General features: G+C 34.7%; 2 protein-coding genes across 2 annotated transcripts; one reads left to right on the forward strand and one right to left on the reverse strand.

Annotated features, from left to right (window-relative positions):
* Positions 1–4,455: 4,455 nt before the first annotated feature.
* OSTN (osteocrin) lies at positions 4,456–41,028 on the forward strand. The gene is made up of 5 exons (XM_059922082.1): positions 4,456–4,508; positions 15,499–15,597; positions 18,004–18,218; positions 37,078–37,174; positions 40,923–41,028. Exons 2-4 carry the CDS (start codon positions 15,499–15,501, stop codon positions 37,160–37,162), a joined length of 399 nt encoding a protein of 132 aa, XP_059778065.1. The 5' UTR covers positions 4,456–4,508; the 3' UTR covers positions 37,163–37,174; positions 40,923–41,028.
* A 3,887-nt stretch (positions 41,029–44,915) lies between these two features.
* UTS2B (urotensin 2B) lies at positions 44,916–56,089 on the reverse strand. Its single transcript, XM_059922084.1, has 5 exons — positions 55,990–56,089; positions 51,808–51,906; positions 50,580–50,617; positions 49,227–49,320; positions 44,916–44,941 (listed from the first exon to the last, which is right to left on the reverse strand). Exons 1-5 carry the CDS (start codon positions 56,087–56,089, stop codon positions 44,916–44,918), a joined length of 357 nt encoding a protein of 118 aa, XP_059778067.1.
* Positions 56,090–60,948: the final 4,859 nt, after the last annotated feature.

Consider the following 60,948-nt stretch of genomic DNA (forward strand, 5'->3'; position numbering starts at 1 on the left):
TGAAAAGCCTATATCTCCCTCATGAATAAACATCCTTAAAAAGTTTTAGCACTCCAAATCCAGCAATGTAGAAAAAGGATAATATTTTGTGATCAAATGGAGTTTATCTCAGAAAAGCAAGGTTACAATTCACTTTCAGAAAACTAATAACAGAAGGGAACTTCTGCAGCCTGATAAAGGGCAGCTATAAAAACCCTACATTATCATATTCAATGGTGAAAAATGAATGCCTTCTTCACCCCAGATCAGGAACAAGGCGGGGATGTTCGCCCTCCACTTCTATTCAATATTGCAAGGGCAGAGCTGGCTGAGGCAATAAAAAATTACAAAGATATAAGAGACATACAGGTTGAAACAGAAGATACAAAACAGGTTTTCTTCCCAAACAAGAGAATTTTATATACATAGAAAATCCTGTTTAATCTATAAAAACCTACTAGAACTGATAAATAGGTTTACCAAGATCACAGAATAAAAGATCAATATACAATAATCAGTTGTATTTTTGTAAACTAGGAATGTCCACTTGGAAATTGAAATTTTAGAAACTACATTTATAATAGCATCGAAAAACATCAAATAATTAGTGATACATTTAACAAAATACATACAAGATTTGTACAGTTTTGAAATTTAAAAACATTGTAAAGAGAAATCAAAGATCTAAATGAAAGAGAAACATACTATGTTCACACATCAGAATACTTTTAAAATGTCATTTTTCCTCCAATTGATCTATAGATTCAATGAAATCCCAATAAAATCCCAGCTAGTTCTTTTGTGTACATTGATAAGCTGATCTTAAAATCTATATGGAAATGTAAAGGACCTAGAATAGCCAAAAGAATTTTGAAAACTTCTAGAAGGAAACACACAAAAAAAATCACTACAAACCTGAGTGAGAGAATGATTTCTTAGGGTACATAAAGCATGCTCCATTTTTAAAAGATGGCTAATTGTACTTCATCAAAATTATAAATGCCTGCTCTGTGAAATGAAACTGCTGTGAGAATGAAATGACAAGCTACAGAATGGGGAAAAAATTACAAAACACAAATCATAAAAATTCTTGTATCTAGAATATATAGCGGACTCTCACAACTGAATATTAAGCAAAAGTTTTAAACAGACGCTACACCAAAGAACATATACAAAGGGGAAGTAAGTACGTGAAAAGATTCTCAACATCATTAGTTTTTATGCAAATACAAATTAAACACAATAAGGTACCAGTATACATTTATTAGACTGGCTAAAGTTTTGAAAATGGCAATGACTGTCCAATGCTAGCAAGGATGCTGAGTGATTGGAACTCTCGTACATTTCTGGTGGAAATGCAAAACGGTAGAGCCACTTTGGAAATCAGTTTGGCTATACCCTATCAAGTTAAATATACACTTGCCACATGATCTAGGAATCCCATTTCTATGTATTTGCCCAGGTGAAATGAAAACATATATCCACTCAAAGACCGCTATATTAATGTTTATGGCAGCTTTATTCATAATCACCAAAAGCTGGAAGCAACTCAAATTTTCACCAACTGGTAAATGAATAAGCAAATTGTGGCACATCCATCCAGTAGAACACTCTCATTATTAAAAAGAAACCAAGTGCTGATACATTTAACAATATGGATAAATCTCAGTCAGAAGCATTATTCTAAGTGAAAGAAGCGAGACACCAAAGACTATATACTGTATAATTTCCCACAGCCTTCTGGAAAAGGTAAAATTGTAGGGACAGAAATCAGATTGGTGGTTACCAGGACCTGGGGGTGGGGTAGAAGATTGACCATAAAGGGCAGGAGGGAAATGTGGGAGGGGGTTATAGACATGGTCTTTATCTTGATTGTAGTAGAGGGTACATACTGTCTACATTTGTCAAAACTCATCAGACTGTGCACTTTAAAAGGGTGAATTTTGTGTATGTAAATTATCCTTCAATAAACCTGACTTGAAAAAAAGCATTAGGAAGTATGGCATAATAGTGTGGGTAATAGTGGCATTTGCAGTCATGTTGATCTTTACAAAGGAACCCATTTGTATGTCTCTTAGTGCAATTTTGAGGTTAAACAATGTGCTGGGTCCTTTATCTCTCAGGGTTTGACCAGAGGTAAACACAACAGGAGATTGTATCCAGGAAGCAAAGTGAAATCTCAGTGTTTGTTTCCTAGGTTCCCTCCCCTGTAGATCACTCTTGACTACCTGTGTCCCTTGATGAAATGTTACACTTCTGCCAGGCAACTTTCTCCACTAAGATCCCTCTGTTCTGGGTCCCTGTAATCTCACTTTTAATCCTTCAGGCTTAGGAATACCTGGCTATTAATGGGGGTTCAGTATACTGAATGATACTTTCTGGTTCCTCCACACCTGCCCACATTAAATTCTTCTCAAATTTCTCAATTTGAACATGCCACCTCTTTCTTGCCAGAATCCTGACTGATAAAGAAAACGAGATTCAGCTCCTGTTCTCATCATCACTTTTAAGCTGTGAGCACTTGGGCTATCTCTTTCACATATTTGAGCTTTAGTTTTCTCATCTGTTATATATGAATAATAATACCTCATTAGCAAGGTTATTATGAGAATTAAATAATGATATAAGTTTTCAGTAATTTTTTTTCTCTTTTTCATCTTAATCTCTTCATCTATTACTGGGTGTTTATTCTCTTTCTATTTCTTCATGTGCTTCTATTTTAGTCTCTATTTTAAGTAACAGAATTTCTTTATCATGTATAAATGCATAAGTCATTTACATAGGGCTTTATAATGTGCAGAAGCCCGTATAAATGGCTTAAATGTACCATGGTTATGTTCCTGGAATAAACTGTTGCTACAGAACAGTTAAGTCAAACTTTTGAATTAGGTCAACAAAATCCACAAATAGGGTGGAATCTTTGGACTGTCTAAGCAGGGACAGATCTGGAATAAATCAGCCACAGATATCACTTGTCAGCATGCTAAGGGAGGCGTTTCAAATAAGGGTAGAAGGTACGTCAAGAATATTGGCTTCTAGTAGCATTATGATGAATCTGTTAAATCTATATTGAGAGTTTTCCAGCATGTGGATTCAAGTTAACATAATTGTTTTATGGCAGTAATGTCTAAACAAGGACACGATTAGGCTGTATTTTTATCTTGACTTGTGAACTATCACTGCCAACTACTCAAATTTCAAGCTTGTTGAGACATATGTTATCCCTGGAAGCCCTTCACAAAAATGAAGCATTTTACTGTCCCACCAATTCAGTGTGCTCTGGTCAGTTCTCCAGCTAGATCTAAATTAACCATGTACTAGTTCCTACACAAGCAAGTAGTATTTTAAATGCCTTTTAAAGCAAAACCAAAAAGAACAAATCTATTTCTATTTGTGCAAAAACATAATCTGATTTGGATTCTCTTTTCCAGCTTTTTAAATAGTGAGACAGAATGAAGTCGTGGGAAGAAAACTGGGTATGGAATTACGATCTGTGTTAGAAATCTGGCTCTGCTGCTACTTCCTAGCTGTGTGATCTCATTAACTCACTAGACTCAATCTCTTTATCTGTCAAATGGGGATCTACTGGTGAATTAAATGAGCTAATAATCATCTGACAACATATTACCTTTAGGACTTAATAACTTATAATAACTTATTTTTTACAATTTGTGTATGTAAAGTTACAAATGTGATTAGTAGGAAATGGGAATGAAGGAAAATTTCAGACACAAGCAGGAATGTTTTGCTTAAAAGGAAATTAAAATACTGGAGAACAAGAGCAAGATAAAAATGATTACAACGACTGCATTTATAGCCCACATGTCTCAGTTCAGTATTTATAGGTTTGTTAGTGACAGCCTTCCCAGTATAGCAATGTTAATTACAAAGTAACTGTCAGTTTCACTGACAGGGCTGCCGCACCTGACTGAGGCTGAAACTACTCACCATTTCCATACATGATCATTTAATTTAAGGGTCCAAAATATACATCGATAAATCAGTTTGCATTTCTGATTTTGTTTCCCTAAGTCTTACTTTGAAATATCCTAGTGACTTTCTTTTTAATAAATCTTAGTGCATTTTATTTCCCAAATGTGATTTGTAATTATCAGAGCTGGACTAAAGCCTCAGGAAGAAATGATGGGTCTAAGGCTGAACACAATACTAAATGGATACTTAAATTTTCCGGAGCCCATGCTCCTGTTGCTGCTTAAATTCCATGGTCAAAGCAGTAGATAGAATAAATATGGAGAGGAAGAACAGGAGAGGGAAACAGAGAAAGAAAGATAGAGACTGGGAAAGACAGAGAAAAAAGGATGAGAGAGAGAGATTGAGGAGAAGCTTGGGAAAATGTTCAGTGGAAAATCTGTAGAAATGATGTAAGAGAAAGCAAAGGCAGGGATTGGAGTAAGGGGTGTATAACTGAGACTATAAAAACTCAGAGTGAAAACTCACCATCAGAGCTGAGTTTGGGAGAAACTGCACAGACAGGACTCTAAAGTGAGAATCTCCTGATTTTTCACAAGGTAAGTTAAATATAAAAGCTGATAAAGAGTTAGGCTTTTTCCTTTTAACTTTTTAAAAAATTTTCACATACTTTTTAAATGTTTTGATTATATCTTGATTTAGCTAAAGTCAGAAATGTTTTTGGAAATATTTTCCTCTCTAAAAGTGAGTAAAAAATCTAAGATATTTTTGTAATGCAAACTTAGGGTGGAGATAATTGTTTGCTCAGGCATTTTATATTTATTACATTATTTTTGCTTTTATATTCCATTTTAAAACAAAGAGAAAGGGAATTCAAGATAATAATCCTGTAAGTGTGCTAGATGTATTAATTTTGCTTTCATCAAATATATCCAGTGTTAGGAAATTTTTAAATGTACAAAGTGACCTAATTTTAAAAACCTAGCTAGAAAAGAAAGTTTTTCTCTTACCTGTATTTCTATTACAATTGGAACTTAGGAAACATCCCTAAACTAATAAAATTCTGTATTCTATATTCTTCAAACCCATATTATTGTCTGATTTTATTCTTACAAAACTCAAATAGGCAAGTATAATATGAATAACATAGCTTAGAGTAGACTTAGATCAATGTCTAATCTTCAGTATTTGAAGTGCTCTTGCTATTAAGTTATTGAATTAAGAGTTAATCTGAAACATACATTTGAGTTCTGTTTAAGAAGAAATTTAAAATTTTGTTTCAGGTTTTGATCTGTGGAAATAGTGTACACTCAATAAATTCAGTTCTAGCAAAACAAAATATAGCTCCTTTGAATTACAATTATAGACATTATAGGTTTAGGAATGAGATTATTATTTATTTCTGAGTTATCTTTCTAGAAATTAGATCATTTAAACAATGATTTATGATGATTTTAGTGCTCATGTAAGCTATAGAATTGATAGCACTATATTTAATGGTCTCCCACAAACATCAGCACGTTTTGTGTCTTCTCTTTACTTTGGTACTACTCTTCATCACTCTTAATAGAACTTTTCTAAGAAGAGCTTCCTGCAGATACGCATTCGTCTCCTCTTTATAAGTGAATTGTACTGTGGCTTCATTCAATAAGTTATTTAAGGTAGTTAAGGTTATTTGCTTTCGTCCTGTATTTCTCAGGATTTTAAACTGATTCTGATACAATGAATCATGGGTAGTAAAGAAGCAGTTATGTTTAGTAGACTAGGTATGGGGACCTCAGGGCTATAATTTTAACTTCTTATTCAAATACTTTCAATGATTTGAACATTAATTAATAAAATTAGATCGGTTGAGCTTGTCTCAAATGAACAGAACTCAAAGTAAGCAGTCTCAAAATATTACCCCAAATGTGTCACTATGTAGTTGTGCAACTTCATGCAAGCTTAAGCACAGAGTAGGGCTCGACAACATTTTGTTATTATTGAAAGAGATGAAAGAACTAAAAGTGCCAGTGATACTGAATGTGAGAATGACCTGGGGAAGCTCCCATATCAGTCACTTTTCCCTATATTAGACAATGAGGACTCAGTATCACAGAATCTTGGGGCTAATCCTTAGACATCATCTAACTTAACCTCCTTGCCAATATTTCATCCACTGTGATCTCTACACACCAGACAATGTTTGCTTAGGTTCAATGGTGTTATCAGAGGAACACAAGCTTTGGAGTCAGGAAACCAGCTTTCTAATCCCAGTCCTGTCTTCAACAGCTTTTACTCAGCTTCCTAGGGGCATTTTTCTCTCCTCAGTAAAACTAGAGTCTGTGTGAGTACAAATGATGAGTCACAAGTTCCCTCGTAGCCCTAGGCACCTCTCTACACAGGCCAACTCCCATGTGCCTAAAGATCTCTCTGACTAGAGATATTTTTAGCTGAGTCCTCCTCCTTTCTGCAAATAATTTTCAGGGTACCTCTCTGGAGCAGCGGTTAGCATCACCAGCCAGTAACTGCTGGTGCCTTGGCTGGCTTGAACTGGCTGTTGCTCAGCCTTGCCTCTTCTCCCTTACCAATGCCTCATCAGCTCTGGTCTCAGAACAGAGCACCCGCTCCCTCCAGAAACAACTCCTCTGCCATGCCTCCTCCTGCCCCCTCCTCCTCTTAATCCATTTTACATCTCCCCTTCATTTCCTCTCCCTAGGACAAGTTAATTACCTCTGAGTCTGGCTCTCTCCATCTATTGAGGATGGTGAATTCCACAGTTTCTAATGAGAGCCTCCTTCCTTTCTAAAACCCTATGTTCCTATGACACATAAGACTCTAAACATGTGAAAAATGCACCTTTAAAATATCACCTGGGCCACCACTGAGAACTTGGCTGCTGACCCACTAAGTAATAGCTGTGGCTTTCCATGGACCTCTCCATGGACCTTTTCATGGACCTCTCCGTGGCTTCCCTGTGGTCCCACTTTGGTGGTTGCATTTCCTTGCAAACTCTGACTTGTCCATCCATGCTGGGGCACTAAGAGGTTTAGAAAGTGACAATTAAAATTTATTTTGTTAATATAATTAGAGTTTGAAGAATAATTCTGTTTTAAGTATAACAGATTTCTTCCCTTTGTTTTCTTCTCATTATAATATTCTTTATAGTTGTATGCTAATATTTTCATAGAAATATTGTGGCTGAAATTAATGATAATGCATAATATACTGTAACATTAAATGTTAAGAGTCATTGCCATTTATAACTCTCTTTAGTAAAATTTCCTTCCCCCAATCAATATTACTTTCTTTATTATATTTTATTTTCTATCACCCTGCTATAATTCTATTTTATTAAATAGTATATATAAATACAAAGTGGGGTAAAGGGTGAAGGAGGTGGTAGTATTCCACATTACCCTGATGCTAATATATGCCATGTTTAACTGCAGTTATCCAACTTTACCCTTTGAAAGCCTTTTTATACCACATAAAAATGACCTACGTATCAAATGGCTAAACAGAATGTTTATGTGCAACTCTATCAGCTTTTCCCTATCTCTAGTTTTGAAGATTCTTGTTTTTCCCATTATTCATTATTCGAATTAAAGAACAAATCCCCTTACCAGAATTGTACACAATCATACACGAAGTTCTCTTGTCTTTCTAGATAACATAGTTTTATATGAAGAAACTTATAATAATTCAGGTGTCTGAGCACAAATTAGTGTTTGATAAGGAGAAATCTTAAACTTTACTGGTATAATGATTAGGGAATAATGATGCATGTCTCTTTCATTAGAATGAGAATCTGTGATGTGAAACATTAATGGACATACCAGGATTTTGGCATGAACTTCATCATAGATTACTGTAGGTGTAAAACTTAGGCAAATCTCTTCCCATCTCTAAGCCTTAGTTTCCATATCAATAAAACTGGGAAGTTAGTATCTGTCCCGCATTTCTGTTTACCTACCCCATAGGGCTGCTTCATTCATTCATTCATTCAACACATAATGTTGACTCTCTGCCAGGCATTATGTTGGGTGCTGAGATACAATAGTGAACATGTCATAGTTCCTACCCTCAAGGAGTTTACAGTAACATTTTAATAGTTTGTTAAACATACATACCTGGGCTTTTTAATAGTGGGCTCTTACTAGTGTTATTGTAGGTTTCTGCCTTCTTTGTGCAAGAAAGATACTAGTAGTATGATTGAAAATTCCAAATAGAAAAAAAAATTGAGATATTTAACAACAAAATTTTATGATTTTGGAAGGCAGTAGTGTCTGAAAAAGAACAAAAATGGTGCCAGAGAGAATAAAATCAGTTAACACATGTATACCAGTAAATAATTTTTAGCATTCAGGGAAATTCATTTCAAAGAATTTTTTTTTTTTTTTTTGGCTGTGTTGGGTCTTCGTTGCTGCACGCAGTCTTTCTCTAGTTGCAGAAAGCGGGGGCTACTCTTTGTTGCGGTGCGCGGGCTTCTCATCGTGGTAGCTTCTCTCATTTGGAGCATGGGCTCTAGGTGCATGGGCTTCAGTAGTTGTGGCACTTGGGCTCAGTAGTCGTGGCTCACAGGCTTAGTTGCTCCGTGGCATGTGGGATCTTCCCAGACCAGGGCTTGAACCCGTGTCCCCTGCATTGGCAGGCAGATTTTTAACCACTGCACCACCAGGGAAGCCCCCCAGGGAAAGTCTTTTTAAAATGCAGTGGTCTGCCACATTAAGAACACCTCATCCATAAACATTTGACTTTATAAGCAATTTGTTTTGGAGATGGGAAAATGTTTATACTTCTACAAATAAGTTATACTTGAAGGAGCATGAAACTGAGAGTCTGAAAGCATTACATTGTTGTTCTGGCTCTTCTTCTAACTGGCTATGTGGCTTCGGAAAATTGACTACTGCCAATGGAAGGGCAATGAGAAATGAGAAAGAATACATTCCTAACATTTTCATTTCTTAAAAAAAAAAGGAAATGTGAAATTTCTCAGTCTCAATTTGCACCTTCCTTTCAAAATCATACTCAAAATATAAAGCAAATACCCATCACACAATCTACTGAAAATACCAAATTTCATAAAGAGAATTTTAAACAAACAGCTAATCACCATGAGTATTTCTCAGATGTATTTCTGTGAGGATGATATAGATGATATGTATGCTAGTGACAGAAACTACCAGTTGTAATTCAGTTGCTCTTAGGTGAAAATCCTCAATGATTTTAAATCTAGTATCTGAGTTTATGAGGATCCAAAACTAATCCCCACTTCTGAAGTTCTAAGTGCCAAAGCCACACTTAGTTCTCTTGTTTGTGGAGCCGATTGCACCATAGGCAGTGGAATTGCAGCACCAATAAAGAAGAGACTCCAGCGTCCAAGTCTCTGCTTTCTAGCAGGAAAGTGTCTCAAGCATCTGGTTGCTTCTCTCATCAATGAAAACTAGACACAAATTTAACACCCTGTTCAAATGTCACTCATTGAAATATCAAGATTATCTGTATCATGTCAAACTGTTATGTATCCTCTTGATTGTTTAACATAAGCTTTGCTGATTGTCTCTATGAATGGCCCCAGATTCCCTAGGTGGTTGTTGAGTATAAGCTTTACTTTCCTTGGAAGGACTTGTCGTCAAACACTTGCCTTCAGCTCAGAAATAATCATTTTTATACCATGCAGTTAATCTTTCCATATTATCTTATAGTTTTCAAAATGTTTTCATGCAAAATTTAGCGTCTCCATTGAAAAGTTCACCTATGATAAAATAAGAGTAAAAATGATGCAGTGTTTTTTCACAGATAAATGTATATCTTTATATGTTTTAGTAAATAATATTAAATATGAAAGTAAATGTTTTTATTGCTCTTATTTGGCAAACAAGGCAAATCCATAATGATTTGTGCTATTTGTAAATTAATTAATTTGAAATTAAACAAAATTAATTAATTAAAATGTGAGTTCATAAAATGAGTTTTATTAGACAATTTTGACCATTTAAGCATCTTGCTCCAGGTTACCAAGCACAGCAAGGACACTTATCCCTATCCTTCAAGTCTAATTCTGAGTTTTCCTCACCATCACAGAAATATTTTTCTGATGATGAATGTCTATTTATTGACTGAAATTTTTTATTTCTAAAATACTCATTAGTTTATCTAAAGATTTTTAGAAAAACATTATGTGAAAGATATATATACATATGTGAAAAAATATGTGTATATGTGAAACTGGTGGTGTTTCAGATATCTGAAAATTTCTATTTTCAAAAATTCCTATTTTGTAACCAAAATAGGAACTTTTGATAATAGTGATTTTGTATCCACTAATACTAAGACTTGTGAGTACTCTGAAAATATTCAAATGTTTATTTTCCTTTGATAGACTGTTAACTACAAATGCAGAGGAATAAGGAATCAATCAAATCTTTAAATTTTTTAACATTATGTGATTTTAAAATTTATAACTGATAATGTGTTAAATATTATACAATGCTTTCTTTCTCTGACCCCAAAAGAGCAGATATAACTGCTGCATGCTAGGGAATCTGGATCCTCCCTCAGCTCTAACAATGTTTGTTTTGAAAGTATGGGGGAATTGAGTATACTGTCTTAAGCATGATGAAAAAAAATCCAAGTAAACATTTGAAAGTAAATAGATATAGCATATTTCATCCATTCTGTGCACATTTAACATCTCTGAAATTGGAATGTCTTACACTTGCTAGCATGTCATAATTTAAATGGTAGCATTTTTTCTTTCTTAAAATACATTTATAAAATGGGATTGCTTACCATAAATGAAATCTTAAAATCAAAGATTTGAAGGCCCTCTCTTTTCAGCTAGAAATACTTAAAATTCAAGAGGAGCATATTTATGTGAAAACCTAGATGCAAAATCTTATGCAGAGACTCAGCTGATTTGAAGGACAGCAGAAAGGTTTTCCCAGCCAAACCTACACCAACTATTATCATTACCTACATACAGAGTCTGTGCTTCCACCAGAAAAGAGCCAGATTCAGAAACGGACTTTACAAAAGCTAGAAGCAACTTTAGAGGTCAGGGAGACTAACCTCAGTTTACTCAGCCTAGAGAGGAAAGGGTTTGCCCAAAATCATACAGTGAAATAGCAGCCGAGCCAAGGCAGGACCTGAGTCTCAGAACCCCTAGATCAGGTCTCTTTCTATCACAGAGAGCCACACAGACTTTGTGTTAACCACTGTCCCTTTTAGGCCCGTCTTTAAAATAAAAAAATGATAGTTATTCTGCTATCTACTATCCTGGAAGCTTTCCTCTATTATCAAAAAGACCTGGGTGACCACGACTTTATGGGGCAGGGTAAAGGGTACATTGAAGAAGAACTTACTCCGTTTTACAGATTTACTGCGGGACCAAGCTGATCCACCACTTGCCTAGAAGACCAGCCCCGTTTTCAGAGAGAGAAGATTTGGGGAGTGTTGTGTGCAGGTACACACGGTCATTTCCCAATGTCAGAACTAGAGACCCTTCATAACATGTCCTGTTAAATCTCACTTAAATGTCTGCAATGCCAAAGTAGAAGAAGAGGATTAAAAATAATAATAATAATTACTTTTTAAGTCCTTTATCTTTTTTTTTAAAATTTATTTATTTATTTTTGGCTGTGTTGGGTCTTCGTTTCTGTGCGAGGGCTTTCTCTAGTTGTGGCGAGCGGGGGCCACTCTTCATCGCGGTGCGCGGGCCTCTCACTATCGTGGCGTCTCCTGTTGCGGAGCACAGGCTCCAGACGCGCAGGCTCAGTAGTTGTGGCTCACGGGTCTAGTCGCTCCGCGGCATGTGGGATCTTCCCAGACCAGGGCTCGAACCCGTGTCCCCTGCATTGGCAGGCAGATTCTCAACCACTGCGCCACCAGGGAAGCCCAAGTCCTTTATCTTTAATTAAGGCTTTATTTTTAATTTCTGTTGAAAATAGCGTGGATAGAGTCTATTTGGAATATTTCTAATCAAGAAATTGTCCCAGAAGTTATCAAAAATCACCCCCAAAACTCAGTCCTTTTGTGAGTTTCTAATGGTTAGATCTACTATCCCTAAGTCAGACGTTGTTGAAGAGAAATTTCCTTCGTCACCTGAGTGATTTGTTTTTCTTCAACACCAGCCCTCAAAGGCAGATAGTTTGGATCAGTGGCAACCAATCTTTTCTTTTTCCCACCGAGCCCACTTGAGAGATCATTTTTCACAGCAACAATGACTCATTGCAGCACTGATTCTCAATAATGCAAACATCTTTCTTCATTTTAACAGACTTCTCATTTAATCCTAGTTTAAATATAATTAAACCAGTTACTTTACTGCTGGGCTTTCAGAGCCTAATCTTCTTATAAAGGCAGATCCCATGCCCACTGTCTCTTTTGAAGCTCCTCACATTAGAGGAATGGTATTCAAAAATTACTCAATGAAAAGTATAGCTGTACTAAAAAAAATTGCAAACACCTCCACTATCATGTATTCACGCAGTGAACATCCTTTGAGTGTCCTTTCTGTGATCTGGAGTGTACATGGGGCTGAGTAGATTTTTAGTCATGGGCTATATTTGTCCACTATCAACCAAATAGGAAAATGGAGCTGAACCTGGTCTTTTCCTTCCCTCCCTGTAATTTCCTCTGTTTCTAATTTTGTAGCAATCAAGTTTCAACTAGTTAATCAAATGTCTTTTGTGTGGCAGGTGCCAGGGTGTTTGTTTTCATTAGTGTACTAAATGCCATATTTAGGAACTTGGCCTTTTGGTTAACGGGCTGCAAGCATGGCTTTAAACCATTAAATGTGTGTATTTAAACTCAGCATTTATTTTTATATCTCCCTATCCGAATAATCAGGATGTGGTTATCTGTAAGATGATATATTATGACTTTTTTCCTATATACACCCAAGCACAAAAATATATGCCTCAGACATAATCATCAATATTACAAACACTCATCATCCTGTGCCTTTTATAAGATTGCAGAGATGAAGAGAAACCTGGTTAGTAAAATGTGCATAAAAATAGTTGAAGGAAATCCACATGGGAAAGCTCATAAAATTGAGCAATTTCACACTTTGTAACCTTTTTTAGCATGATAAAAAAAAGTGGAAGAAAAACATCACAACTGTAGTTTATCTTTGATTGAATGAAAGAGCTATTTAAAAAAAAGATATGCCAGAAATATGAGCTCATTGTAAAAATACACTTATGTTTTTGATATATCTTCCCTTTTGCTGAGGAAAGTCAGAGACAGCAGCAAAATCAGAAGGAAGAATGATTCAATGGCTGATTTCCTAAAGAAATAAGTAAGGCAGTTTTTGGTTGGTATTTTTACCAGATAACTTTTACATTCATGCTTGTTATTTTTCTCCTGTCTCAATTTAGAGAAATAATCATGATTAGCTGTTTTTAGATACTTATCAAAAAACTCAAATATTAAATATAAGTTTGTCAGAAAGAGAACACAGAATTTACTGCTCCCTTCCAGAAATTGTGGAATACAGAGAAGCAGCTAGTGACCAACACTGTATGACTAGATTGCAAAGTAGAGTAATTGATGACATGATGAACTAGTTTAGACTGCATTACATGAAAATTAAGATCATATTTGATAAATAAATGTTATAGACAATGCTAAAATATTTTATCTCCATTTTAAGTATTAATACACATTTAATACAGATGCTACTCTGTCTAGGTCTTATTTGTCTGTACTCTAGCCGATACATTTATTACTAAAATCCACACTGAGGTTTCACAGTAACAATATTTTAAGGAAGTGTCATAAAGAAAATCTTGGATCACACCAAAGAGAATGTAGTTATTTAAGAAATATTTAGTAATATCTCATAAATGTTCTTTCACTTACAAATTATAAATACTATATGGGATAAAGAGGTTATACATGAATTAATCTAATCCTCTCAAAAAGTTCTTCTGAGGTCAGAATTACTCCTCATGTCACAAATATGGAAAATAAAGCTCAAGTAGGTTAAATGACACACACTCAAGGTCACACTATTACTAAAGCAAATATGAGTCAAATCCAGTTCTTCAGATCGATCCTAGAATCCCTTTCTTTTTGCTCCCTGTAGGTTTCCAAGTGATTTTTTTTTAAGGAAACAGAAGTTTACTGAAACTTCTCATTCATGAAGGATGGCCTGGGGGACTTCCCAAGGTCATGTGCTAAGTGGCAAAGTCAGGCCCGTTCTGTTGGTAGCTCACAGCCCGTGAGCTTCTCCCAGCAGGGCAAGGCCTTCTGCTTTAACCAGTGGCAAGAGTGGCATCCAGCAGGCCTGATCTCGGTTGTAGATAAGCTTTAATTGGATTTATAGGTTTTTTTTTAATGTAAAAATTCAAAAATGACACACCTTTGTGCTTACTACACAGAATTAACAAATGTAATCTTTTAACATGTTTGCTTTACTATGTATATAGAGAGAGATAAAAACTGAGTCCCTTATGTTTTCTCCATAATCTCATATACTCCCCACCCTCCCCAGAAGCAATCATAGTCATGAATCAAGTTCCATTGGTTTATATTTTAATTATATGTATAGATTTCAAAATATATGAAATTGCTTTACGTATTTCCAATTTAGGTAAATGGTAGCATGGCATATGTATTGTTCTAGAACATCTAATCTCCCCTCAAATCTGTTTTTTTAAATCCTTGCATATAATTACACATAACATTCAGGTCATTTGTTTTGAACAGTAGATAACACCTATATTTAATTTATTTGCGTAAAGTCCATAGTATGAATTTACCTCATTTGATCAATCCATTTCCTCTTGAGGAGGGTACTTGAGTTGATTCGTTTTTTTACTACTATATAAAATGAAGCTATGAACTTTCAGATACATGTCTCCTTATAAACTTTGGCCCAGTTTTACTTAATTGTGAGTCTGTTTTTAAATTTTTATTTATCAGAGTTATTTAAATGTTCCAAATGCTAATCTTTCTTTTTTATATCTGTTGAAAATATATTCCGTTTTTAATTTGGTTTTTATTGTAATTTGTTTATTGTATATTTCATGTAGAATTTTTCAATTTTGATATAGTGTAATTCGTTAATTTTTTCCATGAGATCTACCTTTTGAATCTTGCTCAAGAAATCCTTACATATCACAGGCCATAAAGATAGTCTCCTATTGGAACTGTGGTGTTTCTGAAATTTTGAATTGAATTGCTTTTAGACACAGCACATTCTCTCTTGCTCACCACAAATCCCACCAGGCCTTAGTCTCTCATACCTAGTCAATTTAACACATTTTCCCTTAGGTACCTGAGGTTGTAGTCTGTGGATTAGAGAGTCAAAGAATAAAGTTACACAAACTCGATTTTTCAGACTTGGGTTAGAGTTAAATTATGATTATAGCTGTACAACCCCAGTCTAGGTTTCCATGGAAATGAAGCCTTGATAGAATTCATTCTGGGAGATTGACAGCTTCTATTAAGTATCATATAAGTTTTGCAGAGGTGTACTCCAACACATAGAAGCTGAATAATTTGGTTTATTACCTGCCTATAACAAACTTTATAGACATTTTTGTTTTCTCTCTTGCCAGACTAATCAATGTTAACCCTGATGTGTATGACCCTTAGATGCTGGACTGGAGATTGGCAAGTGCACATTTTATCCTGGCTGTGACGTTGATGGTCTGGAGCTCAGGAAAAGTGCTGTCAGTGGATGTCACAACAGAGGTAATGGAAACTAGCTTAAGGGACCATACTTCTTTTAAGAACATAAGCCAGTTTTATTAATGTCAGAAGCAGGTGTTGCTGATAAGTAGGGAGAAGGTTTGATAACACAAAAATCGAGTAAATAGGCATTTCTTTCTATGCCTTGTCCTCACCGTGGATTCAGAGAAAACCAGCTATCTAAATGTTAAAAAAAAAAAAAAAAGCTGTAAGTAACAACAAAGATTTGTACTCCATAAACCAAAAACTATAGGAGAAAATTCATTATAATTTCAGCCATATTTATAATTGAATCAATTACATGAAGATGAAGTGCTTTTATGTGAAATTTGAAGTCGTTTACATGTCAAGATTTGAGTAGTTGGGCCAAAATTTTATCACTCTACAGATGTTTTCTTGCTGCCAAGACTAAACTACAAAGGAAAAGAAATGTGAGGACATCGCCACACAGAGAGAAGTTAATTTGGCTCATTTGATCTTAATAGAAACATACATTCTTTGTGCTTCTTAAATAACATAAAGTGAGAATCTGAAATGTGTTTTACTGAAGGACAAGTTTTATACAAGTTTTGTGAATTTTTCCTGATGATTAAGAATATCTTTAAAAAGAAACAAAAATCTACATTGTATATATGTCAGTTGGAAGAATGAACACATAGTTTTTGGAAGAAGCTCTGAAAGATAATAAAAGATCTCCTAAATTTTCCCTTTGAAGGTTTGCCTCCTGATCTTAAGAGTTTCTTTCTCATGATTATAACATCCTTCCCCTCTTTAGTTTCTATGCTGCCAAGCTCATGTAGGGAAGTAACAGAAGTTGAGGTTTTTTTTAAAAGTTGTGGACTTTGAACTATGAGTTACAAAGAGCTATAGAGATTTTTAATGTTTTTATATGATGAAAGTAGTGTTTGGGGATAATTAACTTCATGGCAGTATTCAGGACAGAATAGAAGAAAGAGAGAGAGAGAGGAGATAAATAAATTATACGGTGATTGAGAGTGTGCATTAAGCAGTGAAGAGGACCTGATATAAACCTCTCCTCATGGGAGTCAGAAAGAGGAGGGCAAGAGGGGTTTTCCAGAAAGAACTGACCAGACTTAGAGCACATTTCAATGGTTTAGGAAAGAAGGAGCTCAATGGCTTTAGGTCTCAAGAGCTTTGAGGTAGACTATAAGTATTGCAAAAGAGAATTGTGTGAGTCAATGATGAAAAGGCTTGGAAAGTACTACTGTTTCATTTTATTGGGAAAAAAACGAAGGGAATAGAAAGAGAATAAGAGAAGTAACTCAAAAATAAAGACAGGAAGTGAAGAAAAAGAGTCTTTCTCAGACCAAGAATCTGGCAAGAATGTGACTAAAGGAGGAAAGGGAAGAGATCCCTGTAGTTAACCCTTCTTCCCACAGGGGAATAGTCTCAGACTCTTGGGAAAGAAGTAGCATCCCCTGCACAACAAAATGACTCCAGATTGCTAGCAGGAGAGTTTTCTGAAATGCTGTGATTGCGCCTGAGAAAGGAAGACAGACTTCACAAACTGGAAGCATATACTTTTATGATTTGGATGACATGCCAAGTGGCAATATGCGTAAATAAACAAATAAACAAGAAATCTGACATGGGACAATAAAGTCCTTGGGATAGGTCTGACTCATCATAGACACTCATTAATATTTGTTAGTAAATCTCATGGGTGGAGATGCTAAGCTCCTTCAAGGCACAGACTGGATTTTACTCATTTTTGTATCTCTTGGGTCTAACGCAGGACCTGCACAGTGGATGTTTAGTGGCTTGAATCAGTAAGGAATGAATGAGTGGTGAAAAGAAAATAACATGAGGTTTAGATTTTTTTCAGAATTCATTCAATAAATATTCAGCAGAAATTTATTGAGTACTAACTATGAGCAAAATACTGGGATAGGCATTGAATAGAGCAGACAAAAGACTAATTAGACATAGTCTTTGCCCTCAAGTTACTCACAATCTAATAGGCAATACAAATATATTGTAGCTAATCTAATACAAGGGAAAATGTAATGATTACAGTGATGAAAGAAGTATAGATAAAGTGCTTTTGGAGTAATAAGGAAGGATGCAGTTGTTACCGGGAAAGAATCTGAAAGAATAATCAGTTATACTAAATTTTAGAGGCAGGCCTCCTTTAGAGGAGTTTACCCCTTTTTTTTATTCTTTGTGTGTATGTGTATGTGTGTGTGTTTGTGTTTTGTTTCCTTTTCATTTCTTTTGGATAAACCTCATCTCTATGTGTTTTTGTCCCCAAAAGTCTTTCTCTCTGGATCATAACTCATGAGAAATCAAGGTTCATGACAGGCATGTCAGCTAAAAATAGCAAAAGCCAAATGCAGATGATTGTTCTTCTTCTTGTTAATGAATGGAATCACCTTTCCTGCCCTATAGGCCTTTGATTCTAGAGTCTTAGATGTTCAGTCACCACCCACAGTCAAGGAAGAGAAATCAGCCACTGATCTGGCAGCAAAACTCTTGCTTCTTGATGAACTTGTGTCTCTGGAGAATGATGTGATTGAAACAAAGAAGAAAAGAAGCTTCTCTGGTTTTGGTTCTCCCCTGGACAGACTCTCAGCTGGCTCTGTAGATCATAAAGGTAAACAGAGGTAAGTGAACTCTTAGAGAAGGAACATTTTCATTTTCTAATTCTTGCACTCTGAGTTCAGAAACAGAGAAGTCCACATTAAAAAAATACAATGAAAACCTTGTAGGTAAATAGATTTAAAAGTGTCTTAGCTAATTTCTGAGTTTAATGGCATCATTTTAGAAATAAGTTTTAGGGAGCAAAATAACTGCTACAGTATGCACTAATATTTTTGTCAAAATGCTTTCTGAAGAAGATTCTGTTACATGTAAATATAAAGTAGCTCTTATAAGACATAACAGCATTTGGGAAGCAGGGGGAAACATGTGTCCTATGAGATAAATGTTCTGGTCAGTTGCATTTTCTATTTAATAAAGGTAACCACAGTACCATTTTATTTTTACCCTTGTTACACAACATTCCAAATGATGTGAGTAAGTCCCCTCTCCTATACCAAGAAAGCAGTGAAGAGCTCTCAGGACCTGGAGTCAGGACACATGTGATTAAGTCAAATTTCTAAGCATTTCTAGCCATGTGACTTGTATAACAATCTTATTCTCTGTGATCCTCAGCTTATTCATCTGGAAAATGGGGATAATTACTTACCTCTATAAAAATCAAATGAGTACTTTGTAAACTGTTAACTGTTATAACAGAATTAGAGTAATTAAACCTCTCTTTAATCATTGAGTTTCAGTACTTTAAAGCAGTCATTCCAAACTTAATTCATTTTCTACCCCCTTAGTATCTGTTCCTCATGCTGTACATTTCACAGCAGCAGTGACACAAGGATCACCCAATTCCCCAAATTCTGGAATTTGGGGAATTTACTAGGATCCCTTTTGCTCACCAGGATTCCATTTGCTTACTTTAAATATTCCATTATTCACTAAATTCTCTAAATCCTACTTGTTTTATATGTTTAATATCTCCAGAATATCCTTTTACATTAAGGCTTTACTAATTCTGGCCTAAATAATCTTTTTGACATGTTTTCTTTCTCCAGTCTTTCCCCATCTCCACTTCCACCACCATCCTCACCCCTTTACTGGTGAATGCATCCTTTACTCTGCTATCAGGGGGATCATCTAACACAAAAATCTTTTCATGAAAAGTTCCCATTGCTTACAAGATAAAAGCAAACTCCTTTAGGAAATTCTATGAAAATTTTCATAATCTGGCACCTCTTTTCTTCCTGCACTCATTTCCACATCCTTTAGTCCGGTTTCACTTGGTTACTTGGAGTTCTAGGACACATCACTTTTGTTCCTGGTCTGTGACTTTGCTTTTGCTCGATGATTCTCATCAATACAAGATGCAATTTGCTAGGCTTCTGAAAGATTCTCAAGGTTACACTAGGAAATAAAATCATCACTTTGGGACTATAATTTATCCAACATGTACTTGAAAAAAATACCACACATGTATTTTGAAATTCAGGTCGTATTCTAATTAAACAAATACAAGTTAGTTCCACTTATGTTCTAGGCACTGTGTTGGGCTACGGTGGAAAAAAGAAGGAAAATATAGTCTTTGTCCCTCAAAGAGATCACATACCAATAAGAAACAGAAATATTTATAACAAATTATAACACAAAGCAAGAAGAGAGGCAATTTTTAAAGAAGGTTATAGAAAGCCAAAGGTCAAGTGGAGAAAATATTGTGCCTTCTAATAAATAGTATTTCTTTGATTCCTGGATCTTGCAATACAGTCTATAAAATAATTTGAAAGTCAACATGTAAACATTTATGTAAATATTTATATATGAATTTATAATAGCATACATAGCATATACACCAAATATTTATTACATAAATCTTATAAATATATATAATCTACATTGAGATTCCATCATAACAATTTCTTTAGGAAGTGTCATAGATACTATATTAGGAGATATAGTCTATCTAACATAGCTTGGCTTGGAAGAAAAGGAAATTGGCAAGCACTTAGTCATTTGAACAGATTTTCACATATAAAGGCTAAAAATAAACTATTATAAGTGTGTAAAAAATTATGGAATATTGTTCTCATGAGTACTTCCTGAGGAAGCTACTGGATGAAATTCTTCAAACAATCAAAATGACTGGAGAAGTAACATCATAAGAATTGGTGTGAACGTAACTTTAGAATTAAAGTGTGATGATGGTTCCAAAAAAAAAAAGAGTGCCATGTGTTATAGTTATGCAGTCTGACAATATAGATACAGCAAAGTATCAAGCAATTCAGGGACAGTAGAGGGAGCATATGAAATTTAGAATGAGTTTTTGATTGCTTCATGGCTATTAACTGAGAATAAAAGGATATTACAACAAATAGTTGCTTGCAGACATGGAGAAGAAGGGAAAACGTGGAATTTTCTCTTTATAGAATCTGTACAGCTAAAGCAATGAAGAAACAATAGAATTAGTAGATGTAGAAATTCTCCTTTATAGAATTATTCCAGCTAATAAATGAAGAAGGAGTGGTAGTATTAGAATGTCTCTATTTTGCAAACCCTAATGAAATGATGGCTTTCGACAATGATTGTCAGTTTCTGCTAGCATCACAAGAGGAAAAACAGTGAGTCATTATATGCTCCCTGATGGAAGAACTCAACACTACCCATATAACAGAATTGAAAAAAAAAAAAATGTCTTGCCTCTACTTCTACCTGCCAATTTCCAGGAAATATAGAAGACAAAGAAATGACTTCAGAAGCATTATAGGGAAGCAAACAGCAATTCAGACTGTAGAAAACAGCAGAATAAATAACCTAGTTTCTTCAATAAATAATTTACAAAGATTTGAAGAAAAACAAGAGATGGAGGAGGGAAGGGATCCAAAAGATCAAAGTAGATTTAAGGGACTTATTAACTAGTCACAATTTTGGGGGGTTGTAATTCAAGCAATGGTCTGTTTAAAAATTAACATGTGTAAGAGACAATTGTGAATGTGCACTGAGGCTACTTAATGATTTTAAGTAATTATTGTCTCTTTTAAATATGAAAATGGTACTGTGGTTACATTAAAAATTAGATTTATTGTTATTTAAATATTTAGTTGTAAGTATTTGTCTGGGATTTGCTTCAAAATAATACAGGAGTGGGAATGGAATAAATGAAACAAGACCTACCATAATCAGTAATTGTTGACTTAGAATGATGCATACATGGGAGTCTATTATACTATTCTATTTTCGCCCGTGTTTGAAATGTTTCATCACAAATTAAAGAAATGAAATTAAACAATAAGATAAACAAGAGATTAGACCTGGCAGAAGAGTAAATACATTCACCATATGATAACGCTAAGAAAACGACTCAGAATATATCACAAAGGTATGGAGAACAGAATGAGAAATTATAACGTACAATTTAATCTAATTAGAGTTTAATGGTGATAAGTAGAAGAGAATCACTATTTAAAGAAATTATGGGTATTTTTTCAATAATTTTCCAAAAATGGTGAAAAAAGATGATTTGCCGAATTCCGTAATAACAGCAAATTTTGACCCAAATAACTAGTACTATTTTTGAAAGGTTAATTGGGTTAAGAAAAATTATTCTGTTAAAAGGAAGCCAGGTAAGAGATGGCTTAAAGGCCTGAACATTCAGGGCATGTTCTTGGGATGACTAAATAGCATGGTGTAGGTTCAGCAGCAATCATTCATATTGTTGCCCTCTGGACTGTGCAGTACAAAACCTATATAATCTTAGTAAGTGTTTCTGGAACCAGATTGTGATGGTCCCATTGAGTGTTGTATAAAGAAAGGATATTAGTAATTAATGATCTTCAGAGGTCAAAACTGGTCAATTTTCTTTTTCCTTTTTCTCTACCTTTCCCTTCACCTCCAACTACTTCCAGAAGGTTGGAAGTGTTAAGGACAGCTAATGCATTTGCACAGAAGTTTACGCATGAGCTTGAAAAATTGAGGACTTCCCCTAATCAAGACTCTATATTTTGTTTCATGACTACAGTTAGAATACAGAGACTCTGCTCCTTTGTACTCTATGGCTTAACAACAAAGGTGACCTCCTATATCAGGACTGTTTTATTTAGCATTTATTTAGAATGACATATACAAATTAATAGTTTTCTTTTTTACATATAATTTATTTATGTCTTTTATACTTTTATTTTTGATAGTGGATGTTTTACCCCCTTTTTTTTTTTGTAGCTTTTTTTTTTTTTTTTTTTAATTAATTAATTTATTTATTTTTGGCTGTGTTGGGTCTTCGTTTCTGTGCGAGGGCTTTCTCCCGTTGTGGAGAGTGGGGGCCACTCTTCATCGCGGTGCGCGGGCCTCTCACTGTCGTGGCCTCTCCTGTTGCGGAGCACAGGCTCCAGACGCGCAGGCTCAGTAGTTGTGGCTCACGGGCCTAGCTGCTCCGCGGCATGTGGGATCTTCCCGGACCGGGGCACGAACCCGTGTGCCCTTCACTGACAGGCGGATTCTTAACCACTGCGCCACCAGGGAAGCCCTGTTTTACCCCCCTTTGAATTAGATTCCATGAACACTTCCTGTGAGATTTTCCTTCAGGATTCTTTTTTTATTCAGGAATTCCTGTTCTTGGTCTTAAAGCAAACATTAAATCTGTCTGTTAGAGATTTGGAAAACAATGGGAGATAAGTAATAGATATTGCATAATATATTTCTATACACATTCTTGAGTTTTAATTGAAAAATAATTTTAGATTTCTTTCGAAGTATAATGCTAACTCAAACAACATTAAATGTTAAATTTTTCTATCATCTGTTGCAAAGATATTTGAGAATCATTTAAATGTATATGATAAAGTCACAGGACTAAAATGTGTGTTTTCCTACATTTACTAGCAAGAATATACAGGTTAGAGTTTTGCAACTATTTTATTAAAAGATTTCTAAAAATTATCGTAATTTTGCTTGGGAGAGCTGTACATAATGTTATTTGCTGTTCTTTGATTACATTATATGAGATAAGACCTTTGGTCCTTTAGTCCAGATAGCTTTACTACTTCTTTACTTGCTTTTGAATTATTCACAAGGCCAGGATTATCTTGTTACCTTACTATGCATGAACGTATACAGAACACTTTCTTTGTTGCTTACAAACACTTGTGATGTTCATGTATATGCCATCAATTTTTCTCCTTCTCGGGGCATGCATTTTCTATTTTCTCATACTCACCGAGAGAAGGTTATAGGTCTGAGATCCATTTTCCATACTGTAGCCCAAAGATTTCACCCATCACTAAATCTAGGAATTCATAAGCTCTTTCTGTGTCATGGGCCACTGTGGACCCCTTCTCAGAATATTGTTTTTAAATGGATAAACGTCATGAGTTCATAGGTTACTAATATATAGAATCAGAATTATCATAATACTTAAAATGAATTTGTAATATGGCAACATATATGCTTCTTTATTAATGCATAAAATAAGATCTAAAAGACATGTCTAAATAACAATAAATTCAAGTAGTGCTGAACATAAAAACAATTTCAAAGTATCTGTAATGATAAAAACGTCATCTGAATGTATCTGTGATTTCTACTGTGACAAGGGTTTACTTACTACTAACACCATTGTGATTTGTTCTCTACATTCATAACTGAAACAAATGCTATATTTCGATTAGAGGATAATGAGACTAAAGGTGTAACATTTCCCATCCATGTTTATGGATCCTTGAATTACATGACCCCAGATTTTAAAACTCTGTCTCACGCATATGAAATGCATTATTTTATTTTCAATTACTATATTCAGAAAAGAAAAATTTTAAACTCTGCTTTTGAAAATGTGAAGAATGAATGAACAGCTAGGGAAAAAGAAAAAAGAAAACAAACAAACATAAAAAATACCAGGGCAAAGTCCATGTCAGATCATCATAAAATGAAGCAAAGAACCATCTGTTGTTTCCTATTTTATATCATATTTAACATTTTTTTCACCTGAATATGACACTAGCTTCATTTTCAATTGGATGTGCAAGTTACTTTAATTCTCAGGGCAGAGTTATCTCAACTATGCTTTGAAGTTCAAAATATTTCTTCATTCGGTTCACTTGTTTAAAGCCTGAAGTTAATGGTCATTCAGCTTATGAAAAATAAAAGGAAGCAGTTATGACCATATCCCTAGCAAAATCGTATCTACTATTTGAATGACACTTTAATATTAGAAGGTATTGGAATTTTTCTAAAGGGTGGTTTCTCTCACTTCTTCACACAACACTGAAAATGCCTTGTAAAATATTAACAAAAATAATAATACTTTATATCTGAATTTAATTAGGATAATCATTTTCACAACTGTTATTGTTTTAATTCTCCCATTAATATTTTGAGGTCAGCAAAGCAAGTAATATCATTGTGTCACTCGGGGTTCCTGCAGGAAACAGGCAGGAAACAGGAAACATTTGAAATAGGAAAATTTGAGAAGGATTTAGACACAGGAAGACTATTTACAAAAGGCTGGGTAGAAACAAATCATAATGGATGGCACAACAGCCCAGGACCCTGGTCTGAAGAGTCAGATGCCTTGGGAGAAGCCGTGACCTTCAGTTAGGAGAAAGTGATCTTGCAAGGAGGCAGCGAGAGGAAAATTATTCTGACTTCACTTCCTCTCTCCTTCCAGTCTCTTCTGCCAAGGCTGCCCATTAGGCCTGTCCCAAACCAAAGCCAGGGAGCACAGGCACTTTTCTGGGATCCAGAGAGGTTAGTTTCCTTGACTGAAAGTAGGGTGAGAAAAGTCAGAGAGTGTATCTGGAGAACAGATGGAAGACACCCAGTACAGTTATATACATTCTATAGATTCAGGTCAATAAACACTTTGCTCTCTAACATTGTTATTATAACCACTTAATTGAAAGAGAAGACTCCATAGAACATAATTAGAAAAGCAACTTTATCCCTCACCCACATGCATTCAAACCCATTCAGTAGGAGTTGTTTCCTATCTCTTGGGTAAAAACACAGGCAGGTACTATGACCCTACAGGTCACACTGAAATGATAAAAATTCGTCTCATCACTTTTACTAGAAAAACAATCATATTTCAGTAATTAAAATAATAAAAATAATATGTTTTAGCCCAAACTATGAATATTATTAAAGTTTCTCCTTTTCAAGCTGGAAAGCTACACTGGGAAGAGGTTTGTGGTCAGTTTGTCCTCACCCCTTCCCCTACCACACTGGGCTGCCTTATGTTTCCTCCAGTATTGGGGATGTGGGTGCAGAGAAGTAAAGAAAAGTCTTACTTGACTGATGCTATCATGACTTGACTTTTGTGCTCTCTGGCCTCAGTAAATGCTCAAAGATGACTCCTCACAATGGGCCGTTTTGTGGGGTCACTGCATAACCCCCATAGGGAACACTGACATAAATACCTTGCCTCCAGCAATGCTTCTCTTTCAGCAGGTCAGTTTTGCTCTTCACCTTCATCCTACCAGCTCAGTTTCTTCATTTGACACCACCAGCAGCATCCTGCTGAGGCCGCCTCACCCATAACCCCTGGCCAAAAGCCCTTCAGGGAAGTTTCCTTTTATAATTAACCTAGGCCAACTCTACCCACATGCTCGCTCTACATCTGTTCCACAGAAAACCCACATCCTTGACTCTGGTCACTGAAAGTAAAGCTGTTGCTTATATAACCACTTCTTCACTCTGGCATCGAGCCAATTCTTACAGCATCCTGCCCTTTAGATTTCATAGTCTGTTCTGTGAGGTCTACCCTGCTTCAATGGGTATATGCAAACTTTTCTTGAAGCCCTTTCTCTATATGAAAGAAGAGGGAAATGTCACCATTCTCCAGAAACTTGCTCCAGAGAAATTCTCCTTCTTTACCTATTCAATATCAATCTTTTTATTGGATTAAGGTTGAGGAAATTAGTTTGTAACAACCTCCTTTACAAATAGTGCATAACTTTAGCACCTTACTTTGGAATGCAAGAGAAAGTACCACAGTTTTTTTTTTTTTTTCCCCCTTCAACTTTTCTAGGCCACAGCCAAAACTGAGATAGAAAGAATCCAATTATAACATTCTGATACACTGGGGTTTTTTTTATTCCTAACACCCTAAGAAGATATTAGCCCCATTTTATTAGTATATTTTCACAGATATAAAATGATTTCCTTGGCATAATGTAGCTACAACATCAAGTTGTTGAACTCCAAGTCCAATGACTTTCCACTGAAATAAGCTGCTTATGATAAAGAAATTAAAGTTATATGTGAATAAGGCACTTGTCCAAGGCCAGGAAAAGTGAGATTCACTTAGAATGCATGCATTAAATAAATCATTTTGAAAAACTGTACCAACGGTATATGTGTTTCTATCCAAAGCCAGACATAAGGTTCAGACTAAAGTTGAGAATAGCAATTCCAACTTCAATTTGTCAGATATGATTGCACTTCTTGATGACCATGCCAAAGATTAAAGGTGAAAATCCTAACATTTCACCTTTCTACTTCATTGTGAAGCAATGTCGCAGGCTGAGACCAACCTAGGTATCTCATGATTTTTGCTACTTTCTTCCAGCACGTAATTGTTAATACCCAAAGGAGGTACTTCAAAATGGGCTCCATTTCATAGTGAAGAACACAGAGAAAGGATTCAGAATGTGGTGCCCTATTTCCATGTTTCCTTCCTCATATTTAAAAGCCTGTCTGTACTATAGGAAATGCACTTGAGCATTGATCTTGGGTCATTTTTCCCAATAATTGTTCTTTACTGCTTGCCTCTTACACCCCAGCTCAACTCCATGGAAAGAGAGAGTTCCTTTACCTTTTCTCTCTACCCTTCATATATGAAGGTTTTAAACTTTCTCCTAAAAGGGATAATACTTGATTCCATATATGGGCTTTGAAATGTACATTACCTACTCCCCCAAAAAGAAAATTCTAGAAGACATTTTTGTGTAAATTCATTTGCTGGATAGAAGTTTTGAGTGTCATCAGACCCTCAAAGAGGCTCATGAGCCAAGCAAATGAAAATCCTTTCTGCCTAATCCTACAGCTCTACAGTAGTTTCCAAATCAAGCATGCCTGGGTTACTTTACAGTGAACCCTTTAAATCTCATTTTTTCATTCCAGTGCTCCTGGTTTGTTTCTGAATGCTTGTTCGTATGGCCCTTTCCTTGGGATAATACTTCAGAAGCTGACATTATGCCTAGTCAGCACCATCATCATACGTTTAATAGAATCTATTTAACATTGAATTACCACTTTTGAGACAGAACTCCAAAAGTCATAAGTCAACTGTGTGCTAATGAAGTAGCAGTTTCTTTCATCATTCTAAACATATCCCATTTATTTAGTCATATTTCTCAGCCTTGTGTTTCCACGTAGAGAAACTCCAGTTAAGGAAAGACTGGCCCCAAGCCCCACCACTTAATTCACTCCTTCTCAAAGGAGAAGTAATCACGTACTTCATAGGTCAGTTTGCGAGGAGTAGTTGAGCATGTTTAGCTCATCCCTTTTCTTTCTGTTTTTATTTGATAATTATGACTAATTGTGTAAATCCATCTAATCCTCAAATGAGATGTAAGAAAGTCATTTAAATGCAAATTAAAGTCTTATTCTACATTCAGCTTGATCAAAATGACATTTTGATTTCTCCACATTGATCATTCATATCTTATTTCTGTATTGCTTCTGAAGGTGGACTCAGGAAAAAAAGGCATTGTGTATTGGCCCTTAAAAACTACATCATCACTCAGACTTAATGTGGTCCTTCATCAGAACATTCTGGAATTTGAATTTGAAGGCCTAATTGTCTCTTTTAAATTTAAACATGACTGTGGACTTTAATGATTTCTCTTTTCATTCTTTACAGGGACTTGCTGAGTCTCCTTCATTTTACTCTGTCTCATACATCAGTTTTTCCAAGCTCATAAATTTATATCTAACTTCCTATAGTCATTTATTAATTCTGTAATTTTAAATTGTGGTAACCAATATTGCAGGATTTAGGGGTCAACATTTGTTTTATTGTTTTCATATGCCCCATAAGTTCTTCCTGGAACCCCCAGACTTGGCTGTGATCTCTTCTCTTGTGGAATCCCAAAGCACTTTGAATCTTACCATATTAGATCTCTATTGTTATGCAAACAAGTTACCCAAAACGTAGCAGCTTAAGACAATAGTAAACATTTATGTTCTCACTCAGTTTCTGTGCATAAAAAATCTAGGAAAAGTTTGCATGGATGATTCTGGTTCAGGGTCTCTCCCAAAGTTACAGTGAAGAAGTTGGCCAGGGCTGCAGTCATCTGAAGGCTACATGGGGCCTAGGGATATCCATTTCCAAAACGGCCCACTCTTAATGCTGATGACAGGAAGTCTCAGTCCCTCACTAGCTGTTGCCAGAAGGCCTTAGTTCATTGCCATGTAAACCTCTCTATAGGGCTGTGCGATGAACTTAGGAAATGGCAATTGACTTCCCCTAGAATGGGTGATCCAACAAAGCAAGGCAGAAGCTGCAATAATTTTCATTACTTAGCTTTAGAAGTCATTTCCACAATATGCTATTGGTTACAGAGGTCAGCCCTGTTCAGTGTGGAAGGAGACTGCATTACAGTAGAATTATTGGGGTTTATCTTGGAGCCTGGCTACTATACTCACCTAAGCTTTAAAGTATACTTATTTAATTCTGTGTTTTACTCATCTAAATTACTGAACTATTTAAATGAACATTCTCTGTTAGCCATTACTATACTTTCCCTTTTTGCTGTTACTCAATGTTGGTAGAGCTGCATGCCCTTCTTGAAAGGGGCCAAGCATTTTATTGTCCCTTTAAGATGTAACAGCAAATCAGACTATTGTTTTTAGGGAACACCCTCCACACTCTGATTCCTAAGTTTCTTTCCTTGGAACTCAAAACAGTAAGCAGGATCAATAAAAATTGTTGTGTATCCTACAACTGGGGGAAAAAATGTTTAAGTTCACATGAAACAACTACTAAAATTAACAAAGTATCTGTTCACAAAATAAGCCTTAAAATTTTTAAAGGCTTGGTTATCATACAGAACATATTCTCAGACCATGACATAATTAAGTAAGTAACAAAAGGATACCTAAAAAAGAAGGTACAGTTCTCAACTCATTTCATGAGAATAGCATTATCTGGACACCAAAACCATGTGTGGAGAGAACAAGAAAAGAAAATTACAGGACAACTTCATTAATAATTATAGATATGAATTCCTACCAAAAAAATCAACAAAACAATTCCAAAAATATATCAAAAAGATAATACACCAATATCATGTTGGGTTTATCACAAAAATACAGTACAGTGTTGATTTGCTTTAGAAAGTCAAATAATAGAACTAATAAATTGAAGAAATAAAGCCATATCATCTCAAAAGATGCAGAAATAGCATTCAATAAAATTAAACATCTATTCATGATCTAAATCACCAGTGGACTAGTAACAGAAGGGGCCTTTTTTAACCAAATAAGGGACTCCTATTAAAAAATCCTGCAACATATATTCTTAAATGATAAGCAACAACAAATCCAATAAATTATTGAAGGTCTTTATGGAGAAAATTATAAAAATATATGAAAAGGCACTAAAGATAAACTAAATAACTGATCTTGGATAGTAAGATTTAATATTATAAAGATTTCAGTTTTCTCCAACTTGATTTATACCTTAGATTCAATACAATTCCAGGTAAAACTGCAAAAGGATTTCCCATGAAACTTGACAAGGTGAATCCAAAATTTATGAATAATTAGGTGTGAATATAGAAAAAAAAAGGAGAAATATGACCCTTATGTCACTCCATAAATAACAAATAATTTTAAAAGGTTTAAAAATATAAATGTGAAAGGCAAAACTGCAAGAGGTTTTAGGGCAACATAGGATAATATTTTTGTAACATTAGAGGTGATTTAATGAACAAAATGTAAAAATATTGATAAATTTCAAAACAAAATTAAAGATTTTCATAAAAGACACAATAAAGAAGATTAACCACCAATGGGAAAGGATATTTGCTCATAATTGACAAGGTCTAATATTCAGAGTATAAGAAATTCTCCTACAAATCAATATTTAAAAGAAAAACAAACCAATAGAAAAACAGGCAGCAGACTTAAGTACTTCCAAAAGAAGAAATCCAAGTGGCCAATAAGCAAAGGGAAAGGTGAGCAACTTCATTAGTATTCACGGAAAGCAAACTAAGAACACAATGAGATACAACAACAAATGTACTAGATTGACAAAACTAAAAGTCCACAATGGGAAGGTTGACATAGATTTGAAACAATAGGAACTGTCATACACTGCTCTTGGGTGTGTAAATTGGTACAACAACTTTGGAAAACAGTCTGGAACTATGTAATAAAATTAAGTATAGGCATAACTAGCAATTCTACTTCTAAAAGTATACTGTAGAGAAATCCTTAAATGTGCATTACAAACATGTAAGAAAATTTCTAGCTGAACAGTACATAACAATAATGATAAAAAAAGAAAAAGAAATACCTCAAATTCCCATCCATGGTAAAATGTATTAATAAGCTGTTGTATATTCATTATTCATAAAATGAAATACCATATGACACTGAACATAAAAGAACTACATCTACCCATGACAACATGGACAAATCTCAAAACACAATATTTGCTGAAAGAAGTCAAGAAGTATTCACACATTTCTTTCAAATAAAATTCTAGAGCCATCTAAACTAACCAAGAGACTTTTGAACAAAACATATAGATTATAAAGAAAATAAAGGGAGATATTAGATCAAAATTTGTCCTACAGATTACCTCTGGGACGAAGTCATGGGAGGGATTCAACTTGGGAGGTGAAGTACTGGTAATACTAAAGTACTGGTAATATTTTATTTCTTAACTTTGTGCTACCAATAGGGATGTTTATTTTATTTTTTTAAACTCAACATAGGTGAATTTATAGACTCTTTGGTATGTATGAAGTGATTCTAAATAAAAAGTGTAAATATAAGTTTTCTAACAGTTGTTTTAGAATGGTGAACATCTTTAGAAATTGAATTATCAAAGAATATAAATTTTAAAGAAAATCCTATTTGGCTCAGGAAGTCTGTATTTTAGTCTGAAGTTTAAAATTATATTTAAAATAATCCATCCTCCTTATATTACTTTAATAGATATTCTTTACCCTTAAACTACCTTCAGAATATTTTAGAATGGAAAAGGTGGATTGTTTTAAATGGATATATAATATAAGCCATGTCATACTGTTATTTTGTCACAAGAGGGACTAGATACTCAGAAAGTACGGTTTTCCCTTTTGGTCTTAAAAATATTTTTCTATGTTAACATTTATGTTTTATACACTGTGTATTACTGTCAGTGAATGTGTTGTAGATTGTAGTATGGTTATATATTTCATATCAGCAAAAATGTTAAGAGAAATACTAGTTTACCATTTTACTTCTGAATAGATAGAAACTGTGTAGAAATTATTTAACTTATTAAGGTATTGTTGTTTTTTGGTAAGTAGAAGAAATAAATAGAATCCAAGTCAACATCCCCTGGTTACTAATACTTTTTGGATCAAATCTGGGGGAAAGAAGGGAAGGAAAGAGTAGGGAAGAAGGAAGGAGAAAAAGAGTTTATTTGTGCTTTTTACCATACCACAACTCCCTCTAGTTTACTTGAGCAGGAAAAGTATATTAACCATAGTAAAGAAAGAAAAAAATGTTATTTTCATTTATTTTACCTTGACTTTTGAAAATATACATTGGTAGTATGGACCAATAAATGTTCTGTTCTAATTTATAATGATGCATGAAACCATCATACTTCTCTTTAAAAAAGTAAGAGGATTATTTTTTGTGACACTGTCCATTCTGCAGATGCTTTGGGAGGTCAGTTCACATGTGAGGCACTACTCTTTTCCCAGGTGCCATTTCCTTCCTCTTCTCATCGGTCCTTTGAACACCTGGAAGGGGCTGGTTTCTCACTTCTTCTTCTGTTTGTCTGGGACTTTCCCTGAGCATTTTCCTCCATCCCGGGATGGCTTCTACCTTACCTCTTCCCTGGAGTTATAACGGGGAGTTGTCCATGAAGGAATTTAAGGGCTCAAGGAATAAAAATCACATCAGTTTAATGTTTTTACGTATTAACCATTTATACTCAGACATCAGCCCTAAATCATACAGACAAATGTATTCAGTTTTTTTTTATTTCTATGGCAATAAATTACCACAAACTTCTGGAATTAAGCCAACATAAATTATATTATCTTACAATTGTGTAGGTCAGAAGTCCAGGATATCCTCACCAAATACCATTCTAGACCAGCCGTCCCCAACATTTTTGGCACCAGGGACCAGTTTCATGGAAGACAATTTTCCCACAGTGGAGATGGTTCAGGCAGTAATGCGAGCGATGGGGAGCGATGGGGAACAGCAGGCGAAGCTTCGCTAGCTGGCCCGCCCCTCACCTCCTGCCGTGCGGCCCAGTTCCTAGCAGGTCCCGGACCGGACGGATACCGGTCCACGGCCTGGGGGTTGGGGACACTTGTTCTCGACAACTTTGATATGATTGATGGATAGCTAGTGGGTGACCCCTAAAATTCCTTCTGTATGCTGCTAAGGGCTTTCTCTTTCACCTAGTCTACCAGCAGGATACAGAGGAAGTCAAGAGATTAGCAGGCTGTGCTCCTTCTTGGAGGCTCTAGGGGAGAATTCATTTCCTGCTCATTTTAAGATGTTGGCAGAATTCGGTTCCTTTTGGTTGTAGGATGTAGGTCCTCGTTTTCTTTTAAGGATGTCTAGAGGCCACAGCGTTGCTTGATTTGTGACTTTCTCCTCCATCTTCCAGACTAGCAATGGTGGGTTAGGTCCTTCTCCGATTGCAGCTCCCTGACCCACTTTTCTTCAGGCATCGTCCACTTTTAAGGACTCCTCTGACTACAGTGAGCCCACCCAGATAATCTAGGATAATCTTCTCATCTCAAGGTTTTTATTAATCCCATCTGCAAAGTCCCTTTTGCTATGTAAGGTAAATGATTTACAGATTCAATGGATTATGACACGGACATCCTTTATTGTGGCAGAGGAGGAGTGACCATTATTTTGACCACGAGGAAAATAACTGCTTAAGTGAGGAGTCTGTAAATCTACTTATGTGAATAAAAATTATTTTAAAATATCATGAAGACATTTTTCTTTTTATTCCAGCAGTCATTATTTATAATTACATCAGAAGACCTAAAGCACAACTGATATGCAAAGTTTCCTATGACTCTTGACCATTCACTCTATGCTAATTTTATAGCCCAATATGTTTCCCAATTGAATGTCAAGTTGAAAAATATGTAGTCAATTTATTATCATGATATCCAGAAGTGCAAACAATAGGCACCACTTAGGAGGGTGTGATTTTCAGAAACTTGAAGAATGGAGGCAGAGGTATGGATAGGTGAAGGATAAGCACTAAGTATTTTTTTTTCCCAGATTTTCCCGTATTGGTCATACTGTTGTCTAAGAGACAGTCCTATAAGATCATATATACAATGCTATCTACATTGACTAGCAAAACGAAGGGCCAACCCAAGAAGGAAGATAGATGTGAATCAGCAGAAAAGAAGGCTGAATTAGATTAAAAAGAAAAAAGAATAATAATAACATGTGTCTATTCCTACCAATATCATTTGAGGGTAAGCTCCCCATCAGGGTCACTTCCTATTTTTATCATCCTTGTATACACAGCACTAAGCACAGTACCTGGCATATTGAACGCATTAAATAAATATTAATTATCTTCAAATTAATTGTTTTAATTAGAATTAAACAATATTTATAAAATTTTCTATGTGCAAGATACAGTAATAAAAGTCCCTCATGTTTCCATTGTTCTCTATACTTTTCAGAGCTTTTTAAATGAATTATTTACCTAATAATGATATGAGGAACATTGATAAGACCTGGTAGTTAAGGCAAAAACTTGGCATCAAGAAAAATGAGAGAACTTTGTCCTCTACTATTCGTATAATATTAAATCCTTGTCATGTAACTGGCTCGTTTGTGGGTTCGAAAAGTTGCTAGGCGTTTGCAGATGCCTGCTCCCGTGGTTTGGGTAAAAACTCAGGGCTTGTGGACAGTAAAAATATTTTTAGAAAAAAGTTACCTAGATAAATAGGCATCACACCCATCTGCTGTAGCCCGTGTGACACTATTTAAGCAGGCAGTGACATGCTGAAGAGCAGGAAATAGGTTTTAACCTGGAGGTCACGGTGCTTAGCGCAGCTTCTCAGATAAAATACTAAGTGAATATAGGAGAAAATAAGAAACCTGCAGCGTTATGGTAGCAGAGGCATTTGAGCGCCTACTGTGACCCAGGCCCTGAGCCACACTCTAGAAGTTTTCATTTAATCCTCACCCAGCATTAGAGGTTGTGGGATCTTAGTTCCCGGACCAGGGATTGAACCCGGGCCCTCGGCAGTGAGAGCACAGAGTCCTAACCATGGACTGCCAGGTCATTCCTTCAAACGACAGTACAATCTTAAGCAAAGGTAATGCCGTTTCTCCAGTGCTTCAATCAGCCTGGGAGGCGTCTGCTCATCACTGATATCCAAAATTTCACAGGATGGCAAAGGTGGAAAACTCTGCAAAACCACTTCTGAAACCAGCGGTTCTGTACTGAGTTATTAAAAATAATAAAAAGTTACACAGGAGAGAAAGAGTTATTCAAACAAGTTTAACACCGTGATAAGAGCCCCAGTCCAGTTAACATTGTACCTTGTTGGGCTGTCATAATACTTCCTTAAAAACGTGTTATAAAGAAGGAAAAATGAAAAAAAGTTATAGTATATAATAAATGTCACTTACAAAAAAAAAATCCTTGTCAATCTGACAGTACTTAATTATAGGTTTTTGAAAACAAAGACTATTACTGACTTATTGATCCCAAGACAGCTACAAAAGGAATCATACATAGTAGGTACATAGTAAATGATAATAGGAAAAAAAAAACGTAGATTTTTTTTTTGTAGTTTTTTTTCATTTTTAGTGTTTAAATTATGTAGTATAATACTGACAATATAATGCAAGTAATTAGAAAGAACAAAAGAAGCTATTGGAAATGCTCTGAAACAAACCTTTTTTAACTCTTTAAGCTGTTGAATATTGATGAAGTTGTCTTGAGAGGTAATTAGTTTATCACTGAGATTTTCCAGTGATGAGCTCTATCATTGCTGGTCAAAAACTGAAGCAGAAATTCTTACATTTGGGGCGAGAATTAACTTTAAGACTCTTTCCTATTCCAAAACTATTTGACTGCTGGTAATGTTCTATTTCTTGATCTGGGTAGTTATTGTGCTTATGATCTGTATATGCCTCATGTTGTTCACTTAGAAAATACTTATCCTCTTTTCTGTGTGTATATTATGTCAATAAAAAGCCTAACAAATCTGTAAGTCAACTCCCTTCAGCTGTGAGATAAATCACTTATTTACATAGCCTTCTTAGCTTCTCCAGCTAGCAGGGCTGTCACCATGCTCAGGGGCTGGCATTTAAACTCTTTTTTAATTGACTCTAAACTAATCAGCAACTTAATTTGATCCATAAAGATCATGATGCAGTTTTAAGATCTCAGGACTCCCTTGGTGGGACTCTGGCCCGCCCCACTGAGATGGCACCTGATGACCTTTCATGAAAGGAATATGGATTTTGCCATGCTCTCAGAGGAGCTAGCAGTTATTTTTCTGTTGCCACCAAAAAGAAAAAAAAAAGAACAAACACCCAAAACTAACGGAACAAAAACCCCCAAACCTCTGTGGCTCGGGGTAAGTGCTCTGGGTAGATTTCTATCTTCATTAGGAAGACTGAAAACGTCTTTTAATTCCAAGGCCAGTGTATATTATGCATTCACAGCTCTGGGACCTCTTCTGTTAGGATTTTGACTTGATAGCACTAAGTGATGGCAATAACAAATCTAATTAAAATGTTTCTTTTTTTTTAAATTAATTAATTAATTTATTTATTTTTGGCTGTGTTGGGTCTTCGCTTCTGTGCGAGGGCTTTCTCTAGTTGTGGCAAGCGGGGGCCACTCTTCATCGCGGTGCGCAGGCCTCTCACTATCGCGGCCTCTCTTGTTGCAGAGCACAGGCTCCAGATGCGCAGGCTCAGTAGTTGTGGCTCACGGGCCCAGTTGCTCCGTGGCATGTGGGATCCTCCCAGACCAGGGCTCGAACCCGTGTCCCCTGCATTGGCAGGCGGATTCTCAACCACTGCGCCACCAGGGAAGCCCCCAAAATGTTTCTTTTTAAAGAGATAATTTATGGAACATACAAACTGTAAGGCCTCCTGTAGGATTTTTTTAAATTTATTTTAATAATGAAGTATTTTTTTCCCAAACAATATTTGAGTACATATAACAAACATAGACCATCACATACAAAGCTTCTCTAGGTAAAATCTGAGTGAAGACCTGAGAGGCACACTTACCCCACATTCAGTCTTGGCATCAGCATCCTTTCCTCCCCCTCCTTTCCCAGGAGAACCATTCTAAGGGAGAGGTTGGGGAAAACCGCTGACCTAGTGCAATCTTCCTCAATTAACAGAGGAATACACCCAAATCTGAAGAGGGGAAAGGGACTTACCCAAACTAAACACTCAGCAGATTGTTATGTTGATAAGACCTGGCTTTTCATCTGGGCTATTTGATTTTGGATAAGTTATTTAATTTCTCTAAGCCTCAGTATCCTCTGATATAAAATGGAGGTAGTCAAACCTACTTCAACAGATGTTGAATAGAGATAGTGTCTGATGCATAGTGGGTGCTGATGAGTGAGAACTATCACAGTTATTCCAACTCCAGAAGAAAGTCCCCAGATCTGCATGAAATAAAAGAGCAAAACTAATGATTGATAACTTGGACTTTAGCTTAAAAATGTTCTTTTTTGCTTGTTTCAGGAAAGTAGTAAATCATCCAAAAAGGCGATTTGGTATCCCCATGGATCGGATTGGTAGAAACCGGCTTTCAAATTCCAGAGGCTAATTGATTCCAATCGTGAGTACAATTTGAAGAAATATAATACCTGCAGGCTTTGATTAACATTTCACAATGGGCTAACTGATCCATCTTGGTTTGTAAATCCCCCTTTTGATTCCTTAGCTTATAAATTTGCTTTTTCAAACATTTCTGTACTTGATTAGTATATAGATGCTAAATAATTTAAATGACATTAAAAAAAACCATTCCTAGACCTACTTCACCCTAAAATAAAAGATTTAGTTATTCTCACAGACTTCTATGTAATTATTGAATATTAATATGCAAAGATTAAAATTCTAATAAACAATAAATCACTTTCATAAATATAGATAAATGTGTAGCAATCCCTCTACTATGAAGAAGACACATTCTAGTGACACACACAATTTTGTTGCTAATAACTACATTACCAGAATTATCATCATGAACACAGGAGAGAGAATGGTGTCGCAGAAAGGGTATTAGCCAAGGAATCAGGACATATAATCCAAATCCTGGTTCTGTCATTCATTATCTCATTTCCATCAAGATACCTTATTTCTCTACAGCTTGTACATTTAGATAGTAACATAAGGGTATTGTAGAGATTAAATTAGATTCTTGTACTAGTCCCAGAATGTATCGGACACACAATACGTGCAAGTGATAACAGCTTATATTACAGTTCTGAAAATTAACTCTGTGCTGAGTCCTATACTAGTGCTATACATGCATTGTTTAATTTACTCATCAGGTTCCATAAAGTAAGTACTGTTACTATCCCAACATCTTGAGAAACAGTACAGTGTAAGGGGTAAAAGTGCCAGGTAGAGAGCTCAGGCTTTTTGGGTCAAATCCCAGGTCATTTATCTGTTAGCTGTGGCAACTTGCTTAAAGTCTAAAAACCTCTTTCATAAAATGAGGATAATAATAATTTCTACCACATTGCATTGTCCTGAGGATAAATGAACTGATATACATTAAGCACTTAGAATTGTGCCTGACATGTGTTAAGCACTCAATAATTATTATTATTATACAAATAAGTGGAAAGCTTAGATATATTAATTAACCCACAATGCCACATAGCTAGTAATTGATACAAGTATAATTCAATTCCAGAAAGCTTAAATTGTTAGCTTATATTTTAAACAATATATTTAATCACACATATTATATGTTTTAAATACTGAATATTTGTTGCATATAAAATCTAGGCAATGTATTTTCTCCCAATAGGGCTTACAGAGGGTGCATTCTTCCTTGCAAATAGATAAGACAACCCAGAACTGCTTTGACAATTTCAGGCTACAGAGAGAAAACTCTGCTTTCTGCTTTTCTCAAGATAATCCTCAGACCAATGATGCCCCAAAAGAATCACATTAGCCTTGATCCTCTTTTAATTTGTCATGTCATTTTTTTCTCCTCATCAAATACTCTCAACCACAATGAAAAGTCAATATTTTACCTGGACTTTCTCATTCTCAGAATGACTTATTTAAAATAAATATTTTTCTCTGTGGAGTTGTTGATCAATGAAGTTAAAAAGTTACTGAATGTCCATAAATAATGGGAGGACTTACTGAATACAGCCAATATCACTGCCTTTTGAGCAGCACCATCTTCAAAACTCAGACTGGACTGTCTTTATATCTAGAGATACACCAAGTATGGTCACTCTTGGGGCTGTTAACAATCACCACATTATATCTGAGTAGGAACTAACTGCTATCAAAAATCAAGTAACTCCTTGAAATTAGGGCCACAATCCTGTAGTTTCTTGAAGTATTGAGAACGTTATGACACTGAGGTTAAAATAATTAAGTTCAGTTGGTTTCCACATGTATCCTATCACCTTTGCAACCCTTGATTATCACCCATTTTAGTATTTCTGAATTCATCCAAAACAGGTTATGATAAAAAGAATCATACAAGAAACTCATTTTTCCTATAAATTTTTATATGAAGTTTTAGACCATAAAAACTCCAGAGAGCTACTAAACTATGAAAAGGCCGTTGAATTAACATAATGTTTTCTGAATCACTGTTGAGTGAAATCCAAATTAGTATATTATGTCCTTCACTTAACAGACTTTACAGAGTATCATGACAATCACTGTCCTTATTATTATAACCTCAAGAGAGTAATATCACAAAAAAAATATTTAGAAAAGAACTTAACATCACATATTTTCTCTTCCTTTTTTCAATCATTGTGTGTTCACCTGCTCAACCATCGTTTCTATTCCTTACTTCCTGCTACTATCACCAAGATTTCTCAGACATTTTTTGACTTCCTCATGTGAAGTTTCATGTTTTATATTTATGAATAGTAAAAGCCATCAAAATATATTTCTGATTTCCATTCAACTTTTCAAAATTACTTTTGCTATGTTATTTCTTATTGTCACAATATTCCCTTGAATTAAACAGGAGATGTAATATGTGAATCATTTAATAGATAACTTGGGTCATTAAATAGTGTTCACATAATCACGCAGCTAAATCTTTTGAGATTCAAGAACATAAAGTCTCATTTAACCTAAATCTTTTTTTTTTTTTTTTTTAAATGAATGAGAACACGGGCTTTGAGAGGAAATTGATTTGCCCAAAATTTTACAGACTTTTGGACAAAGCAAGGTATAGGACCCAGTCTCTGGACTTCTAAGCCAACATTCTCTTCATAACCCATAAGACCTGTGTGCTAAATTGTTATTGTTAACTTCACTGATTAACCATTTCTTAAGGAAACAGAAACAGTATCTCAGACTTTATGAAAATCTTTGTTTCACTTCTGTGGGAGTTGACGTACACTCATTTGGAGCAATTTTATTTGTGGGTTTTCACCTTCTGGATTTCAATATAAGTCTTCACACTAAAAATGAAACTGGTAGTAATCATGGAAGTTTTTCTTGGTTTGAAATCAAGTCTAGATACAGCTGCCGTGTGTTACTTAGTTTCCAGAACAAATGCTAATCTCTTCCCTGATAGGCATTTTGGAAAGGAAGACAATCTGATTTTTACACAATGTCCTCCTCAGATCATTAATGTATTGGACCCAAGTTTTGAGTTTTTAATAGGCTTCAGTTCTAAGCAACTTGAATTAAGAGTGGTAAAGTTTCATAACTTCTCTAGATACAATTAGCAAGTTCTAGGTCTCTGCCGTTGAAATCAGGATGCCCACTTGATGAAATGTGATAGAAATATGACCATCAACTGTGCTACCCCGGCTGCCAAATGCCTTAAGACTTTTAATAATGTGAGGCAAACGTTGCTGTATTATACTGACAATTTTTATTTTAGAACAATATTGACACACTATCATTCAGATAAATTAACGTAACTCTCAAATAACAGAAATATTGTGTTTAAATACCAGTATATGGTTGGACCCTTTAAAAAGAGCAAAATGTGCAATAATTATCACATGTTAATATAACAATAGAAGTAGTAATCAGATTTTCTTTATCATTCACTTGTCATGGCAACATCCTTTGAACCAAGACTGAAAACTCAAAATAAATAGAGGTACCGGAAGAATGGAAGTGTGGATTCAGCATAAGCGCCTAGCTGTTACATTAAAAATATCCTTTTTTAATAAATTTTGATCTGAAATTATCATTTTGCATTATTGTCTCTGCAATAAAAATATGGTGCATAAGTAAAAGCTATAATGAAACCTCATGTAATTAGAGTTTTAGCTCTTCTCCACTGAAGTTGATGAATTTCCCCTTATCTACAGAGTTCACATTAGCTTTAACATTTTCAACTTTCATTTTTGCAGACACAACTTCCTTGGGTGAAATGTCACAGAAATATGGAAGATGCTTCGGTGAAGTTCTTCACACTCCTTAATGATTAAACTTCTAAGGAACGTTCTATAATCCTTTCCAGAGCTTTAACTTCAGTTCATCCCATCACAGTAGTGTTGTAACTTCAATTAAATTGTGCAGATAATTTCAATGTATGGATATATTTTAAATATATATTTTAGTTATTCATGAACAACCTAGTTGGCCCCAAACCTTACTTTTCTAAGAAACACAATACAGTGAAACGCTTTCTATGTGCATTTACCATTTACATATATTATTGAAGAATAATAACTGAAGACTGATTTCTTTCAGTAAAATTTAGGTACAATCCATTTGTTCATCATTGGGGAACAAGGAAAGACAATGCTGTATAGTTTCTCTTGAAGTTTTACTTCTCTCGTATCCTTTGTCTGTGAGGCTCTTGAGTAATGATTATGAAACTAGGCTTCTCTTATATTCAAATGTCAATCCAGTTCAACCAAATAAAACACAGTCCCAGTTCCAGAAACAAGAGAAAAATGTCTCTGAGCAGAAAAAAACAGCAGTAATTAAGCCCATAAACTTTATTCTCTCAATGAACTGAGAAACACTGCAGGTAAGAGCACATTGACTTAGAACTAGGAAATGAAGGATATTACTCATTTGCCAAGTTTGGCTATCTCATGTCCCCTAACAACTTTCCATTTCTCTAAATTACAACTTATAGTTAATTAAGAGCAGCGGTGGCTGATTATGAGAACAACTACACACAGAAGTAACAGATGAAAGTATGGGGAAGTCAAAGAATCACCAAGTAGGAAACCACCAAAGCACTTGGGGCCAGTTAAGTTCACCTAATTTTAGCACAGTATATTTTAGCACATTACAATAAACAGTCTTTTTGTTGTTAATCACTCATCTAAGAATCCATTTAATTTGTTTCATACACTGTGTTTAATAAAGCATTGAAGAATATATGAGAATGATTTCTTTAAAAAGATTCAAATTATTTTTAATTGGCCTATGAAAGCATAAGTTTTGGTATTCTGGAAAGCTCAGCTCTCAGCAAAACTGTGTTGTTCTTGTAATTTAGACGCATAAGCCCATTGTGCATTGGATATGCTTTCAAAACATAAATATAACTTATTCCTTGGACCAGAGATTTAGCATAAGTCAGCAGAAATTTAAAAACCCTCTGAAAACACTTCTTTAAACCCTAGTAATCACTGTCAAACAGACCTGATATGTGGGAAGAAAAAAGTTCGGTCAGCAGAGCAAAGGTTTATTTTAGCCTAAAAAGGAAGACTGTGGTGAGAAGGTATAGTCATATCAGAAGAAGAGGAGAGAAATGGGTTGTTGTTGATTTTAACTAAAAATGAATTAACGTACGATCCAAATAACAAAATAAACTCAGACATAGAGATGAACATATGCACTTAGAATACAAAGTGGTATTTTGTATATAACTTCTCCTTGAGGGGGGAAATGTTCTAACTGCTGAAAAACTTTAAGTTTAGGAAAAAACTGAAAATGAATGATTCTTTTAATTGTAATAGAGGAGCCTTAGCAAAGAGAACTGAATTTTGAGAAATCTCACCGATTCTTCAATTTCTGTTCATAAACTTACATCAGAAGGTTAGTGGTACATGGACAGATATCCTGCAGGACTCACTATTTGAAAGAATTATTTAAGTTATAATTGCTCTTGCCCACATTTCCCAACTTTCTGATGAATTATAGAAATATGTCTAATTCCTTAGAAGCTCTTTCTTTCCTTTTTATCCCCTTTGGGTATTTGTCAGCTGCTAATCCAACTGGGTGCTGTTGCTTCACGCTTTGACAAAAGGTATTAAAACCTACTTTAACCTAAAAATTTCTCATGATGAAGATTTAAAGTTGGATTAAACAAATTGATTTCCTATCTTCTTTAATTTTTAAATTCAAAATTATGCTTATGGCCTCCATTTTAAATAAGTAAGAAGTCACAGTGTACCGATTTATACTCTATTCTAATGTGTAATGCATTTGTCTCATAGTATATACACGACTTACATGAAGAAAAAAAGAAAAGTGTTTTCTCCACTTATAACTATTTTATTTCATATTTTAATTTTTACCACTACTTTATACAGAGTAGAAAATAAGTCAGCGGTATTCTAGTTTAAAATAAGGCATCCTTGTAACATAGCAGGAAATTTAAGACACAATTTCTGTTAAGAACATGACGAGTCATCTCATCTATTTGTATAACGCATTGTATATTACTAAATCCAGCTATATTTCATTGAAAGTCACCAGCTTAAAGGGACTTTTCATTTAGTTTCAAAGAAATAGATTACTTTTTATTTTTCTTTGTTCCTGTGAAAAGCTTCATAGAGCAAACTGTGAATATGGATTTCTGAGTTCTGGCATTAATTATATAACCAGTTTTTCATGGGGGATATTAATTCCTGGCTACACACACACAAAAAAATATCTAGTAAATTCTACCTTTAATCTACAGATATCTTTAGGGAATTAAACTTCTTAAAGCAAATTATAAAAAGAAACAAATTATAAAAAGATGACTTTCTCTAAAAGGAAGAAGTATCAAAACCTTTTTTGAATGACATTACCCCTAAAGTTTACAAATGCGTAAATATTGTTCAACTGCTCCAAAGTTAATAAACGTGAGATGATGAAAACAGGAGTTTTGTTTTTCTTTATGATAATATCATGTTTGTGTTCACAACAGGTGTAAATACGTGGGAACATTCAGGCATTACTGAGCAACTAATATTTATGTACATTTAAGAGGCTCCTAACAAGTGTATTTAAAGCACTGCAGGCATGTTACTCAACTTGGTCGGTTTCATGTACTTTTAAATTTTTTTTTAGTTTAAGCAATATTATTCATTCTAGCTCATGAGATAGTCTTATCTTTAAGCACCACACAATTAACATCATGTAGATAAACTGCATTTCCCCTGTTCTGTGACGTAAGGGAATGCCGGTAGGCTCATCTGGCCAGCTAGTCATTGATATTCTTTAATTATAAAGTTACTTCGACTATGTTTCTGTGCCACAACAGGTGGCAAACAAAAATGAAATTGGATTCCCAGCCTTGAATTGATTAAATAAGTTTGCTCAGACGAGATGTAAGCGAGAACAGTTTGATGTGAAGACGTGGTGGAAAAAAATGAAGGACAATCCAATGAGTTTTTGTTTTGTTTTACCTGACAATTTTTGTACACTGAGTCTAGTCTCTCACAGACGTGCTGAGAGCCTCAAATAATTTCTGATATTGTGGAGGAGGCAGAGATGAGAATTAAGGGACCCAAAAGCAAATTGTTCTGTGTGAAAATTTTCTTAATATCTGTCTCTGAAACATCTAATACTTCTTTCTCCTAGAGTTCGATAAACAATAGATTTCTGCTTCCTAGTAATGTATTCATTTGGTTGTAGTAGTCTCAGTGACAATTGTCCTAATGAACAGAAAAGAGATAGTAGCCAGCATAATCACAAAAAAAGAGAGAGGGCAATGATGCACATTTTCCATAAATTGAGACAATATAATATAATTTTCCAAGACATTTTCTAAAATATTTTAAATAAATTTAATAAAATATAATTTCTCATATAAACTGAGACAATATAATTTACTTTAATTTTCCAAGACACTGTCTAAAATATTTTAATTGATAGCTCAACAGCCTAGTCATCTCTGGACAAAACTATATTTAGACAACGAATTTATGAAAAGCATACAATAGATACAGCACTCCCAACTTCAGGTCTACAAAGCCATTCTGATAGTCCCATGCCATTCAAAAGTGCAACTGATTTGTCATCCTTATTCACAACATAAGTTTTAAGCATGTAATATGCTGGATAATTTCTGCCACCGTTTCTTTATGCTTGAGATAGCTACAATCTTTAAGCAGTAAAGTGAGTAGATTTATAACTTTGTCTAATGTTCTTTTTTGGCATCCAGAGGAAAAACTTTAGACACAGTATTTCCAAAAGCAAGCTAAAAAAGAAACAAAACAAAGTCTTTATTAGGAAGATTTTTGATTAAATGGTACATACATTTGAATAAAATAGTTTATGTATGCCTGAGTATGAGAGAAAGTTTTCTAAAACGAATGTTCAAATGGTAGTTATTAGCCTCATGTGGATCTTTAAATTAATTAAAATTAAATAAAATGTGAAAATTCAGCTTCTCTATCACACTAGCCAACTTTCAAGTGCTCAATAATGCCTAGTGGCCTGTAACTACCGTAATGGGAAGTGCAAGTTAGAGAATGGTCACATCATCAAAAAAAGTTCTATTGGACAGCACTGTTCTACATTATAATGCATATAATGCAGTTCAGAGAATACAGTAAGACGCACCCTTCTATTTAAGAGTTGGGGTAAGTTAAGTCCCAAAGAGGAAGTCACCTAAGTAAAATCAGTGATAAATATGCTTCTATTTACTGGAGAAAAAAGAAGGAAGAAAATTTAAAGTTTACTTTGCAGACCACCAAATGATATTTAAATAATTTGATCATCGCATTGAGTCTTCACATTCTGATCATAAAGTGATGTTTCAGAAAAATCAAACCAATTTGAACAGCATTTTAATCTTCAAATGAATGAATGAGTCATTTTAAATCTTCTGTGGGTTGTTCCCAATCAATTGTCCAACTTACGTTAGCTTCATCTAATTAATTACAAATTGCTCTAATTTCCTTCAATCTAAATGGTTTATGAAATGAAGACCTTGGGGAGATGGGTCTTCAATTCACTATTGATTAATAGGATGCACAATAAAAATGAGTTGAAAAACTCAGTAAAGTTAAGACACTCTTTGCCATAAATGATAAAAGTCTATCTTCCTGCCTAGGTTTCTCTCCCTACCTCCACTCATTCTGTAAACTGTGACCCTAGAGCTCATCAGCGCAAACACATAGAGTGTTATGATAACACTCAGAGTCTACTTTTCATTCCTAAAAGAGCCAGCGTTTTCTTTAAACAAAACCACATTCAAATCCTATGCAAACAGAAGTTTATTTTCAGACAGTAAACTGAAGAACTTGGCCCTCTAATCCAATCTTCTTTTTATAGTATTTTGGAAAGTCCCTTTCTGTCCCTTTGGATATCTTTGAATATCTCAGTCTGGAAGGAAAAAGAAATCTACACATATCCCAGATTTATACCACAAGAGCAGCTCAATTAAGTATGCGCTGGAACATAGTTTGGAAATTTTCTGGACCAGTTGAAGGGAATTTTCATGAATGGTATCCCCAGTAGAGCCAACTCCTCAATGTTTATTTATCATTTATCATTTATGTGAAGGAAAACCCTGGCCAGCATTCGGGTGTCTCTTGATGTCTATCTGGTTCACTCTTGTAATCCCCGTTTTTAGCATGATGCTAGGTGTTGGACAGTTATATTTTTAATGAATGGAAGAATTTAGCAGCTGTCTGTCAACTATATATTAAATAATTAAACAAATTACAATAATTCACAGTAAGTGTAAGATACTCTTGCTTTAAGCTGAATCTCTGAGTCCATTTTACCATCATACATTGCTATTTATGGTGGACTGTTTCTAGTTATGCCAATAAACACCACACTTCAGATATGATGTGGGTTGTTTTTGTCACCTAACCTGGGCATATAATTCATATGTTTATCACCACAAATATTTACTTTGTTCCTTCTACATACACATATGTTTTAATATCTCCTTGCTTAAAAACAAACAAACACAAAGCTTCCTTGACCCCCTCAAGCTACTCTAATATCCCAATTTTTACTACCCTTTAGACAAAGTTCCTCAAAAGAGTTGTCTGTTGTTAGTCATTCCTGTTGTTTTGTCATATTCTCTTTAACCATAAGTCCACCAGATAATTCTTGTCAAAACCATTAAAACCCTACCCATTGCTGTTCAGATGGAAAATCTCAGTTCTCATTTTACTGGACCTATCATAGCTTTAGAACAGCTGAACTGTGTCTTCCTGGAAACAGTTTTTTTATCTGACTTCCGAGGCATTCTTTTCTTTGTCGCCTTTTTCCTCTGTAGCTGTTCCTCCTCAGCCTCCTTTGCTAATTCTCTCTCATCTGCCCAGTCTGTAACCTTGGTGTGGCCTGGGACTTGGCCTTGGATATCTTCTGTTTTATATCTGTCTAGAGTGATTCCCTAGACAGTCTCATCACAATACCAAGCAATATTGATATGCAGATAACTGTCAAATTTAGATCTCCAATCTGGGCTACTTCCCTAAACTCAAATTTATATACTCAGTGGTTTACTTAAATCATTACTGGGAAGATTTTGTTATAGATGTCATAACAAGCTCAAAATATCTATGGTAGAGGTAGGATTCTCCAACTGTTCCTTGCATTTCTCGACATTCCCCAGGGGCTTCCCCAACCCCGCTAAGTTAGCTTGAGATCATGTGCCTAATTTTGGCAGGTAAGGGTACATTTACCTCCATGTTTTTCCTATCCTGCTACAAGGACACACGGTGCAGGGACAAAGTGAAGGAAAATAACCAAGGTACCTAAGGCTTCATGTAAACACAAAATAAATCTTAAACCAAGTTACACCACTGAGATTGTAAGGTTGTTTTGTTGATGTGCTTTGCCTAATTTATCCCAAAATACACTTTGAAAACTTGAAGGAGGGCGGTACTCTAAGAAGAACTTAAGTTATGGCACAGTCTCAGCAGTTGATTAATGGCAGACAAGGAAATTGATATCATAGGCTGGAAACAGGAAGAGCCATTTTACAAAGTAACATAGTATGTGGTAAAACTGACATCTGCAACAGTTCAGGTTCAGATTGTGTTCCTCTTGAATTTCTAGAAGAAAAACTAGGAAAACAGAATATTGGCAGTATTTTTAGGTTGCTGTTGGATACACTTAGCCAGGTATTGCAAGAAATAGTGAGCTTAAGAAGAAAATGGTGTCTTTGCAAATAAATAAAAAGAAATAGAGATAGTTCAGAAATACAAGATCTTGAAATATTGCAAGAGCTGTTTCTGGATCCCAAAACTATAAAATGGGATTTAAAGTGACTCTGAGTGATGCCAGGTAAATATCAATTGGAATAAGGAGCTCAGGGCACAAATCAGATTATATGTATAGCCTTCAAAGTATGTTCCAGATGTCTTCAAGGCAACTCAGTTGCGGATGAGAATGCAAAAGAGTTAAAATTGTTTTAAAAAGATTGTGTGTAGCAAATAGCTGAGAAGCTTTCTAAATTGTTACAAGAACACCATTGGCAAAGCAACCATAAACCCTAGAATAAAAATAGTCTTTGACACTTTAAGACCAAATAAACCTTGGGCCTCCAACTTTGTGAGAGTAGGAGGAGACCTGAGAAAACTTTGCAATCCTCAAGAAGGGAATATTCCCCCAAGGAGCCCATATGATGTGTCCAGGGATGAAAATGAAAAAGCCAAAAAAGCAAAAACCTCAGAAAGGGTGAAGCCAGGGGAAATAACACAGTGGACAAAGCACTCCACCTACACACTAGCAGGTCCTAATCAAGAACCATTCTCCATCTCCAGGGTAAGAAACTTTTATAATATTTGCCCAGTGGGATTTCAGAATTGCTGGAGGCCAGCATTCTTGATGTTGTGTGTCTCTTGTTCTTTTCCTTTGTGAATAAGATTATTGATTGTGATTATCCAGTCCCTGTTCCTCTGCCAATTATTGAATTTTGTCCTTTTAGCTGATAGGTCTGTGAATGAAGAGGAGCCACATTGAATTTGACAAAGATTAGTATCTCCTGGAGGGCTTATTCTTTGTTCTGGGTGCAGCAGTGAAAGGAGTTTGGAGTTGTCTCTAATGGGAGACGGTTGAGTATAGCCTATGTGGTTAAGAAAAGATCAAAGGATTGACTGTGGTCGAGGCAGTACTCCCCAAGTACTATACGTGCTTTCTAACATTTATTAGCCTGTCTTGCCAATATTTTGGTGGCAGCCCAAGTGATTAATTCTAGACAATGGACTTCAGTAGAAGTGATGCATGTCACCAAACTGAGTTCTGAACTGAGGCAGTTGAGAGATAGGATGCATCCTCTATCCTTTCCTGTGTCTTGGTAATCTTGGTGGTAGTCAAGCTACAGCAATAATCTAGATGATATAGCCACAAAATAGAAGAGGGTTGTACTATGTGCATTGAACTTTATGATTGGATTTTATTATATTAGGTCTCTGAGATTTAGATGATAATTGGTAACACATCACAGCCTAGGCTATACTGACTATGGAAAGGTCCAGCAAATCTCTATTTCAACTCTTTTCTACCACCAAACTTACCTCGCTTATTAGGATGGGAAGAAGATAGACCACTTATAGCATAAGACATCTCAGCATCCTTTGCCTCCATGAGCTGCTCTTTCAGTTTTTCCAGCTGTTAAAAATCAAATATGAAAAGTATTAATCTTTAATAACAGCAATTTTGTTTTCTATTGAAGAAGAAGAAAGATAGACAAAGAAAAGGAGAAGGAAAGATGGAAGAAAGGAAGGAGGAAAAAGGAACATAAAAGGAAATAAAAGTAATAAATGAAAATAAACAAAAAGAATTAAATAGAAAAATAAAAGGAAACTTGCATTTAGAAACTGGCTGGGAAAGGTCCATGACTTAACAGGTGATCAGGAACAAACAGGTTTACGGTGAAGGAAGTCAAGTCTGAGTGTTCATTAATGGGGAGCCTGTAAACACATCCCGTGTAGCTGGTCTTGATATTAAGTCACCTATAATGACCAGTCCTTTTCAAGGAGTTCCAAAGAGTTATGTGAATGTTTGGATTTCCTGAAATATTTGTCCCTTCTAGCAGTAAGTGAGAAGTATTTTGAGGCCCTAGGGTTTCCACCCAGAGTGTAAGCCATGTTAATTTTTTGCAAGCTCACTGATTGCCTAAACCCTAAAGACCTAACTCTATCAAAATAGAAGTCAGTCTGAGCTACTGCATGCGTCCGTGTCCTAGATACTAAGAATTGATGGGGCATAATTCTTTCTCACAAACAGCCATACAGTTTGTATAATAGTGGATTTGCATGCAGTTGTGTTTGAGAGAGTTAAGAAATCATCTTATCCAATGATTTTCCAATGTTCTTCATAGCAAGGAGTCAGGGGATAAGGTTGCTAAGGGGCTTTCTGTACCGAGGCCAAATGCAGGTCAAGAAAGCAGCACTTCGGGCCCCTCCCTCACCAAACTAGCTGTTTCAAACCGAGAAGCTCCACTTTTATATATTTCATTTACTGAGACCACATACAATTTTGTTTGGAAAAAAAATTTTCCACTTTAAAAAATAATAATAACTTTTGAAAACCACCAATCTAGTTATAGCCTCCTATTTTACAGATGAGGAGATTTAGGTCCAGAGAATTTTAATCTTCCATGGTTTCATAGGTAATTGGAGAGCTGGGTCTAGAATCCAGATTTCTAGACATTTTATCCCATGATCACTTCAGTTATGGCTTTGTTCTGTTTTCTTTATTTTTTAGTAGAATTTGATTATTTTTTCCTAGCGAATTACTTCACTCTTCCTCTAGCAGGAATAAAGGTTTTATAATAGAGTATTAACAATTTTAACAACTATTATGTCAAAAGAAAGTGTCTTTTGGTTATTATTAAAATTGAAATTTTAAGTACTTCACATTCTCACCTGGTTAAGTTCTTCCAATTTGTTAGCCAGCTCTATATCTGCAAGACACATTTATCATATGAAAAATGTACATTGCAAGTAATATTTAATTCATTTCAGGTCATACATTCAAGGAAGACAAAGGTCTTTTTTGTATGATTTGAGATCACCTACCTGTCCCTAATATAAAGGCCCAAGCATTTTTTCAATGCCTGTAATATTGAAATATAATCAGTAATGTAATGAGCAAATACCTAATTTCTATCAATAAGCACAGAGTTTTTTAAAATAAACCATAGTTCTAACAAGGACTATTATTTAGGAATAAGCTATTTTACTGACATGGGGAAATTCTCATGAAATGATATTAAGTAAAAAAAGCAGGACACAAATCTTATCTATATAATTCAATCAAGAAGGAAATTTCCAGAAATGTTAATATCAACTCCCTCTGGGCTTTACAATTTGAGTATAGCTTTTTTTTTTTATAATTGTGTTCATTTTCTTCAATGAAAATATCTTATTAATTTTAAAATCCTGTATCTTTAAAGTATTTATTAAGGTATTGTTTTAACTGGTACACTGTCCCATGAATAGACAATTTTTTTTATAAGAACAGATGTTTTCTGAGAGGGTACCACATTATCATATTGCCACACTGTCTCTCAGGTTAGACTTGCTAAGTTTCTGACAGTATTTGTCATTTCTTGGAGACCAGTCTGATGCATAATTGTAAATCAGATTCTCCTGTTCTTCAAAGAAAAAAAACTCTCAGTTGGTATAGCCTAAATTTCCCAATGGTTTCTACTCCAACCATTTCCCAAATTGAAAGAATTTGATTGCAAAAAAAGTGCTAACTTAACTGCCACAAAACCACAGTTAACTTGTGAAATTTCTAGTGGAAACCTGTTTTGAAACATTTAGTGATACTCTTGAAGCATTTAGTAAAAAATAATATTAACTGTACCAGTGCGAGTTGCTTAGGTGAGAGGAAAATACGACTAAAGATAACTATTGAGTAACTAGATAGTTACTGATCTCATTAGGACTCTCAAACTGAACAAAATAAGATTTTAATATTTTTTAATAACACCATTGCTTTTAGCGTGAATACGAAATAAGAAAGACATTTAAGCCTTCAATGCAGCATTAAAATTAGTAATTATTATTTTATTTAATATAAATTAACATGTAGAAAGAACAGGTCAGAAGATGAAATAAATAAAGTTTGACTTTATTCTTAACTCACCAATGTTGGAAGGTCTTTGGAAATCAAAATTTTTATTCAGTAGAGCCAGCAATAGTTCTTCGCGATCTGTATCTTCTTTATCTGGAAACAATTCATTTCCTGTAATAATTACCTCAATGTAGTGAAACCTCCATTTTCAATCTGTGTCACTGAACATGTTTCTGATTAAATAGGTTTTACAGGTAACTATAATCACTGTCAATCACTATATGCACTATCAATGTGTATACTCACCAATAAAATGTGTATAGAGAGAGATGTGTAATCCAAAAAGATGGGCTGTTTTAAAAATCGTTGAATGTATGTGAACACTCAAAGAGAGATTGTGAGAGGGAGAAGGAGGCAGAGATAGAGAATGTACCTGGAAGGTTACAGACTAAATTTTACTTGTAATTATTTCTTGGTTAGTAGAATTGCAGGTAAATTTTACTTTCTGTTTTTTCATCTGCGTTTTTAAAAAATTTTCTACTATTGTGTTTAACATAAGAAATATGAATTAAAAGTTGTTTTTAAAAGAAAAAATAACATTTGATTTTGAGATTTTATTTGATACACATTAAAATATGAGCCTTTTTGTGTTCTGGGAATTGCCTTTGAATCATCCAAGGCAACCCTGTGGAAGAGGTAAGACAGTGCCTACTTCTTCCATATTGATATCTTTCCATCTTTGTCCATTTACCTCCCAGCCTACTCATTGGTCAGATGCCCAGCTATCTCAGCACTCTAAAAACAGAAAAGTCACCCAAATTTTCATAAATACTTTAATTCTGGAGTAGAAGTCAGGACAATAGACTTTATTCAAGCTATAAAAAATGAAGAGTCAACAAGATTTTAATGCAAACAAAATAATAATTAGTGTGTTATAAACAAAATGAACTTCGTGAGGTGGCCTAAAAAATCAAACCTTTATGATACAATTTCTATAGGATCATTCTTCCCTCTATCTCCTCATAATAACTGATACTGTGTGGACAAAAGGTAGATTAGTGAGTTTAAAATTTAGGAGTGGGAATATTGTGGTTTCAGTTAGAGAAATGGCTCATAATTTAGCTAGAATCTTCCTTTAAATTGTTTCTCTTTCCCTGTGTCTACAAAATGTCAATTAATGAACTCAAGAAACTAAGTGGCTAATTAAAGGAATGAAAGCTTTGCTGAGAAAGAAAATAAATGACTTGGGGTAGGTGGCAGCATCAAAATTTTCTACATTGACCAAAAACACTTATTGTTGCTCAATTTCCTCAATTTCAAAGTTCCTCAATTTCCATTACTTCACAGACATAGAAATTATTTGTGAAATTCTGGGTTTTTTTTTTTTCTTTGAGTAGTTAAAATAATAGACTATCAATGGAATTTTTGCTTAACATCAATTAAACAAGGACCCTCAGAGATAATTTAGTTTAAGAGAAATACATGACTATGCAATAGTGTAGTAATTTTTTATTATAGCTGTTCATTAAAATGTTAAATTACAATCTTTAAAATGCTTTAATTGAAAAAAATAAGGATCATTGTGTAGCCAGGTGATAATGATTATTTGTTTCAGAAAGAGAACTGTGATAAAAGAAACAGATTCATTGCCTTCAATTTAGGGAATTTATAAGACTAGGAGAAAGGTAACGTAGGAGAAAAGTGACGATCTGAAGCTTTTGTTTGCTTAATTTACAGCCCACTTCTCTGCATATTTAAGTGGAACATTTTTAAAAAAGACAATTAATATATTTACCATTCTTTACCAGTTTGGTTTCTAGTAATTACACCTGCATGACTGTCCTCAAAAATTCTTGTCACTAACTTTTAAGAAAACCACCTTTTGTAAGAATCTCTGAGGAAAAAGTTTTTTCAAGAAATTAAAATTTTTTTATTTCTAAAGTTAAGTAAGGTATTGCCTAAGAAAAATAGCAAATAAGTCTTATTTCTTGTTTTTATTTTTAGTATTAAAACATATGCAGCTTTAAAAGAAAAAAAATGCATGTACTTTTCATCTTTCTTTGAACTAAAAGTTAGTATTGATAAAGGAGATGTTTGAACAAAAAAATACCCAAGTGCAGATACCACTTTAGCACAAATGATGGCAAAGTTACTCAGACATGAGAGAGTGATTACTTTTGCAAATACACAGGAAAAAACTGATTGATTACTACTTGAGATACTGAAGCTTAAAAGACTTAGTTGTCTCCTTGCTTGTCATTTGAATGTGAAGATTTTTAAGGGATATAGACAAGAAACTTTACCAGAAAGAAACCTGGAAACCCCCTCAAATGATAATATACTAAAAAAATTAAATTGATATAGCCTTTCTGGTCACGATACTCACTCCTCCACCTTTTGTGGTAGGCAGTTTGCCCAGTTTCAGGCTTATCCACTGAGGCAGGCTTTCGTATGGCCCCAAGCAAATGAAAGCTGGCAGATTGTGCCATTGGTCTTGCATGGCGTCTAACACAGAGAGAAAGATGGTGACCCCTTGGTGTTCTGTTAGCAGACAAATGCTTATTTGAAAACAATGTGTTAAAAGACTAAAGTAAGTCAAACATTTAGTTGCTTTGAAAAATGTGTACATGGAGAGAAGCTCACTCTAATCATCGACAATTTAGATTAGAAAATAATCTTCCCAATAACTAATCTTCTCCATTTATATATAATGAAACTGAGATCAAAGGGAGTCCCAGAAAGAAACCTTTCCTGTATGTTGCCAATGAAATATACATATGAATATGTGCTATTCTGGGATCAGAGTTGTTATCTAATTATAACCTAGCAAAATGTTTGAGTTGGATTTTTCTGTATTTCATATACACATGATATCAGAAGTTACAGTTACCACTAACATCCTAATTTTGCAAAGTCCTTTATGAATGGCGAGATGTTTCCCTCCTCACACATATACACTGTGTTAAGAACACTGAAAATCCCACTATTTCACAGGAAAAACAATGAAGTCCTACCAAGTACCATGATTTTGACTGGCCAAAGACAAAATGTGAGTGCCATGGATAAAATCCAGAATCTTTCATTCCCAGGCTTGTATTTAGGTCTCAGGCCTGTATTTGTTTTTCAAAGGGAAAAATCTCTATAAATAAATAACAAGGGTTTCTGCAATTTTATTTCCACTGTCAAAAGAACTACTCTAATTTTCATTGACTTTTAAAACCACATTTGAGGCAAAATGGTCTAGTAAAGTTGAATTAGATCTGAAAGGGGAAACTTAATCCCTTTTCTCAACCCAGTGTCGTGTAAACAAAATTTATTACATTCTGTCTTGGTTCCCCCAAGTAAGACAAAAGTAAAAGGCTATCTCCCTCTTCCTGACAAGAACAGTTAGATGATAGATCACCTCAGAGTTTCAAACTGGAAGAGATATTAAAGGAATATTTTTAAGTTACTATTTTTAAAATGTAAAGAAATATATAAAAGTTTCAATGAGGTTAAGTTGTTTGCCTAATAAATCAGCATTTAATCTACCTCCACTGATTCCCAGATTAAAAGCTATTTCCACTACAGAACGCACTGAAAATTTTAAAGAAAGATCAAGTTACCATATTACAAGAGCAGAAACTTATTTTCACTAACTTTATCATGGCATATGTTTGTAGACTTCACAAATTAAATTATTTCATTTAACATAAGTACCCTAAGTACGTTAGAAATCTGATAAATACAGTCAATGCGTAATGTGGCTGTTACCATCGTCCTCCTTAAAGTACTATGTAAATTTCCCCATGCATTACTCTCCCCAAATCTCTTCACACACAAGTTTCTATCTTGATGTGTTCTACTAGGAACCACTCTCCTTTCATAAGTAACTTATTAATAATCTCATTGGATGAAAATCTCATTTTTCTTTCCTCAAGATGTATTTTTGAAATATGCATAGCACTGTATCACTATTTACACATTCCCATCTTTGGTCATGGAATAGAAATAAGAAAGAGATGCCCCTGGATTAGAAAAAAAAGAATGTAGCTGAAATTAATTTAGTACAGTGTCAGTTGAAATTAATTTACTTGAGAAGAACAGCAGATTACATGTAATTTAAAACAGCAACTACTGAAGGGCTGTTTGATGATTAAATCATACTGATGTTTAAAACATTATTGCCATAGTGGTAGAAAAATCAAAGCAATGCAGACAGGAAGATAAGGATTATTTACCCACCTGTAGGATTTTAGATTCATATGTACATACCTTGGATAAAATATGGCAGCCCATGCACCGATTCTAAAAAGATCATTACAGATAAAGTTAGGAGTCCAAAACAAAGAGTGGTTGAGAGGATCTTATTCATGTTAAAAATCTTCTGTGCTAGCAGAAAAACTGACTATCCAGGTCAAGACGAATATTTCAATGGCTCTGGAATGCTGCAGAGATCACGTTTAAAAGGTGGCAAATGTGCTTCAACTACAAATGCTCTGGACAAAGAGAAAAAAACCTTATAAAATGTGATGCACCCTGTCAACATGATTCACTTACTTGGAGAAGTGACAGGTTTGCTACTCAGTCAATGACAAGAAGAACCCAATCAATATATCTCATACTTGCCCATTTCACTAAAAGCATGCATTCTTATGCATGCACACGCACTCAAACACATGCACAGCATAAACCAAAGACTGGGACTAGAGACCTGTGGGTTAGCTTTACATAAAAATGAAATGGGAACAATGCCCTTCATTTGGGTAATTTAGAGCCAGATGTGGTCTTCCGGATGGTAATGTTATCTGCAAGCACCACTTCATTTTTAACCAACCAAATAGATTTGAGCTGGGAAGAGCTCAAATTTGAAATGAATCATAATGGGAACATTAACATCTCACTCTGTTGGAGAAGGATGGTTTCATTTTGCTGCAAGCAGCACTTTTAAAAATTAAGGCTGAATCTAATTCAAAGTTGGCAAACGTCCCATCAATTACTCTCTCTAATACTTGCTTTAATTGTGTTGGTTTTCTTTTTTAAGTCAGTCTTTCAGTATATCTATAGTTCCAATTTTATGGCTCTGAAGATGCAATAATGACCAATGGCCTTGGCATTTACTCCTTCTCCCAAGAGACTTAAGGTGTATTTGCTCTAAAACTGACTGTGTTCCACGTGCGTGAACTGCAGCACATGATGATGTTAAGGAGGTGCAGTAACCAAACTTTTCACCCACTGCTTTAATAAATTTTCTGAATAAAGTCTAAACTACTTAGTTTGATAGGCAGGACTGTTTTTTCTTCACAGACTCATTTTCCACTACATGTCTTTGTGCAGAGCTATATTAGGCTTCTAATTCCTGAACATATCCTGCACTTTCTACACTCCAGAACTTTGCTGATATATTTCTGTATGCCTGGACTCTTCATTCCACCACCATTTTACCTTCTCAGTCCTCAAGCCTCTGATCAAATGCCACCAGCTCTGTTTAGTCTTCTGGATCTCTCTCTCTTTTTTCCCCTTATGGCCATAACATTTTTTTTTAATTTTTATTGAAATACAGTTGATTTACAATGTTGTGTTAGTTTCAGGTGTACAGAAAAGTGATTCAGTTATACATATATATTATTTTTTAGATTCTTTTCCATTATAGGTTATTACAAGAGTATAGTTCCCCCTGCTAATTTTTTTTTAACCTCCTTTGGACTGCTGCAACACTTTGTTGATAAATCTATCACAACTCAAATATCCATTCTTTTTATTACAGTTATGCGTTTGCGTGTCTGCTTCCACTATTAAATTGTCAATACTTTGAGAGCAGTTATTGTTATAGTCATTTCTATTCCTATTTGCAAGTATCAGAGTGACTTAAAGGAAAAATAAGTGAAAACATAGTTGCTGTGTGAATAAATAATAACTGAAACGTGTGGTAATTTAAAGGCAAAATGGGATAATGCTCTTCAACGTTATAGCTAGTTATAAAGCTAAATAAGTGAAAAGAATAGTTGAGACCCTTTAAATGTCTGTTTTTTCTTGAACCTAAAAAGTTAAGAATAAACATTGTCTTTGAAACCTGATTTTAAAAGTTTATCATGTTTCTGTCATTCAAGTATACCTTGATGTTATCTATCATAGTTTATTCAGTAAGTTATTTAGATTAGCTTTTTGAACTATTTTCTAAAAACTATATCAATATGGAAAATGGTATATCAGTATCATTTGATGAACAAAGAATATACAAATGTGATGAAAAATAGTTACAGGTTAAATAGTAAAGAAAAAAGAAAAATCATATATAAAATATATAGATGATAAATCTGATAAATTTTATATAAAATATACTGATAAATTTAATATTCCAAAATGAAGAAAGACCTGAGAATAAATTGTTCAATGAAATGAGAAAGTTAAACATGAGCGAGCCAATATTAAAGGCACGTTTAGCTCATGGTTCCTTAATTAAAAAAAAAAATATTTTTAAATGTAAATAAGATTGTTCTGATTTTCTTTAATTTTGTTATATAGAACAAGGAACCCCGTTTCTTATGGGGTTTGCCTTCTTAAAAGAGGCAAAATAATTGGCTTGCCTCCTCTGATAGGGTTGGGTACTGGTGACTTGTTTCTAAACAAACTTATATGTATGACTTGTTCCACAAACGTTTGTTTCAGGAAATCTGATACAATTGTCTGAATCTTTTCTTCTGTTATATCTTAGTTGATGTTGGCAAGGTGATGAAAAATAAGTTCCTTTTTCATGATCATCCATTCACTTTGGAAAAAAGCTTACAAAGCCCTTTCATTAAATCGTTCATCCCTCTCTCCCTAATAATCAAATTATTCTACTAAATTCTTCTCATGAGTGTATAGCCAGATTAATTGTTCAAAGAAAAACAAATTTTCACTATTGATTGTATTGAACAGGTAAATGAAGTCAGCATATTTGTTCCTGGAGCCTTTAGCATGCACAGTAACATAGCAAGGTTATTGCTGCCATTCATTGAGCAATCATCCCATGTTAGGCCCTGTCCTAAGCACTTCACATACAGTATCTTATTTAATTCCCACCACAGTCCTTCAATAATTATGTAATTGTCGTATTTCACTTTTTCCAGCAAAGAGAGAAAGTTGTGGAGCCAGAAGTGAAACCTAGACCTACCCAACTGCAAAGCCACACTCTTAACCCAAGTTGTCTCTTGCCCACAAGGGGGGAAAAACAGAGATGAAAAGTGATTGTGCCAGTAACAGAGACCCCAATTTTAAGAAACTTATGACACTTTCACTTTGCACTTTCAAGGGCAATTTTTTCATCACTTAAACTGTATTTCAATTATAGCATATACATAACATTTCTATTTTGTCAGCAAAGACATTGTCAAGTTATAATTTACAGAAAGCTTTAAGATTTACATACACTTTATCTATTTCTCATAATGAGCGACAGGAAGAGTCAGGGTCCATATGGTGACTCAAACACATTTGAATAATTACTTTCTGACGCTATTAAACTCTTGGGCTCTCTTTCCAGTAAGTAGAAAAATTGAACAATTTCATTTTGACCTCTCTGACCCTGTTAGTTCTTGGTAAAATTCCCGACATATAGTTAAATGAGTGAATGAAAACAGCAGGCAGAAGGAAGAAGGCAAAAGCAGAGGTTCTGGCATTCTGACAAGTGAGTACATGGATTTTTTTTAAGAGTTCATAATGGGCTTTATTTGTCAAAATTAAATAGAAATGTCTATTCAAATACCTTGACAATTTTTTTAAATTAAGTTATTTGTCTTTTTATTCTTAAATTGTAAGACTTCTTCATATTTTGGATACTAGTTCCTTATCAGATATATACTTTGCAAACATATTTTGTATTCTGTCGATTGTCTTTCCACTTTGTTGATAGTGTCCTTTGAAGCACAAAAGTTTTTATTTGGATAAAGTCCAACTTATTTATATTTTCTTTTATCGTTTTGTGTTTTGAGTATGGTATCTAAGAAACCATTGCCTGATCAAAAGTCATGGAGACTTATGACTATGGGTTCTTTTAGAGTTTTATAGTTCTAGCTCTAAAATGTGGGCATTTGACCCATTTTGCATTAAGTTTTGCATATGATGTGAGGAAAATGTCCAGACTTATTCTTTTGCATGTGGACATCTAGTTGTCCCAGCACCATTTGTTGAAATTTCCCCATTGAATGGTCTCATCATTTTGTCTAAACCAATTGACAATAGATATGTGGTTTTATTTCTGGATTCTTAATCCTATTTCATTATTCAATTTGTCTATCCTTATATTTATACTACATTGTCTTGACTAACGTAGCTTTGTAGTAAGATTTGAAATCCAGAAGTGTGAGACTTCCAACTTTTTTCTTTTTTTTCTGGATCACTTGTATTTCTATATAAATTTTTGGATTAACTTGCCTATTTCTGTGAAAAAAGGCAACTGGGATTCTGATAGGAATTGCCTTGAATTTGTAGATCAATTTAGGAAATATTGCTGTCAAGTCTTTCAATCCATAAACAAAGAATATCTTTCGAACTATTTAGGTGTTTAATTACTTTCTAAGTTGTTTTGTAGCTTTCAGTGAACAAGTCTTACACTAATTTTATTCAATTTATTTCTACGTAGTTTATCTTTGTGTTGCTATAGTAAATGGAATTATTTTCTTAACTTAATATTTGCATTGTTCATTGCCAGAGTATAAAATACAATTGAGTTTGTATAATGATCTTGTTTCTTGCAAACTTGCTGACCTCATTTATTAGCTCTAACATTTTTGTTTGCTTGTTTGTCTGTTTTGCAGATTCCTGCAGATTTTCTATTTAGAAGACCGTGTCATCCACAAAAACAATTTTACTCTTTCCTTTCTAATCTAGATGCCTTTATTCATTTTTCTTACCAATTGTTTTGGCTATAACCTTCAATACAATGTTGAATAGAAATGGTGAGAGTAGATCTATTTATCTTGCTCCTGATCTTAGGTGGAAAAGTTTTCAATCTTTCACCTTTAAGTATGATCTTAGTTCTGGACTTTTTGTAGATGCCCTTTACCAGGTTGAAGAAAGTCCCTCAACTCTTAGTTTGTTGAGTGTTTTTATTGTAACAGAGTGTTGGATTTTGTCAAATGTTTTTTCTCACCTATTGAGATGATCATGTGGTTTTATTCTTTATTCTATTACTGTGGTGTATTACACTGATTGATTTTTGTATGTCCAATGAAACTTGTATTCCTGGGGTAA

Source organism: Balaenoptera ricei, chromosome 4 (assembly GCF_028023285.1).
Source record: "Balaenoptera ricei isolate mBalRic1 chromosome 4, mBalRic1.hap2, whole genome shotgun sequence".
Classification (NCBI taxonomy): domain Eukaryota; kingdom Metazoa; phylum Chordata; class Mammalia; order Artiodactyla; family Balaenopteridae; genus Balaenoptera; species Balaenoptera ricei.

What these genes read in the sequence shown, in the direction of transcription:
- OSTN (XM_059922082.1), top strand. Translation starts at nt 15,499, where the DNA reads ATGCTGGACTGGAGATTGGCAAGTGCACATTTTATCCTGGCTGTGACG. An exon ending in CAGTGGATGTCACAACAGAG is followed by an intron (nt 15,598 to 18,003) that starts GTAATGGAAACT and finishes CCTGCCCTATAG; the next exon opens with GCCTTTGATTCTAGAGTCTT. An exon ending in GATCATAAAGGTAAACAGAG is followed by an intron (nt 18,219 to 37,077) that starts GTAAGTGAACTC and finishes TGCTTGTTTCAG; the next exon opens with GAAAGTAGTAAATCATCCAA.
- UTS2B (XM_059922084.1), bottom strand. Translation starts at nt 56,089, where the DNA reads ATGAATAAGATCCTCTCAACCACTCTTTGTTTTGGACTCCTAACTTTA. An exon ending in AATTGGAAGAACTTAACCAG is followed by an intron (nt 49,321 to 50,579) that starts GTGAGAATGTGA and finishes GATTTTTAACAG; the next exon opens with CTGGAAAAACTGAAAGAGCA. An exon ending in TTCCCATCCTAATAAGCGAG is followed by an intron (nt 44,942 to 49,226) that starts GTAAGTTTGGTG and finishes TTTCTTTTTTAG; the next exon opens with CTTGCTTTTGGAAATACTGT.